We start from the raw sequence: 72,089 nt of genomic DNA, 5'->3' as shown, positions 1-72,089 counted from the left end.
CAGTGTGTGGGCTTCTCGCTGTGGCGGTGTCTCTTGTTGCAGAGCATGGGTTCTGTGGCCCACGGGCTCAGCAGTTGCAGGTTGTGGGCTCCAGAGTGTGGGCTCAGGAGTTGTGGTGCACTGGCTTAGTTGCCCCGTGGCATGTAGGATCTTCCTGGGCCAGGGACTGAACCTGTGTCCCCTGCATTTGCAGGCTTAACCACCAGACTACCACATATGCATTATCTCATTTCTAACTCTCTAAAATCCTAGACTACAGGTGACTTTATTCTCCCTCATTTTATTGATGAGGATACTAAGGTGTAGAGAGCTGAAGCAGTGTGCTCAAGAAGACACAACTAAGGAGCAGGAGAGTGAGCTGCCAACTCGGGTTGGCTGGAAAACCAGTGTCCGTAACAATTGCGCTCTTCTCCCAGCCCTCTCACATGGAGAAGTAGGAGAAAAGAGACCAGCTGGAACATTTCTCTCTTTAGTTTTTGTTTTGTTTTTGCAGGGTGCCTCAATAGACTCCTTTTGGGTCTTTAACATGCTATTATAGGCAAATCTAAACCAGGTGCCTGGTCAGTTTTTTTCAAGGGAGTCTGAAAGAGAAACTGCTGCTTTTTCCTTTGTGGGAGTCAGAGATGCACAGGAAGTGATGGGAGCGTCCACTGAATTTTAAGGAAGAGAGAGGCAGTGGCTCAGAGGGGCACGGAGACGTCACCAGGGAGAGACAGGAGGTGACAGCTATCAGAGATGAGCTGGCCCCATCGTGGTCTCTGTGGAAATGTCAGTCCCTTTCAGAGAGGATTACTTTGCATCTTGATTAAAGTGTCTCAGGAGATGAACCTCATTAAATAGAACCAATTGGTTGAAAGCATGTAATTAACTAAACTATTTTTGTTCTTTTTAATGCCATAAATACCTGTTTATGTGGAGGCTTGAATATAAAATAACTTCCTCAGGGAAAAAACAGTGGGAGCCATGGACTTACAGTAGTAAGAATTCTCTGGATGATTAGGAGCCCTCACATTTCCTCAGGGGCTGAGCTTGCCTTTCAAAACTTTCTACTGCTACTTCATGGAAAACACACACAGATTCTAGAACCTCAGAACTGAGGCACTTTTTGGGACATCACCCCTTTCACTGATTTATTGAATGATCAATAGACTCATCCCGCATTCATTGAGTGCCTTGTGTGTGTCACACACCAGGAACCTTGGGATGAGTAAGGGATATTCCTGGCCTCAAGGAATCTACACTCCAGTAGGAAACACAGCAAGCTCCTCTTCTGCAAGAATCTACCTTGGGTCCCTTTTCTTTCCTTTTGGTTTCACTTTATATTCTCACCTATGTAAGCTTGGCCACTGATAAATTCGCACCGTTTCTGTGAAGATGATTCTTAAATATACATCACCTGACCAGTTTTCTCTTTGGAGTTTCACACCCTTATACCTGTATCTTTTCACAACTTGAGTGATACATGAATCTCAAAGTTCACATGACTAAAACTCAACTTTCAGTGTCCTCTGAAATCCTTCTTCCACCTCTCCCATCTTGGTAGGTGGACCCACATTTCACCCAGAAGTCCATATCAGAAACCTGGAGTCATGCAGATCTCCCTGTTGCTCTTACTTCCCATGTCCAATAAATCTACAACCCTGCTGCTCTCAAAATTTATCTAATTATGAGCTTCATAATCTGGAGATTATGTCCTTACATCTCTCCTTCCACTTCCTGTGAACTTCCATCATCTTTTAACAAAACTGCAGCAGCCTCCTAACCAGTCCCCGTGCTTTCATTCTTATCATTCCCAACCTATTCTTCGCACAGCAGCCAGAGTGGTCTTCTCAAAGTATAAATAGGACTATCCCTATTCAGCATAAATTAGCTTAATGATCACAGTAATTAAAATGTTCTACATGGTTTCTCAGTTGTAGTAACTGCCTACCCCCAACCTCTTCTTAGAAATCTCATCTCCTACAGGCCTGGTTTGGCTTAATATTAGGTTGCCGTGGGGGTAAAATAAGCATGAGATTCTAAGGTCTTCGTATGGCTTCCCTGGTGGTCCAGGGGCTAAGACTGCACTCCCAATGCAGGAAGCCTGGGTTGGATCCCTGGGCAGGGAACCAGATCCCACATGCCACAGTAGAGATTGAAGATCCCATCTGCTGCAAAAGTCCTTATAATAATACCTACCATGTGCCTAGTTCTATATTAAATGGTTTACTTAGAGAATTTATAGTCTCAAAAGCACTCCACTGCAAGAGAGGCGTTAATATATTCATTTTACAGATGAAGAGATCTAGATGCAAGGTCACATAGCTAATGACTGGAAGAGCTTGGATTCAACCTCAGCTTCTTTGACTTCAAGTTAGATTCTGTGTCTAATCTATTTCTGTTGTGTTTGCACTTAACAAACATACTTCCTTAAATTATACAGTATCAGTAACTATTTGAATCAGAATTTGGACCCAGAACTCCAAAGCTTCGGTTGTTTTCATTGTACTGGGATGGCACTTCTAGCAGGAAGCCTTCTAATGAGACCAGGAAGCCTAGAGAATAGTCCTGGCTGTGTAGAAGGAAATTGTGAACCCCTATTTCAGCAACAGTCAACCTAGGCATCATAAAAAAAGCATATGGAGAGCTTTCATAACAGAATGATGTGCAGACCTTCCTCTCTAGCAGTCCAATTGAGTTTGACTGTAGTACAATCTGGGCTCCAGGCATATTTTAAAAGATGCTTCAAGTGATTCTAACTTGCAGCCAGGACTGAGAAATTCATAGCTTGGTTGAAAGGAGGCTCCCTTGTCTAAGCTGAGATGATCATCCTGGGCTGTTTCTCCCTTCGTAAGCCCACTGATCAGGCCAGGAAAGGCAACTTCAGGACTGTGTTGACTGGAACCTAACAGGGAGCCCATTGCACTCCCTGGGTGGTGTGTTTGGACAAGAGAATACTTTGAGAGACTTTCTGGTGGCTATTTGGTTACAGGGGATCATGTGAACAACACTGTCAGATCTCCTCCAAGAATTCGTTTCATGCTAAGCAGCCCCTAAGGAAATGTAATCCACATCTCTCTTCTGTAGTCCTGTGGAAGTTTCTTTTCAAGTAGGAGATGAATGATTCCTGAAGCTTGAGGCTCCATCCATCTCTAGGTACTTCAGTGGCAGCAACTTTGCAAGCCTGCCTAAGTTCTGCAAGGAGTCTGGGGAGGGGTGAGGCATTAAAAATGGGGATTGGACAGGGGAAGGACATATTCATAAATTCTCTGACTTTTTTCTTACTTTCCTGTTCTACTGACCCTTGTGCAGACTTCAGACAATCCTTCAGGAGGTTAAACTGGAAGTTTAAAACATAATACTTTTCCTAAAAAAACAAAATTATAGTCATTGTTTACAGTCTGCTAGTCTTAGCATGTACCCACTCCAGTGTTCTTGCCTGGAGAATCCCAGGGACGGGGGAGCCTGGTGGGCTGACGTCTATGGGGTCACACACAGTCGGGCACGACTGAAGTGACTTAGCAGCAGCAGCAGTCTTAGCATGTAGTATTTTGACTACAAAGTCAAAGTATTACTTTGACAGTGGGCACCTTCCTCCTCCTTATCGTCATTACATCATCACCGAGTTATCAGCATCAAAATACTTGTATCCCACATTTACTCTCTTAGTAATGGCAGAGCTGTGTGATTAGGGGGCTGAACTCTGGAGTCTGATACTCTGACTCCCGCGAGTCTGCCCCTTGTTGATGAAATAGTTTAGGCAAAGTACTTTGCCTCAGTTTCTTTATCTGTGAAATGGGCATAATTCATTTGATTCATCTCACTCTAATCTATTGGGATTACAAGAAAAATATGTGTGAATTGCATTAATTCCTGACACTTAGTAGATATTATTTATATGTTTTAAAATATAAAATATAGCCCCAAACCAAGGAGATTAACTGCCAGCCTGTCAAACTCCCAGGAGATGTACAGAATGTTCACCATGAATTTGGTGGTATTTCCTATCTTATACACATTCTGTTATGAAGCAGAGAGTAGAAAAGACCTCTCTGTGCTATTTTCTCCTTCTTTGGGTTCCCTGAGGCTTGGGGTGCTCGCTATAGGGTCCTGGGGTGCTCCATGTAGCATTCCTCAGTGTCAGCAGAGATACTTCACATCCCTTCTTGGAAGCTGATCTATCTCTCTGCCCTCAAACATTCTTAATCCTTTCAGATCCTTTGTTTTCTCCATACTCCACTCCTTACCCCCCACTAAGGCTCTATCTAATCATTTGCTCAGACCAGCACAAGTTATCATTTATACAACCCCTTTGCTTCCAATGCTGCTTAAAGGTAGGTTAGATTTCAAGAGTGGTGATAGGAAGGTAAGAAGATGTTCCATTGTGGTTTGGCCACAGAATGAGTCTCTAAATGAGAATCAGACCTTTCATTCTATCAATATTAAATCCCTGCTAGTAAATTTTAGTATTTGGCCTTATGCTAAAAGTCCTTATCATTTATTTTCTAGGCTTATTATGTGTCAGCTTCCACGGAGGTATCTCTGTCTCGCTACAAAATTATAAATAATAGCTGCTCTTTGTGGAGCAATAATGATACCGTGTGCCATATACTAGCTATATTGACACTGTGTATACTATGACACCTCAAAAGTAGACAGGTGTTTTTATTAAGTTTAGAGTCAAAGATACTAGGGATGGAGGGACTCCTTTCTTCTTTCTCCAGTGCTTTTCAAAACATTAAAAGGTGAGTCACTTCAAAAACCACAGGCACCAAAATGATTAAAGATTGCTTTAACCAAATGTTTACACTTATTCATTGTAACATCACAGTGAAGCATTGTTATCTTTCCTGTTTTGCAGATAGGGAAAACAAATTTCAGAGGATTTAAAGGGCATGCCCTCAGTGACACAGCTAGTACGAAACTAGGACCAAAAGCCAAGGTTCCTGACTTGAACACCACTTCCTGCCCACTGTACCAGTTGTTGTCATAACTTGGCGGCTTTTCTTAGTACACAATTGGAGTCAGCCTGCAGTAGGTGATCATCATATACTTGAACGGACGAATGAAAAAGTGAAGACTGTCTTTAGTCCTTTCTGCATCTCTTTTCTATGCACCCTCTAGATGTCCACTCTTGATTGATACTCAGAAATTTTCTACCCTGAAGCCCCCAGGTAGTTTTCTGTTACCCAAGTCCATAAAAACTTAGCCATCTTTTATTTCATTATTTCTAGGTTATTAAGAATATAACTTATAAAATCAGTTAACTTTTATTTAGTATATACTGTTGTACTAACATTTACTAAGTATTCTTGGGGCTTCCCTGGTGGCTCAAGAATCTGCCTGCAATGCGGCAAACCCGGGTTTGACCCAGATCCCCTGGGTCGTGAAGATCCCCTGGACAAGGGAATGGCTGCCCTCTCCAGTATTCTTGCCTGGAGAATTCCATGGACAGAGGATCCTGGTCGGCTTCCAGTCAATGGGGTCACAAAGAGTCAGACAGAACTGAGTCATTAACACTTTCACTTTACTTCATGCATTAGGTACTTAATTGTCATATTAAACACTTCTAGCAAACTGAAGGGTTTGGGATTATTATCTCCATTTACAGATGAAAAAACCAAGGCCTTTTATTGCATGATTTACAGAACTGCAAGGTGTGGGATCTGGTATTCTTTCCCAGATTTATCTGACTCCTAAAGTTGAAGGTCACACTTGCTGAACTCTGTCTACTGCGTCCACACAATGCTGGCAGTGACTGCCAAGAGTTTGTTTTCCTACTCACCCCTTCTAGGTGATGGTTGCATTTTAGTAAGGTCTTTCGATGCTTCCACCCAACAAAGTGAGGTACATGGGCCTTTGGGATCCCTAAGAACCTGTCAGAAGATCTGCAACGTCAAACTATGTTCATAAGTAGTACTGAGATGTTATCTGCATTCTCACTAAGTTCACATTCCCACTGATGGTACAGAATTGACTATGGGGTAACTGCTGGCCTTCAGAGCAAACTGAGGCAGTGATGTCCACTGGCATTGCCTTCTGCCACACCACACACTCACAGGAAAAAGGCAGTTTCTTAAGAACATTTATGATGAGGCAGTGAGTAGTGTTACTTTTATTAAAATCTCAATCCTTGAGTATACATATTCTTAATATTTCCTGTGACAAGATGAGAAGCACCCATAAAACACTTTTGCTGCATACCAAATTCTCAAGGCTAAGCACTTATGTGATTGTTTGAGCTGTGAACTGAACTAGCCACTTTTTCCATGGAAAACCATTTATTCCTGAAAAAGTGATTGACAGATGAACTGGTTATTCAGACTTGAGTATTTGGCAGGCATTTTCTCAAAAAATGAACAAAGTGAGTCTGTCACTTCAAGGGAAACAACTGACGATATCCAATGTCAATGATAACATTTGAACTTTCAAGTGAAAATTAGAATTTTGAAAAATTTTTATCTGCCACCATGAGCTTCACAAGTTCCCAATATTTCAAGATTTTTCTGATAGGTGGAAATATTAATAGATGTGAGATTTTTAAAATACTGTTGAATGCAATGTATCAATATTTGGAAGATCTGCATAATTCAGTGAGTCAGTATTTTTCAAATGATTAATGTATGATATTTCAAAACCATGTATGGGTAAAAGATGTATTCAAAGTGCATGGATTTTAATGTAACAGAGTATGAAAAGCCCACTGATATGAAGTCAGGTTCTACTCTGCAAATGATCGGTTTTGGTGTGGTTAAAAAAAAAAAAAAAAAGAATCACTACAGTTATCTAAAAGGGCTATTGAAATACTCCCCTCTTTCCCAAGTACAGACTGTGTGAGGTGGGATTCTCTTCATAACCTTCAACCCAAACAACATATCACAGCAGATTGGAAGCAGAAGCAGATCTTAAAGCACAGCTGCCTTCTATTATGCCAGACATTAAAGAGATTTTCAAAAATATAAAGCAGTGACATTCTTCTCACAAAGTATTTTCATTTTAGAAAAAAATTTAAGGAAAAAAACTGTCTTGACCTGTAATGGTTTATTATTGTTTTAAAGGAATTAATAAATTATTATTTTAAACATTTCTCAGGCAGTTTCAACTAAGATAAGTATTGAGAGGTATAAATCACATAAACAAAAGCTCCTAAATTATTTTTAAGAATGTAAATGGGACTTGAGACCAAAATGTTTGAGAACCTCTGCTTTGGCCTAGGGAAGGGTTCTTTCTCTCTTTTTTTTTTCCAAGTTAACTTTCTTTTTTTCTTTTTTTTAAATTTATTTATTTTAATTGGAGGCTAATTACTTTATAATACGTAGTAGTTTTTGCCATACATTGATGTGAACCAGCCATGGGTTTACATATGTTCCCCATCCTGATTTCCCCTCCCACCTCCCTCCTCATCCCATTTCTCAGGGTCATTCCAGTGCACCAGCCCTGAGCATCCTGTCTCATGCATCAAACCTGGACTGGCGCTCTATTTCACATATGATAATATACATGCTTCAATGCTATTGTCTCAAATAATCCCACCCTTGGCTTCTCCCACAGAGTCCAACAGTCTGTTCTTTATATCTGTGTCTCTTTTGCTGTCTCGCATATAGGTTCATCATTACCATCTTTCTAAATTCCATATATATTTGTTAATGTACTGTATTGGTATTTTTCTTTCTTACTTACTTCACTTTGTATAATAAGCTCCAGTTTCATCCACCTCATTAGAACTGATTCAAATGCATTCTTTTTAATAGATGAGTAATATTCCATAGTGTATATGTACAACAGCTTTCTCATCCATTCATCTGTCAACGGACATCTAGGTTGCTTCCATGCCCTAGCTATTGTAAACAGTGCTGTGATGAACATTGGGGTACATGTGTTTCTTTCAGTTCTGGTTTCCTTGGTGTGTATGCCCAGCAGTGGGATTGCTGGGTCATATGGCAGCTCTATTTCCAGTTTTTTAAGGAATCTCCACACTGTTCTCCATAGTGGCTGTACTAGTTTGCATCCCCACCAACAGTGTAAGAGGGTTCCCTTTACTCCACACCCTCTCCAGGATTTACTGTTTGTAGACTTTTTGATAGCAGCCATTCTGACCGGCATGGTATGGTACCTCATTGTGGTTTTGATTTGCATTTCTCTAATAATGAGTGATGTTGAGCATCTTTTCATGTGTTTGTTAGCCATCTGTATGTCTTCTTTGGGGAAATGTCTGTTTAGTTCTTTGGCCCATTTTTTGATTGGGTCATTTATTTTTTTCTGGAATTGAGCTGCAGGAGCTGCTGGTGTATTTTTTTACATTAATTCTTTGTCAGTTGCTTCATTTGCTATTATTTTCTCCCATTCTGAAGGCTGTCTTTTCACTTTGCTTATAGTTTCTTCATTGTGCAAAAGCTTTTAAGTTTAATTAGGTCCCATTTGTTTATTTTTACTTTTTATTTCCATTACTCTGGGAAGTGGGTCATAGAGGATCCTGCTGTGATTTATGTTGGAGAGTGTTTTGCCTCTGTTTTCCTCTAGGAGTTTTATAGTTTCTGGTTTTACATTTAGATATTTAATCCATTTTAAGTTTATTTTTGTGTATGGTGTTAAAAAGTGTTCTAGTTTCATTCTTTTACAAGTGGTTGACCAGTTTTCCCAGCACCACTTGTTAAAGAGATTGTCTTTTCTCCATTGTATATTCATGCCTCCCTTGTCGAAGATAAGGTGTCCATATGTGTGTGGATTTATCTCTGGGCTTTCTATTTTGTTTCATTGATCTAGTTTTCTGTCTTTGTGCCAGTACCATGCTGTCTTGATGACTGTAGCTTTGTAGTATAGTCTGAAGTCAAGCAGGTTGATTCCTCCAATTCAATAATTCTTTCTCAAGATTGCTTTGGCTATTAGAGGTTTTTTGTATTTCCATACAAATTGTGAAATTATTTGTTCTAGTTCTGTGAAAAATACCGTTGGTAGTTTTATATGGATTGCATTGAATCTGTAGATTGCTTTGGATGGTATACTCATTTTCACTATATTGATTCTTCTGATCCATGAACATGGTATATTTCTCCATCTATTTGTGTCATCTTTGTTTTCTTTCATCAGTGTTTTATAGTTTTATATATATATGTGTGTGTGTCTTTTGTTTCTTTAGGTAGATTTATCCTAAGTATTTTATTCTTTTCATTGCAATGGTGAATGGAATTGTTTCCTTAATTTCTCTTTCTGTTCTCTCATTGTTTGTGCATAGGAATGCAAGGGATTTCTCTGTGTTAATTTTATATCCTGCAACTTTACTATATTCATTGATTATCACTAGTAATTTTCTGGTGGAGTCTTTAGGGTTTTCTATGTAGAGGATCATGTCATCTGCAAATAGTGAGAGTTTTTCTTCTTCTTTTCCAATCTGGATTCCTTTTATTTCTTTTTCTTCTCTGATTGCTGTGGCTAAAACTTCCAACGCTATGCTGAATAGTAGTGGTGAGAGTGGGCACCCTTGTCTTGTTCCTGACTTTAGGGGAAATGTTTTCAATTTTTCACCATTGAGGATAATGCTTGCTGTTGGTTTATCATATATGACTTTTATTATGCTGAGGTATGTTCCTTCTATGCCTGCTTTCTGGAGAGTTTTTATAATAAATGGATGTTGAATTATGTCAAAGGCCTTCTCTGGACCTATTGAGGTAATCATACGGTTTTTACTTTCAATTTGTTAATGTGATGTATCACATTGATTGACTTGTGAATGTTGAAGAATCCTTGCATCCCTGGGATAAAGCCCTCTTGGTCATGATGTATAATCTTTTAAATATGTTGTTGGATTCTGTTTGCTAGAATTTTGTTAAGGATTTTTGCATCTATGTTCATCAGTGATATTGGCCTATAGTTTTCTTTTTTTGTGGAATCTTTGTCTGGTTTTGCTATTAGGGTGATGGTGGCCTCATAGAATGAGTTTGGAAGTTTACCTTCCTCTGCAATTTTCTGGAAGAGTTTGAGTAGGATAGGTGTTAACTCTTCTCTAAATTTTTGGTAGAATTCGGCTGTGAAGCTGTCTGGTCCTGGGCTTTTGTTTGTTGGAAGATTTCTGATTACAGTTTCGATTTCTATGCTTGTGATGGGTCTATTAAGATTTTCTATTTCTTCCTGATTCAATTTTGGAAAGTTATACTTTTCTAAGAATTTGTCCATTTCTTCCAAGTTGTCCACTTTATTGGCATATAGTTGCTGATACTAGTCTCTCATGATCCTTTGTATTTCAGTGTTGTCTGTTGTGATTTCTCCATTTTCATTACTAATTTTGTTGATTTGATTCTTCTCCCTTTTTTTCTTGATGAGTCTGGCTAATGGTTTGTCTATATTTATCTTCTCAAAGAACCAACTTTTAGCTTTGTTCATTTATTCTATGGTCCCCTTTGTTTCTTTTTCATTTCTTTCTGCCCTAATTTTTATAATTTCTTTCCTTCTACTAACCCTGGGGTTCTTAATTTCTTCTTTGTCTAGTTGCTTTAGGTTTAGAGTTAGGTTATTTATTTTATTTTTCTGTTATTTCTTGAGTTAAGCTTGTATTGCTATGAACCTTCCCCTTAGCACTGCTTTTACTGAGTCCTGTAGGTTTTGGGTTGTTGTGCTTTCATTTTCATTCATTTATATGCATATTTTGATTTCTTTTTTTTATATTTTCTGTGATTTGTTGGTTATTCAAAAGCATGTTGTTTAGCCTCCATATGTTTGTATTTTTAATAGTTTTTTTTTTTTTCCTTGTAGTTGACATCTAATCTTACCGCATTGCAATCAGAAAAGATGCTTGGAATGATTTCAACTTTTTTGAATTTACCAAGGCTAGATTTATGGCCCAGGATGTGATCTATCCTGGAGAAGGTTCCATGTGCACTTGAGAAAAAGGTGAAATTCATTGTTTTGGGGTGAAATGTCCTATAGATATCAATTAGATCTAAGTGGTCCATTGTATCATTTAAAGTTTGTTTCCTTGCTAATTTTCTGCTGAGTTGATCTATCCATAGGTGTTGGTGGGGTATTAAAGTCTCCTACTATTATTGTGTTACTCTTAATTTCCCCTCTCATACTTGTTAGCATTTGCCTTACATATTGTGGTGCTCCTCTGTTGGGTGCATATATATTTATAAATGTTATATCTGCTTCTTAGATTGATCCTTTGATCATTGTGTAGTGTCCTTCTTTTTCTCTTTTCACAGCCTTTATTTCAAAGTCCATTTTATCTGATATGAGTATTGCTACTCCTGCTTTCTTTTGGTCTCCATTTGTGTGGAATATCTTTTTCCAGCCCTTCACTTTCAGTCTGTATGTGTCCCTAGGTTTGAGGTGGGTCTCTTGTAGACAGCATGTATAGGGGTCTTGTTTTTGTATCCATTGAGTTAGTCTTTGTCTTTTGGTTGGAGCATCCAACCCATTTACATTTAAGGTAATTAATGATAAGAATGATCCCATTGCCATTTACTTTGTTGTTTTGGGTTTGAGTTTATACACTTTTTCTGTGTTTTTTGTCTAGAGAGGATCCTTTAGCATTTGTTGAAGAGCTGGTTTGGTGGTGCTGAATTCTCTCAGCTTTTGCTTGTCTGTAAAGCTTTTGATTTCTCTTTCGTATTTGAATGAAATCCTTTCTGGGTACAGTAATCTGGGCTGTAGGTTTTTCTCTTTCATCACTTTAAGTATGTCCTGCCTTTCCCTCTGGCCTGAAGAGTTTCTATTGAAAGATCAGCTGTTATCCTTATGGGAATCCCCTTGTGTGTTATTTGTTGTTTTTCCCTTCCTGCTTTTAATATTTGCTCTTTGTGTTTGACCTTTGTTAATTTGATTAATATGTGTTTTGGGGTGTTTTGCCTTGGGTTTATTCTGTTTGGGACTCTCTGGGTTTCTTGGATTTGGATGGCTATTTCCTTCCCCATTTTAGGGAAGCTTTTAACTATTATCTCCTCAAGAATTTTCTCATGGCCTTCCTTTTTTGTCTTCTTCTTCTGGAACTCATATGATTCGAATTTTGGGGTGTTTGACATTGTCCCAGAGGTCTCTGAGGTTGTCCTCATTTCTTTTAATTCTTTTTTTCTTTTTTCCTCTCTGCTTCATTTATTTCCACCATTCTATCTTTCACCTCACTTATCCTATCTTCTGCCTTAGTTATCCTACTGTTGGTTCCCTCCAGAGTGTTTTTGATCTCAGTTATTGCATTATTCATTATTGATTGGCTCTTTTTTGTTTCTTCTAGGTCCTTGTTAAACATTTGTTGCATCTTCTCAATTCTTGCCTCCAGACTATTTATCTGTAACTCCATTTTTTTTTTTCAAGATTTTGGATCATTTTTACTATCATTATTCTGAATTCTTTTTCAGGTCAACTCCCTATCTCCTTCCTTTGTTTTGTTTGGTGGGCATTTATCATGTTCCTTTACCTGCTGGATATTTCTCTGCTTTTTCATCTTGTTTAGATTGCTGTGTTCGGGGTTGCCTTTCTGTATACTGGTAGTTTGTGGTTCCTCTTTATTGTGGAGGTTCCTCCCTGTGGGTGGGGTTGGATGAGTGGCTTGTCAAGGTTTCCTGGTTAGGGAAGCTTGTGTTGGTGTTCTGGTGGGTGGAGCTGGATCTCTTCTCTCTGGAATGCAATGAAGTGTCCAGTAGTGAGTTTTGAGGCGTCTCTAGGTTTGCTGTGACTTTTGGCCACCAGTATTTTAATGCTCAGGGTTATGTTCCTGCGTTGTTGGAGAATTAGCTTGGTATGTCTTGCTCTGAAACTTGTTGGCTCTTGGGTGGAGCTTGGTTTCAGTGTAGGTATGGAGGGTTTTGGATGAGCTCTTGTTGATTAATGTTCCCTGGAGTCAGGAGTTTTCTGGAGTTCTCAAGTTTTGGATTTAAGCCTCCTGCCTCTAGCTTTCAGTCTTGTTCTTACAGTAGTCTCAAGACTTCTCTATCCCTACAGCACCAATGATAAAACATCTAGGTTGATGGTGAAAAGATTCTCCACAGTGAGGGACAACCAGAGAGGTTCACAGAGTTACATGGAGAAGAGAAGAGGAAGGAGGGAGATAGAGGTGACCAGGAGGAGAAGAGGAGGAATCAAAAGGGGGGTGAGAGCAATCTAGCCAGTAATCTCTTCCCTATGTGCTCACCACAGTCTGGAACACCCAGAGAGGTTCACGGAGTTACATAGAGAAGACAAGAGGGAGGAAAGCAATAGAGGTGACCAGGAGAAGAAGAGGGGGAGTCAAAAGGAGAGAGACAGATCTAGCCAGTAGTCAGTTCCCTAAGTGTTCTCCACAGGCTGGAACACCCAAAAAGATTCGCAGAGTTGGGAAGAGAAGGGGGAGGGAGGAGATAGAGGTGACCTGGGGGAGAAAAAGGAGAGTCAAAAGGGGGAAGAGCAATTAAGCCAGTAATCATACTCCTAAGGAAAAATGGGTACTGAGGATTGGATTCTTAAAGGTACAAAATTGATAACAAAAACCAGAAAGCAAAGATTAAATATCTAGAGTAGAGGTTAGATTCTTAAAAATACAATATTAAAAAAGCAAAACAAAATCACAAAAATTATTAAAAAAAATATATGAAATTTGCTTTAAAAATAGGGTCCTTTTTTTGCAAGGTAATAGTAAGTTATAAAAATGAAAATTAAAGGAGTAATAAAGAACTTAAAAATAAAAAAAAAACTTAAAAAATGATAATAGTAAAATATATCTAGGAATTTCTCTGGAGCTGTTGAGGACAGTGTGGGGTCAGTTCAGTTTCAGACAGTTCCTTGTTCCAGCTTATACTTCTTCTCACGGTCTATAGGCCCCTTCCCATGTAGTCAGTGCTAACTGCAGGGTTTTTATCTGTTGCACCTGTCATTTCCAAAGTGGTTCCCTCTTCTTTGTTTATTTTGGCTTCCTCTGTTTGCAAGTCTCTTCAGTGTCTGATTTCTGACCTGACACAAGGGGCAAAGGTGGTCACTTATTTAGGCTCACTTGTCCAGTTGTGCTGTGGGGAGGGAGGAACACTGCAAACAGATACCACTGGCATATGTGGGGAGTGCACACAGTGCCTGGGCCACACTGGGTTTGCCCCACTTACGGGAGTGTGTGCTTTCCCTGTCTACACTGCTCAGGCTCCAGGTTGCTCTGCAGGGGAACTGTCTAAAGCAGGCCCTGGGTTGCATGCACTTCCCAGGTCTAAGCCGCTCAGGTTCAGGTTCTCGGGTACTCCACAGGGGCACAGACTCAGTTGGGCCTGCGTTTTGTGCCCTCCCAGGTCCAAGCAGCTCAGGTGACCAGGTGCTTGGCGAGCTCACTCTACCAGCCGGGCGGTGCATCTTATCACCTCCCCCGTCCCAGCCCCTTGCTTTCCTGGGTGCACAGCAGGAGTGCCTTCTCAGGTATACCATGTGTCTCCTCTGGGGAGCTGATCTCTGTGACCCTCCTGGCAGATGTCAACTGCCCAGGATCCCAGGAAGACTTGGTTAGTAACTGGGAGCCTGCTCTCAGTTTGGTGGAGGATGCCGTCTCTGGGGCCGAGATTGCCCCTTGCCTTCTGGCTCTGCCTGTTGCCCGCCTGCTCTCTGTCTCCCACCAGGGGAGGGGCCAGTCCGCAGCCTGCTAACTCTCCTCTGGTATTCGCTCAAGCCTTTGTTCTGTGAGCGGACCAGACTGTGCCCCAGAGCCTTTCTTGGGAAAGTTCTCTCTCTCTCTTTGTTTTTTTTTTTCTCTCTCTCTGGCTATCCCACAGTTTGGGTTGCTATCTCACACTGGCTCCCTCAGATTGTCCTCAGGGCATTCAGGCCCAGTCCCCCGCCAAGCAGGCAGCCCGCACCTCCTTGTCCAGCCCCTGCTCACTGCTGGTGGACACAAGTGTCCAGGCTACCTCTCTGCTGGAAGTCGCGGCTAGGTACGTTATCTGTGGGTTCTTTTTTTTTTCTTTCCCTCCTGCTTATGTTGCCCTCCAAGATTCCAAAACTCCATATAGACCCGCCGGTGAGAGGGTTTCCTGGTGATTGGAAACTTCTCCTCCTTCACGACTACCTTCCTGGAATGGGTCTTCGTCCCTAACTCTTTTGTCTCTCTTTTTATCTTTTATATTTTGCCCTACCTCCCTTTGAAGAGAATGGGCTGCCTTTCTGGGTGCCTGGTGTCCTCCGCCAGCTTTCAGAAGTTGTTTTGTGGAATTGCTCAGCATTCAAATGATATTTCAATGAATTTGTGGGGGAGAAAGTGGTCTCCTCATCCTATTCCCCCGCCATCTTCAGGTTATTTCTAGTAAACTAGTGAGGTGGCCATTGAGCAAGAGGACTTTTATCTTCCATCAAAAGCCAAGCAGATAATCTATGTATGTTTTTCTGAGAACATTTGGTCCCAGGGAACTCCCATCTCCCCAGTCAAAACATGGGTTACATATTCTCCCTACAATACCATTTTACAGCTCCAGTTAAATTTGTGCTCAGACATATGCTTAGTGTGCATGCATTCAATTCATATTTTTTCATGGATCGTGACCTTTAAACTATATAGGTGGCAAGAGAAGGGAATTTCTATGAAGTACCACTGGAAGGGTATCTTTCACTCCCAAAGTGAATCTTAGTCCAAGAACACTTCTTGACTGGATCTGAGTCTGTCTCCAGTTAATCACCTCTTCAGACACTAGAGTGGACAGCCCTTGAGGCAGGAAGGGTGAGGCCTGGGAGGCAGAACAGAACAAGCATCTTAATCCAAATCGAGACTGAGGCCAGCTGTCCAGCCTGTTCTTGTGGCCACAGCTCCAGGGCTGGGGCCCATGGCTGCCCCCACATTATCCTGCTGTCCCCTTGAAGGTGCCTCCTTCCTTCTTCTTCCCATGCAAGCAGCCAGTCCAGTGCATGAATTTGTGGTTTGGACTGTAATTGCTAGCTATGCTTGGAAGCCTGCCTCCCTCTAATTCAGCCTTGACACAAATAGCTAGAGAGTTCACTTGCAAAGCCACAACTCCCACAGCAAGGCACTAAGGGGTCCCCTTCCTGCGAGTGGACTCTATTCCAAGCAAGTCAACAACTTCTTACCGAGCATCTACTCAGTGTTTGGCACACCCTGTGAAGAATTAATCTGAAAAGCAAATTTGATATAGTTATAAAACCTTGGATTACCCAGGCATCTCAGTCTATGGATCTGCCCTCACATAGGGACCATCAGCCTCTACTTGGACTACTTCACTGACTGTCTCTTGAAGAATTTTTGTTAGAAAATTCTTCCTGCTTCTCTGAGAGAGGCGACATAGTGTAGTGGTTAACTCCCATAGACCTGGGTTCTAATCTCATCTCTGTGGCTTATGATCTTGAGCAAGTCACTGTCTTTGCCTCCATTTCCTTATCTAAGATGGGAATGATGATAACCATTGCAAAAACCATTATTGTAGAAAATTAATTGTGCTTATAAAATGTATTGCCCAGGGACTTCCCTCATAGCTTAGTGGTTAAGAATCCACCTTGCAATGCAGGGGATTGGGTTTGACAACTGGTCAGGAACTAGAATCCCACATACCAAGAAGCAACTATGTCCACACATGGCAGCTAGAGAGTCTGTGTGTCACATTGCAAAGAAAGATCCTACATGATGCAGCAAATATCTTGCATGTCACAACCAAGACCCACTGCAGCAAAATTAAAAACAGAAACTGTGAAGGCAAACAGCTGCTTTCTAAAAAAAAAAATAAATAAAAAATAAAAAATGTATTGCCCAGTTCCAGCACAAACTAGGTGCTTATTAAGCCAGTTCCAGTATGTAGTCACCTTTGGCCTTTAGTATATTTGGTAACTTCAGGTTCTCTTGTAACTGAAATAATACCTACAACAAAGGGTTATGAAAATACAACCCTGAATAAGAACTTACTAATTTATTTTAGGACCTTGGATGAGTTATTTGAATTTTTCTAAACTTGAATGTTTTTAATCCATACAATAGAAATAGTAGTGCTTGCTATTCAACGCTCAAAAGGGCTTTCATGAAAAATAAAGTATATAGGATACATATTAGCTCTATGCTTGGTAAATGGTACACTTCATTATCATTCACTTTCAGTCATTTGCCTTAAAAGATGTCTGCTTTTCAAGATCTTTGGTTCACTTTTTGGATCTACATAGACTAAGTCAAATCTTTCTTCTTGTATCTTTCTTTTATCCTTTATTATAGTGTCTCCCATAGGTTTTTTTTTCCACCAGTGTAGATAGAGTTTCTAGTGTCTCCACAGCATTTCTTGAAATAAGGTATTAAACAACTTTCAACATCCTTGGAATATTTTCCAGCTTGCCTTCAGTTGGTCAAAGTTTTTTTTTTTCAAAATATGCTGTGAAAATTTAAATGTGCAACTCCTGGAACAAATTGACCATCCCCAAATACTGAGAACATCATCATCATTGTGTATGATAAGTTTCTTTGAATGCAACAAAAAGATTAAGTGGTAGACTTGCCATATTGTTGATTCATATCAAGCTTAAATCATGAAGTTGTTTTTACATTTGCTGCTGTTAAGCCATGTCTCTCCAGTTCCAGACTGATGAAGTTTAATTTTTTGATCATGCATATAGGATTTTTCTCTTGGTCTCTGGTAAAATTAGTCTCATTATTTTGACCAGTTTTTTTTCTTTTTTTAAAAAATTAATTATATTGTAGTGGTTTTTGCCATACACTGACATGAATCAGCCATGGGTGTACATGTGTGCCCCATCCTGAACCCCCCTCCCACCTCCCTCCCCATACCATCCCTCAGGGTCATCCCAGTGCACCAGCCCTGAGCACCCTGTCTCATGCATCGAACCTGGACTGGCGATCTATTTCACATATGATAATACACATGTTTCAATGTATATCTCTCAAATCATCCCATCCTCACCTTCTCCCACAGAGTCCAAAAGTCTGTGACCAGTTTTTTATCTATTTCCTTTACAATAAATCTCAATTTACATGTCCTGCATATTAACTACTTATTACAGTAATTACTGACTTGATCAGAATGCACTTTATTTGCTTAAATTAAATTGTTAAAGTGGATAGGTCAAGCTAGAGCTCTGTGAGGTGAAAGACAGCCCACGTCCATCCAGGTAGATTTTGATCAACGTTATTCAGGGCTGATTTCCTTTCAGATTGACTTGTTTGATATTGCAGTCCAAGGGGCTCTCAAGAGTCTTCTCCAATACCACTATTCAAAAGCATCAATTCTTGGTTCTCAGCCTTCTTTATGGTCCAACTCTTACATCCATACATGACTATTGGAAAAACCATAGCCTTGACTATATAGACCTTCACTGACAAAGTAATGTCTCTGCTTTTTAATACACTGTCTAGGTTGGTCATAGCTTTTCTTCCAAAGAGCAAGCGTCTTTTAATTTCATGGCTGCAGTCAACATCTGGAGTGATTTTGGAGTCCAAGAAAATAAAGTCTGTTACTGTTTCCATTGTTCCCTCATTTATGTGCCATGAAATGATGGGACTGATGCCATGATCTTAGCTTTCTGAGTGTTGAATTTTAAGCCAGATTTTTGACTCTCCTCTTTCACTTTCATCAAGAGGTTCTTTAATTCCCCTTCACTTTCTGCCATAAGGGTGATGCCATCTACATATCTGAGGCCATTGAGATTTTTCCCAGCAATCTTGATTCCAGCTTGTGCTTCATCCAGCCTGGCGTTTTGCATGATGTACTCTGCATATAAGTTAAATAAGCAGAGTGACAACATATAGTCTTGACATACTCCTTTCTGAATTTGGGAATCTGTTGTTCCATGTCCCATCAAACTGTTGATTCTTGACCTGCATACAGATTTGTCAGGAGGCAGGTAAGGTGGTCAGTATTCCCATCTCTTGAAGAATTTTCCGCAGTCCATTGTGATCCATACAGTCAAAGGCTTGGTGTAGTCAATAAAGCAGAAGTAGATTTTTTTCTGGAACTCTCTTGCTTTTTCTGCGATCCAATGGATATTGGCAATTTGACCTTTGGTTTGTCTGCCTTTTCTAATCCAGCTTGAACATCTGGAAGTTCTCAGTTCACATGCTACTGAAGCCTGGCTTGGAGAATTTTGAGCATTACTTTGTTAGCATGTGAGATGAGTGCAATTGTATGGTAGTTTGAATATTTTATGGCATTGTCTTTCTTTGGGATTGGAATGAAAACTGACTTTTTCCAGGTGTGTAGCCACTGCTGAGTTTTCCAAATTTGCTGGCATATTGAGTGCAGCACTTTAATTGCATCATCTTCTGAATTTGAAATAGCTCAGCTGGAATTCCATCAGCTTCACTAGCGTTGTTTGTAGTGATGCTTCTTAAGGCTTAGTTGACTTCACACTCCAGGATGTCTAGCTCTAGGTGAGTGATCACACTATCGTGGTTATCTGGGTCATTAAGGTCTTTTTTGTATAGCTCTTCTGTGTATTCTTGCCACCTCTTCTTAATATCTTCTGCTTCTGTTAGGTCCATGCTATTTCTGTCTTTATTGTGCCCATCTTTGCATGTAATATTCCTTTCAAATCTCTAATTTTCTTGAGGAGATCTATAGTCTTTCCCATTCTATTGTTTTCCTCTCTTTCCTTGCACTGATCACTTAGGAGTGCTTTCTCATCTCTCCTTGCTATTCTTTGGAACTCTGCATTCAGAAGATATACCTTTCCTTCTCTCCTTTGCCTTTACATTGATATTGGCATCAAAAAGAATAAAAAATAAGATACTTAAGAATTAATTTAACCAAAAATACAAAACCTATAGTCTGAAAACTATGAAAGATTGATGGAAGAAATCGAAGAGTTAAATGGAAAGAGATACCATGTTCATGAATCAGAAGGTTTACTTAATAATTTTTACAATAGCAATATGCCCCAACTTGATTGATAGATTCAATGCAATCACTATTAAAATCCCAGTTTGCATCTTTTCAGAAATTGACACACTGGTTCTAAAATTCATTTGGAAGTGCAAGAGAATAAGAATAGCCAGAACAATCTTGGAAAAGAGTCTTAGTGGATTCACATTTTCTAATTAAAAACTTAGTACAAAACTACAAGATATCTTGATCAACAAGATACTGAGGTACCACATAAGGAGAGACATATAACTGTGTGGAATGGAATTAAGAGTCACAAAATAAAACTGTCACATTTATGGTTAATTGATTTTCAACAAGGGCTTTGGAATTTCGATGTAAAGAAAAATCTTTACCTCCTGATTCCACTACACAAAACCGAAACCATGGAGCAGCTTCTGGTTTTGCTTTGCTTTTCTTGGTTATTTTAGGGAGGATGGTGAGAATGTGTAAGATGGAGCTGATGGGGCCAGGTGGCCACATTTAATTTTCATGACTTTAATATAGCCTGTTCTAGAAAAGACTTAAAGTCTTGCCTACACGTAAAATAGCCTGTGAAAATTACAACATGTAGTAAGAAGGGAAAGAGTAAAGAAGACACTAATTACAACTACAATGATGATGGCAACAGCCAACTTTTATAAAATATTTACTAAATGCCAGGAGTATTTCTAAACTTTTTAAATTTATTAATTGATATAATACTCATAAAAATCACAGTACCGTTATTACTCTCTTTAAATAGATGCAAAAACTGAAGTACAAAGAGTTTATATAAACCCACAATCAATGAGTATTAAGACTGAGGTTCTCAGTTCTGAGTGCACTTAAGAATTATCTCAGGGCTTATAAAATATTCAATGCACAGCCCATCCATAACACCAATTAAATCAGACTCTGTGGTGGGTTTTTCAATCTCCCCAGGTGATTCCAATGTTCAGTCAAGGATAAGAACCATCATGGTGGTGGTGGTTTAGTCACTAAGTCATGTCCAACTCTTTGTGACCACATGGACTGTATCCCACCAGGCTTCTCTGTCCATGGGATTTCCCAGGCAAAAATACTGTGGTGGGTTGCCATTTCCTTCTCCAGAGGATCTTCCTGCCCAGGGAGTGAGCCTGCATCTTCTGCATTGCAGGCAGTCTCCTGCATTGAAGAGGGATTCTTTACTGCTGAGCCACCAGGGAAGTCCCAAGAACCATCATATTAGGGTGTAGTTCTTACTCAATGACCATGGTAAGACACCTGCTTACCCAATCAAGCAGCATCTTCTGAGTTTAAAGAAGTGATTTACCCCCAGAAACATCAAATGAGAACTTAAAAATGAAAATTCTCAGGCCCAGGTTCAAACCTTGGATCAAACAGAAACCCTTGGATGACACCCAGCCATCTGTGTTTTAACTACCCTACAAGATAATGCTGATGCGTGCATGGGTTTGAAAACATTAATACAAGGATTAACACATGTTTCTCTTCTTCCCTTGTGCCATGGCTTAAGAGTCTGGAGATCTGGATTTAGTGCAAAGCTTTGTAAATGTTTATCTGTTGGCAAGTATTTTTGCCCATGAAATCCTCAGATTCTTTATTTGTTAAGTGAGGGAAAGACAAGAAAATCTCTAAGGTGTCTTCAAATGTTAAAACTGCGTTTTCATAATTCTATTCTAATTTTCAGAACTAATTCAAGTTCCATGATGTAAGGTTTTCCTAAACCATAAACAAAGGCATTTTAATTTTCAGACATGAGAAGTAAATATAGCAAAGTAATTAAAAGCATGGACTCCTGGCTGTACCTAAGTTTGATTCCCACTTCTATCTCTTCCTATCTGATTTTAGAAAAGTTTTTTTAATCTATGTGGGCCTCAGTCTTCATTATAAAATTGGATTCATATTCATACCTACTTGATAGGCTTATGTGCATGCATACTAAGTCGTTTCAGTCATGTCCAACTCTGAGATCCCATGAACCATAGCTGGCCAGGCTCCTCCCTCCATGGGCTTCTCCAGGCAGGAATACTGGAGTGGGTTCCTATTTTCTGCTCCAGGGGATCTTCCCAACCCAGGGATAGGAAGGGTTAAAAAAAAAAGTGCTTATGAAACAAATTATCAGCTCAGGCACACAGTGAGCTCTCAAGAAGTGAAAACTCTAAATAATAATTATTAGTACCATTCTTTTACACTGGATATTGCAACAAACTTGAATTTCAGTCTTGTTCCCATTTCTAGGCACAGTTTAAGGGCACGTATGAAAAGAGAAAGCTTGGGAAAGTTGAAGAGAAAATGGCTGTAAAGGACAAGGGGCTGTGAGCAAAGATTACGTAACCAGCATGAAGTTTTAGCATCACTACATCTTAGAGCTAGTAGGGACAAGGATCTTAACCATCTTCCAGGTCAATCTTCTATCCCTGTAGAGCTGGGGACAGGGACCAGTTTGGGGCAGAGTCTTGGGGGGAACCATTTATTAAGCATGAATGGATAGGGTTCTGTAAATTGTTGGGACTGGGGTTGGGTCTGCTAGAAGGCTTCAGCTTACAAAAAGACTATTGATTCAGAATATAGGAGGGTGGATTTTGGATGGAGGAAATCTGATCATCTCAACCATCAAAACCAAATGTTACATGTCCTCTCAGCTCACCAGAATGGCTCCTGAAAGTAATGTCTTGCACACTGAGAGGTGTTTCACCCGTTAGAAATTTATATGTTGACACCCACAAGATTCATCACCTCTGCTACAAAATCCCTCATACCTTCCTTGGGCCAAATGCTAAATTTTAAAACGTATATGAGATGAAGGCAAATGAGAGAGGAGGATGCAGAATGGAATTCGGGTTGAGAGAGTAATATGCACAGGGCTTCAGAGGTATTCTTGGCTATGAGAAGGCAGAATGAGGTGTTGGTACCTGAGGCCGGAGGAGTTGTCTGGTGTGGAAGGCAGAGATGGGAGCATGTTGAGAACAGTTTACTCTTTTAAGGATTTCACGTATTACTTCCCCCTGGTCTGTGATCATCTACTACTCTCTCAGAAGCAGAGGAGGATAGGAAATGAAAGACCCTGCATCACTGCAGTAATACAATCCTATAGTAGTTTGCTGGGGCTGCTGAAACAAAATTTGGGGACCAGAAATAGAAAATCAAGGTGTCAGCATGGTTGGCACCTTTTGAGGGCTGTTTCATATCTCCCCTGGCTTCTGGCAGCCTTAGGTGTTCCTTGGCTTGGAAATGATGTTCCTCACCTGTCTTCATATCAGTTCCCTTTGCACATGTCTGTCTCTATGTCCAAATATCTCTTTTTCATAAGGACTCAGTCATATAGGATTAGGGGACCCAGCCTAATAATCTCATCTCAACTCAATCATCTGCAAAGACCTTATTTCCAAATAAGGTCCCATCAGCAGATACTGGAGATTAGGACTTCATGTTTGGGTGGGTTGGGGGGTAACGCAATTCAATCCATAACACAATCAATAATTTGCTCCCACCTTCTGGTTAACATGGGACCTACAGAAAGTTTCCTTGATCACTAGGCAACCCACTCCAGTACTCTTGCCTGGAAAATCCCATGGACGGAGGAGCCTGGTGCAGGCTACTGTTCATGGGGTCACAAAGAGTCGAACATGACTGAGTGACTTCAGGCATCTCCAGCCTTCAGTTTTCTGTCTCTAATCAGAGTTGTGTGGCTTCTAGGCACATTCCCTACCACCTTTCACGTGGAGAGGTGTGGGGGATCCTACAGCTCGCTGCCAGGCCCTCTTTCAAGCAGAGGAAAGCCTCTAAGTCACCTTCCTAGGGCTGTGATAGGCATTTGTTGCACAGAGAAGATGTGGGTCTGGGAGGAACCCCAGGGATCACACAGTCATTTTATAGAGGAGTGGGCAAAAAATCCTTCTTATTCAGATACATGGCAGGAACAGTTGCAAACTCAGATTCCTCATTTGAAGTCTAGCACTCTGCCCACTCCACTTATGACAGTCTTGTGCTAGGCGCTGTGAGAGAGGAAAAGGAAGCACAATATTTCATCAAGTTAAAGATGCACATTGTTTCCGTATTTTCACATCTTTGGAATAGAGATGCTGTTTTTAATTACTGGCATGTTTAATTGGGCATGTTTTCTCTTTTTTAGTGGAGTGCACTGATAAACATACATCTTGAATGTCTTAAATCCATTAAATATGATTTAAGAAATAACCCCAACCTTCCAGGTATCTCCCTTCTAGCTGGGGAGATGATATTTTATTATTTGATGTTACAGAAAACAATATAAGGCAGAATATAATTGAGATGTTCACACTAACAGTTTTGGCTACAGAAGACAAAAGAAAAAAATGAATTGATTGAAAATTCAAAACTCATCATGTCCCTATTACTCCCTTTCTAAACTCTTCCAATGACTTTATCTTGTTTTTAGGATAAAGGTAAAGCTACTTTCACAGACCCTGAAGTTCAGCATGTCCTGGACCTTCCTAAGTTTCCATCCTTATCTTGTACCACACTGCTTCACTGTCTCCGCAGTGGCCCTCTTTTAATCAATCATGTTGTCATGCCTCTTCCCAACACAGTGTTTTTCCCCGTACTGTTTCCTCTTCTTGGAGTGCCTTCCTTCCAGTCTTCAACCAGATAACTCTTAATTCCTCTTCTGATCTCCTTTAAGTGTGACTTCTTTGGAGAAACCCTCCTAATTTCCTTATCAGGTCAAATTGTTTCCTTATATACTCTCAAAACAAGTATATTTCCCTATTGCCTTGTCATAGACACAAAACATCTCCATTCATTTCAATATTTGAATAATACCAGTTTTCCCCATTAAACTTGAAGCTCCTTAAAGATGGATTCTTGTCTGTGTTTCTCATCATTGTATCCCAGGACCTAGCATAGATCCTGGTACAAAGATGATGCTAATAATTATTTGTTGATGAACAAATGAGTGAACAAATGATGAATTGGTACATGTTTATAGAAGATGTATTTAATAGTGGCTTTATGATTTAACCTTCATCTTGAAAAACGATGGACAGTAAGCTTAGAAAATAGCAGTCTTTGGGTGACACAAACATAAAATCTCAGTTCTACCTTCAACAAAATTATTGAGATCTTTAAATTAAATAATATATAAAGCACTTGTACAGTGTCTGGAATGTAGATAACACTTAATAAATCATAGTCATTATTGTTAGTATTACATGCCCATCTCTAATGGAATGCTTGGGATAAGGGTCCTGTATGATTTGGTATTTTTGTACATTTTCAGTGCCTTCTCCCTGCCATGTGTCCATAACTGTCCATTGACTGAATGCACAGCATTAAGGTTAAAGAAATGTTTCCAAGGGCAAGTATAGGGATCATTAAGTTTGATTTGTACCTAGATCTGCATCTAAATAGTAATTGTGAAAGTTGTCCTCTTGTCTTTTAAGAAATTGCTTGTGAATGGTAGGGAATCATTTAGATGGTAGGGAATGCTAATCCTCCTCTCAGTGCAGATGCTCCTCCCACAGCATGTGTGATTCAGCAGTGTTTCCAGGTTTGTCACCAGTCCATGGCTTTCAGGTGAAGTGGAATCCCCAAAATAAGTCACTGGGACAGCGGCTCATCAACACACCTCTCCTGTGAGCTTTCTCTATTGTCCAAGGGCCGTTTACAAGCTCTTGATTCCTAGCTACTTCATCTGGCTTTCATTTTCAGCTGCAATTATAATGTGGGGAGTTTGACACATGTTTAAGAATCAGTCTCCTTTCTTTCATTATGTCTAGATTTTGGTGAGTCTTTTAAATCTGTGAGAATTGGCATTTTTTTCAGCATAAATCATTTAAATCTATTTTTACTTTGATCATTGCGCCTAGTTCTATTTTATAACACTATTTGTCTGTTTATCTATTCTCTTATCTCCAATTCTCCTTTTATGTCTTTATAGCTTTGATGTTTTCTTTGAATTAACTTTTTATATTGAGATCATTGTAGGTTCACATGCAATTGTAAGAAATAATAAAGAGAGATCTCATGTACTTTTTATTCAGTTTTCTCCCATATATCTTATAAAAATACAATATAACATTATAAACAGAATATTGACACTTATACAACTCACCAATCTTATTCAGATATCCCCAGTATTAGTTGTACTCATTTGTGGATGTCTTTGTGTACATGTGGGTGTGGGTGTACTTAATTTTATGAAATTTTATTAAGTGTGTTGGTCTATTTGCCACTATCACAGTCAAAACACAAAACTGGTTCATCACCACAAAGATCCCTCATGTTGCCCTTTCTGTCCCACTTCTTACTTTGTTTTTTTTCCTTAGCATTAATTTTGCATTTGCCTATCGCATTACTGATTTGATTTCCCATAATATTAATCCTGCTTTTTACTGCCTCTGGCATAATTGGTAATTCAACACTTATACTTTGTTTCCTCACAATCCACTTTTAAAAATCTTATTCGTATCTCTTGCTTTGTTATACTATTTTCTCCTTGTAGGGCTTTCCATTTTCACATGAACATAAAATTGTGTAGGAGCCTAGAGAATCATCTAATCCAGGGAAGCAAATTCTTGGCCAATATACTGACACACACTTTTCTCCAAAGGCATACATGTGTGCGTGACTGCTAAGTCACTTTAGTTGTGTCTGACTCTTTGCAACCCTATGGACTGTAGCCTGCCAGGCTTCTCTGTCGTCGTGATTCTCTAGGCAAGAATACTGGAATGGATTGCCATTTCCTTCTCCAGGAGATCTTCCTGACCCAGGGATTGAACCAGCATCTTTTATGTCTCCTGCAGTGACAGGCAGGTTCTTTACCACTAGTGCTGTTGCAGGAAGGGGACCCCTTTCAGGGCCTGAAACTGGGCTCTTGTCTAACATTTGGAAATGAATTGTCCGAGGAGACACATGTGCTGACCGAGCAAGAGATTTTATTGGGAAAGGGCACCCGGGTGGAGAGCAGGAGGGTAGGGGAACCCAGGAGAACTGCTCTGTCACGTGGCTCTGTCTCGGGTTTTATGGTGATGGGATTAGTTTCTGGGTGGTCTTTAGCCAGTCATCTGACTCAGAGTCCTTCCTGGTGGTGCACGCCTTGTTCAGCCAACATGGATGCCAGAGAGAAGGATTCTGGGAGGTGGTTGGACATGCACTGTCTCCTTTTGACCTTTCCCGAATTCTTCCTGTTGGTGGAGGCTTGTTAGTTCCGTGTTCCTTACCAGGACATCCTGTCATAAAACAACTCATGCAAATGGTTACTATGGTGCCTGGCCAGGGTGGGCGGTTTCAATCAGTGTGCTTCCCCTAACAGTGCCACCTGGGAAGCCCCCAAAGGCAGACAGTGCTGGTCAAATACCGCTAGTGGCTTAAACTACTCCAGGCAAGAACAACAAATCAATTGGATATGGCCTACGAAAGCAAATCTGTTTGCCATTTTCCAACCCTTCATTTTACAGATGGAAAAACCAAATCTATCAAGTTGTACAAGTAAGATAGTGGTAGAATTGGGAATGGATCCATATCCAAAAACAGGAAAGGAAAACCAATGCCATTTGCATTCTGATAGTTTCAAGTTTTTTCTTGGTCTCAGGGACAATTTGCATCTGTGCTGGCTGTTTGCTTATTCTAGAAGGCAAAGAGCTTTTAGGGGGATCTACTGATGAGCTATTTTTCAAAAGATACCCCTGCCTGAAGATTTTCCTGCCTAAAGAAAGAGGAGAAGGATCCCACCTCTCCAGCTTTGCTTGTGTTATTTGAGCCTCTTCCCTCCACATTTCTCTTCAGCTAGTCAAATCATGATTTGAAAGCTGGTGGGATTCAATCTGGCTGCAAATGACTAAAAATACAAAATATCTCTGGTAAGAATATATGATGGAGGACAATTTACAGTCTCGAACACAAAGGACTCTACTCTGTATTGTAGACCTCACTTCAGAAGAAAGGCAGTGTTACCTAGTGCTTAGGGCCGTAGATGCTGGGTTTAGGGCCATAGATTCTGAGGTTTGAAGCTTTATCTTCAGCATTTGTTAGCTGGGTGAACTTGAACAAGTTACTTAACCTATTTGTGCTTGTGCTTCTTAATCTGTAAAATGGGGTTTATATGAGTGCCTACTTTATATTAGTAGCAATGTAGTGATGATTAAATAAATCAACATATACAAAGCACTTGGAAGAGTTCCTGGCATATCGTTAGTGTTAGTTACTCAGGTCGTGTCCAACTCTTTGTGACCCAGTGGACTGTAGACCACCCGGCTCCTCTGTCCATGGAATTCTCTAGGCAAAGCTACAGGAGTGTGTAGCCATTCCCTTCTCCAGAGGATCTTCCTGACTCAGGGATCAAATCCTGGTTTCCTGCATTGCAGGGGAATTCTTTACTCTCTAAGCCACCAGGGAAATCCTTCTGGCATAGAGCAATTGATATATACCTATGTTCAATTGTCATTTTCACCCTGTCCAGACATAATGTACATAGTGATCTTAAGAAGATCACTTTTTTTCCATGAAGGAAACAAAATCTCAGTTACATAACACAAATAAGTACCGGGATTACCAGGTAGTGCAGGGGTAAAGAATTGCCCTGCAGGAGGTACAAGAGACATGGGTTTGATCCCTGGGTCAGGAAGGTCCTCTGGAGAAGGAAACAGCAACTCACTCCAGTATCCTTGCCTGGAAAATTCCATGGACAGAGGAGTCTGGCAGGCTACAGTCTTTGGGATCTCAGAGAGTGTATGTGAGCATGCACACCAAAACTATTGAGCCTGTGCTCTAGAGCCTGTAAGTCACAACTACTGAAGCCTGAGTGCTGCAGCCCATGAAGCACACGTACCCTCGAGCCTGTGCTCCACAGCAAGAGAATCCATCGCCTTGAGAAGCCCATGCACTGCAACTGCACAATAGCCCCTGCCCACTGGGACTAGAGACAGCCCGAGCAGCAACAAAGACCCAACACAGCCCCAGTAAGTAAATAAATAAATAAGTACTAATTCTGAATAGAGAGTAGCAAACTAATGTTCCGTGGGTCATCATGGAATGCTTCTTGAAAGAGCAGGCAGATGAATACGGATGGAAGGAAGGAGAGCATTAAAACATAAATAGATGGGAGAAAGAGCGAAAGATGCCATATCCTGGGTGTCAGGTTTCCTGGGGGAGAATACCAGACACACAAGACCTAGAGCAATAATACCGTTGCATTCCTTACTCATCTATTGGGCACAAGTTAAATACAAACCATGATGTAATTATGTTGAGAAATGATAAGACAATAAAAATATATAACCCCAGTCTCAAATGTGAATACCATGAATCTGCTAGGAGAGAAGTGCAAGGCAGAGATTGGTCATCTTCATGCCCTGTTATTGTATTATTTTCTAAAAATTCCTGAGCCTTGAGCAGGTGAAATTTTCCAGTGTTAATATTTTGAGGTCCATTCCTCTGTTACCAACAATGTCGTGAGAGTTCGTCCTCTCGGTGATGGTTTCAGAAGAGGGGTTGCAAACTCAAATGTCCAGAGGGTCTAAAAAGCTTCAGTGAACCAGTTTACTGAAGCATTCTGGGTATGAGCCCAGGAGCACCAGAATGTAAACATTAGGGTGAGGACCTCCTGAAGCCCGAGGAGCACACAGTCCATATGAAGGGCGCCCACCCTTCATGTGCAGTGTGTTACTGCAGGTCTTTCAAACTATTGAGAGGATCCAGAAATCTAGAATTTAATCTGCAATCTCCTTATTTGTAAACATTGCATCAAGTACTGTAAACAAAATGCAGCATACCAAACAAAACATGTTTGAGTGTCATTTTTTGGCTTTTGGAAAACGGTTGGCTCTCGAGGAATGACATGCAGTGGGTGCTCTTGTCTTTGCAGCTCTCTGAGAACACCCAAAGTCCCTGCTTGTAACGCCCTCCCCCCACGTGCCCCTGCTCTAGCCCTTCTCTTCCCCTGGTTCCTCACACAAGCTGGACAATATGAACCAAGAGTCTTATTGCCAAGATATTGTTGCTGAGGTTTTCAAGTTTCAAGTCCTTGGTTTGAAGTGAGTCATCTCAAATTCAATTAGTGGAGAGTTCCTCTGGGCTCTGCCACGATTGGCAGAGGGGGAAATGACTCAGACAGCGGAGCATGCAGTGCCTAATGGGTCCAGCATGTGGGAGCTTTTGAGATTGCTGGGTATGGCACTCCTGGTGCCCAAGGGGAGGAGGGCTGGAGGTTGCAACACGTGCTCAGCTAAATTCACCGCTGACTCTTTGGGACTAAAATCAATTTGAGATATTTGCATCTGACCTCAAGTGTAAAGGAGAGCCAGCACCCTAAAGAGACTTATTATTACAGACTCCTGACTCCTTCCCCAGCCTCTTTCCTCTGCCTGTGCACCTGGAACTTCAGTATCACCAAACTATTTGCAGTCTCTCCAATTCCCTTTCTTGTTTCTTTACCTTTGTACATGCCATTTTGCCTCCCTGGAGTGCTTTTTGCCTTGATGTGCCTCAGGCAAAATCCTAGTTGTGCCTTAAAACCCAAATCAGACATCATTTATTTTAAATTCTTACTAATTCTCCTCATATGGAGTTAAACTCTCGGTTTCTCCTTGTATGTCTATAACCTGAACTTACAAGGGCTATGGCACTTTTCATATTGTATGAAAATTACTAGCTTACCTACTTGTCTGTCTGATTAAGGAGAGGCTTTTCAGGTCAGGAACTTATATTCCCTGTTATATTTCACGGTGTCTTGTAAATGGACGGGCAGTTAATAAGGGTTTACAGAACTATATTGAATTGAAATACTATACATCTCTGAAGTGACCACAACATGACCTATCTTGATTCTATGGCCCAGATCTAAAGCATCATTAACTCAGCCTCTGCCATTTGACCCCTTCTGAGTTATCTGTGGGCATGGATGGAGAGGTTAGGACAGAAAGAGGAGTAACACACAGGTAATTGAAAAGTCAGTGATTTCATGCTAGCACTATCATTCACTCAAATTCACTAAAAGTTCATCGAGTAAATGCTCTGTCAAGCACTTGCGATGTAGCAATCAGTAAGAAGAACTTGCTTCCTCCTCTTCTAAAGCTTGTATGTGGTGTGTGTGTTGTGTGTGAGTCGCTCAATTGTGTCCGACTCTTTACAACCCCACAGACTGTAGCCCAACAGGCTCCTCTGTCCATGGGATTCTTTAGGAAAGAATACTGAAGTGGCTTGCCATTCCCTTCTCCAGAGGATCTTCCCAACCCAGGGATCGAACCCTGGTCTCCTGCATTGCAGGCAGATTCTTTACTGTTTGAGCTATAGGGGTAGTAAATATAAACAAGAGAATACCAGGTAACATGAAGTACAGTGAAGAAAATCACATAGGATAATGTGACAGAGATGAATGAAGGGGGTGAGATTTCAGGTAGAGTGGCAGGATTGGTCCTTCTAGCAAAAGAGTATTCATGCTGAAACCTAAATGATGAGGAGTCAGCCACGGGAAGATATAAGGAAGGCACAATTCTCAGAGAAGAAACAATGGCTAGCGATGCCTGGAGCTGGAAACGACCTTGGTGTGCTTCAGAAAGAAAGGACACCAGATTGGCTTGAGCAGATATAGTCAGGTGCCAGGCCATGAGGGGCCTTGAAGACTGCAATAAGGAATCTGAATTTTTAAAATTTTGATAGGAAAGTGATAGTTTTATGTGACTTTTATGCTGGGGATGAATTGTCCTGTGAAAAGAGGGAGAGAAACAATAGAATGGAGTAACTGAGGCTGAGATTGAGCACTGGATGTTCCTTCGTTTAAGGATGAAACTTCAGATGGAAAGCCCTTTTAGTAACATTGAGGTTAAGGCCTTGGTAGTACACAGGGTCACAGAGTTGGACACAACTGAAGCAATTTAGCACGCACACAGTGCTATTAGGATCTTAGAGACTCGACAAAGTGCAGTGTTGTTGAAAATACTAAACAGCCTCAACGGGAAATGTCCTTCTGATGAATAAAGGGATCTTTGTGGGACTACATACCTCTTTTGCCTATAAAATCTCATAGAACATTGCTTCTCAAATTTTAACATGCATTTGGAACACCTCTGAATCACATTAAAATGAGGATTCTGATTTGGCAGATTCAAAATTTCCCATATTTCCAATAATAATTCCAGTAATTTCCCAGGTAACACAGAAGCATCATATAGTCAGATCCTGTAGCCTAAAGGCTACATTTTGAGAAGCCAGAACTAAAACCCTTTTGACCAGGATGCAGCTAAATTCCTTCAGCTGTCTTCAGCTCACCTGTTCAGATTCAGTCCCCTTGATTCCAGGGCTGGTGTGACCTTGTATAAAGAGAGAGACAAGATGAAAAGGGACAAGAAACAATCTGACACCCTACCTAGGCTCGTGGAACCCTGAATTAAGCAGTGACACCAGATGGACCATGTCAATCAAAGTTCTATATATGTTAAGCAATCACTCCAGATGCCTCCCGGAGGCCACTAGGGCTAATAGTTCCAGAATCTCCTGGAAGACAGAAGACATTTTGAAATCAAACCTGAGCCCTGAGTATTCAGGGCTGGCCAGTGGGGCCAGTTGACCCTGAGAGAATGGTACCCCATTTCTTCTCTTAGAACCACCAGCCTGCTCCTTTAAGAAAAGCTCTCTCTTTGCCTTGCTTCAAAGTCTTACACAGGATATTAGCCACTTCCTTCTCTATAATTCATCCTTCCACTTTGCCATCTGGAATATTTCTATTTTATAAGTGCCTAAGTTGTTGCAGTTTGAGGCAGTTGAATCCTAAATTTGCCATTTGGAGTAATTTATTGTTTTTAATGCTTTCTTCCCAAAATTCAGATTCTGTGGTTTGAAACAGACTCTAACCAGGATTTCTGCTTCCTAGTTGGACATCTGGTAGTTTCCCCTTTCCAGGTCTTCTCCGGGTTTATTTTTCAGTCTTCCGCAAGTGACTGTCAGAGAGCTTCTTCAGATCACTCTGTCCACCAGGTTCACTAGTTTTCCTCATCACATCACTGACCTGAATGCCTTGGTAGGACCTCTTATGACTGGACCAAGACAGAGTCAGTGGAGACCAGTAGGCTGTAATCTCAATTGCAACACAAAGGTTTTGCTGTTCCTAAAACATCTTCCTACTGATACCTCAAATCCTACCTTTGGGTTACTGGTCACATCCACAGTAGAGGTAGAAGTAAGCAGGGGTCAACAGTGAAATGGAGGGAAAGGGACTTCACAATTGTCTGTGTGTGCCTGTGCTTCTGCGCAGTCGCTCAGGCCTGTCCGGCTCTTTATGACCCCATGGACTGCAGCCCATCAGGCTCCTCTGTCCGTAGGATTTCTCAAGTGAGAATATTGGAGTGGGTTGCCGTTTTCTCCTCCAGGGGATCTTCCCGACCAGGGATCGAATCTGCGTCTCTTGCACTGGCAGGCGGATTCTTTACCACTGAACTATCAGGGAAGTACTATGTATCAAACCCTAACCTGAGAAAGTAGGTGATGTCCTCCCTACTCTACAGATGAAGAGATGAAGAAATCAAGACTCAGAATATCTTTCTCAAGGTATCCTGAAAAACAGTGTGTTGGGGTCAAGACTTGAGTAAGATCTGACTCTAAGTCCATGGGCTTGTCACTATTTGATCCTGGTAGACGAGGAACAGGACACCAGATGGAGGATGAAAACCAGCTTCTGGGGGTTTTCATGGGTGGGATAATTGATCACAATGAAGCCAGGGGTCACAGAATTTCCAGAACACGGCACCAGCTACCAGATAGAAGCTCCATATTAAAAAAACCTTGGCATTAATGTAAGATTTTATGAGCTTATTTATGGCAAAAGCCCACTTCCCATTTGGCTAGCTTGAAGTTTGCAGGTAAAAGTGAATGGCAGTGACCTACTTTATGAAATCTTTGAGTAGGAGTGAAGCAAGATTTGTTCATCCCTGGAACCTCTTCCATGATTCTCTTTGAAGAAGTGTTTCTAGGTAACAATACCCTGGTGGTTCTCAACCTGTGGGAGCTTTGGAGTAGTCAGTCTACCTGGGCCCCATCCAAGACCAACTCAGTTGGGTTTCTAGCTGTGGGGCCCTGGCATCTATGTTCCCCAAAGCTATCCAGGGTTGATGAGCAGCCAGGGTTGAAACCACAGCCCCAGGATACATGAGCTTACTATTTTTCCATGCCCTGAGAAAGAGAACAGAGTTAAAACCCTGCACAGTTCTAGAGGGCAGAGGAAAGTGGGAAAAGGTTTCTGGTGCTAAGTTTGGAAAACCGAATTTTTCTCATTTGGAAGGAGAAAAACACAGCTTTTAATCACATCACAGTTTTGCCAGAGGGCCAATGACCCAGAGGTTCCCTTTAGCCCATGCTCTAGTGAATCTAACTTCCAGTGTCTAACTTTCATGGAGTCAAGGTCAGGATTAACTTTTGGAGTATCTGACACCCACTTTAAAAACTCAGTTTTAAAACTCACTGCATTGCAGGTTCTGCTATTTGTCTGAAGTACTGGCATTCAGGGAAAATGGTGCTTTGTTGATTTTAGACTAGAGAATCAAAGAGATAGGGTGGTTATTTGTCCTTCCCAAGGTTGCTTACTAAGTCATTAGGGAGTCAGAGCTGTCTCCTTTAACTGGAGCAGCATTTAAGGTGCTTCTGGAACGTTATGGGAAACATAGTCATCCATATGAAATTAACATCAGGGTTTGTTGAAGGGGGACAGTGTGTGCGCCGCTCAATCTAGTCTCATAATGGCTGCCAGAGGATCCATAGGGCATCATGCTTACCATTCTAACTTTTTAATAAGTATCTCTCTCTCTGGAATTGCTGCATGACATCCAAGCTCTTTGCCTAAGATAAGGTATAGCCATGAGAGAAAACATAAAAGCCCCCTAGAGTTGAGCTAGGCTTTAAGAAAGAGTTTGGGCAGGAAATGAAAATATCTTTCCCATCTAACCTGAGTATATCTGATTGGTAGGATGTAATCCTAAAGTAGAACCTGAGCTGCAAGGAAGTCTGGGAAGTATAGTTTTTGTTCTCAGTCTTTCTTAAGAGAAAGATAGTAGAAAGAAGATTTAGAGAACCAAAGCATTGACCACAACCAGAATTTTTCAATGTGTATACCATAGAATAGCAAGTTGTAGCTAAACATTATTTTTTGAAAGATTTTATTCTCAAATGAATTGAAATTATGCTTGGTAAAACAAAGTTAAACATGATTCTTTTAAGAAATATTTATTTATTTGGCTGCATGGGGTCTTAACTGTGGCACGAGGGATCTTTGGTTCCTCGTACAGGATCTTTCTTTGCAGAGTGCAGAATCTCTAGTTGTGATGTGCAGACTCCCAGTTGCAGTGTGCAGACTTAGTTGCTTCATGTCCCCTGCATTTCAAGGCAGATTCTTAACCACTGGACCATTGGGGAAGTCCCCTAAATATGATTCTTTGTTGCAATATATTTCAGGGTTGTTAACATCCAAACATGTACCCAGTTCTTCCTATTTTGAGAAACATGAACTGGGTAAACACTTATCTAAGCTCAATTTGCAGATGAAGAAACTGGGGTCCAGAGGGATAAAATAATATGCCTGATGTTGAATAGCCAGTTATTAATAAAGTCTGAAACCAAAATCCATGCTTCTTGAGTAGTCAGGAGTATTCTTACACTTAGAGGGCATGAAAAGTGGATAGTGGAGGCAGGCAAGCAAGAAAGTGGAAAGATGAAACTGACAGGCAGGTGAGAAAGGTTGGAACTCTAGAGGAAGGCTAGGCATCAATGTCTCCCCGAGTGACTGAGAGTAGAACATTCAAAAACACTCTGTGCATGTCCTGACCCAGAGCCAGAATGAGTTCGTTAAAGAGGTCGAAACCCTGAACCCATATCTCAATGCCTTTCCACATGTGTCTGGAATATGTTGGTTCTTTGGCCTGGATTAGTCACAGGGAAAACTGGTTCTGTGGAACATGTCATCTTTATAAATAGAACCAGAGTCCAGTGGTTTCTAAACAGTCAGGAGACAGTCTGTCTTCTGGTGTCAGCTATTTATTTGTGTTTCTGTTTCATAACACATCTTCTCCAGTTCTAGGCTTTGCCTCATTATGTGTCTGCCCCAGACATGTTGCACAGATTTCTTGACCTCTTGACTCAAACCCCAGGGAGTAAGGGCAGTGGGCACTTTCTCCTCTGGTTCCTGCCAAGGTTGGCGCCGTGGTGAGGGTGTTTGTGTTTGTTAAGGAGCTGGAAGGACTTTGGACTTTGATAATAATTCCTCTCTTAGATGGTGCATGTAGGGACAAGAGGAAAAAGAGAAATACCTTTCTCAGCTGCCATGTCTCAGTGGCCACATCATTTTCTCTGAACCCACCTGCACACTTGTTAATTCTTTTTAATGAAATTTTTGATGTGTCTCTTCTCTCTTGTTTAGGTCAATCTTGTCACTCACCAAAAATGGAGAAATAAATAGTCATACAGTGATCCTTTCAGTTAAACATATCAAGGTTTATGAAAAGCCTGCTGAGCAATCTGATTGATGGTATGGTACAGATGCTCGGTGTCCACTCCTGCCTTTCTTTTGTGTGCATGCATGCATTCTCTGCTTCAGGTAACAGACACAAATTTCAGTCAGCAAGGCTAAATGTGGCTTTAGTTCAGTTCAGTTCAGTCACTCAGTTGTGTCCGACTATTTGCGACCCCATGGATTGCAGCATGCCAGGCCTCCCTGTCCATTACCAACTCCTGGAGCTTACTCAAACTCATGTCCATCGAGTCGGTGATGCCATCCAGCCATCTCATCCTCTGTCATCCCCTTCTCCTCCTGCCCCCAATCCCTCCCAGCACCAGGGTCTTTTCCAACGAGTCAACTCTTCGCATGAGGTGGCCAAAGTACTGGAGTTTCAGCTTCAGCATCCGTCCTTCCAATGAACACCCAGGACTGATCTCCTTTAGGATGGCCTGGTTGGATCTCCTTGCAGTCCAGGGGACTCTCAAGAGTCTTCTCCAACACCATAGTTCAATGGCATCAATTTTTCGGCGCTCAGCTTTCTTCACAGTCCAACTGTCACATCCATACATGACCACTGGAAAAACCATAGCCTTGACTAGATGGACTTTTGTTTGAAAAGTAATGTCTCTGCTTTTTAATATGCTGTCTAGGTTGGTCATAACTTTTCTTCCAAGGAGTAAGCGTCTTTTAATTTTATGGCTGCAGTCACCATCTGCAGTGATTTTGGAGCCCCCCAAAAATAAAGTCTGACACTGCTTCCACTGTTTCCCCATCTATTTCCCATGAAGTGATGGGACCAGATGCCATGATCTTAGTTTTCTGAATGTTGAGCTTTAAGCCAACTTTTTCACTCTCCTCTTTCACTTTCATCGAGAGGCTTTTTATTTCCTCTTCACTTTCTGCCATAAGGGTGGTGTCATCTGCATATCTGAGGTTTAGGGGTCCCTAATAATAAAGCATTTCCTGTTCTGATAGACTTACCTTGATTTTTTTCATGAACCATTTTGGAAATGGGGAACTCAAAACTTTTTGAAGCAATTCATACTATGGATGTTGTTTGTTAGTCAAGGCACATTCGGTTGCAAGTAATAGAAAAGCCAACTCAAACTGGTTTAAACCGGCCTCGCCTCCTCTCAAAAACGTTAGTTTAGTGATTACCTAAAGAACAGAAAAGTATAGACCCACTTAGTGTATTTCTGGACCCAGGAGGTAAAACAACGTCATCAGGATTCAATTTCTCAGTCCTTCTTCCTCTATGCAACTTCATTCTCCAGGATATTTGTCTCAACCAAGATGCCCCAGAATCCCCAGCCTGACATTCTTACAGCTCCAGGTCAGCAGAGATTCTGTCCTCCCACTGCTCAACCAAGTCCTAAGATAAGGTTGGCAGGATGAAGTTCAATTGTGTCCACACTCCTGAATTGTGTCCACATTCACTGGCCAGAACCTATTCATTAATTGCCAAGGCCTGGGCCATGGATCCATTTCTGGAGTGAGGAGTGAGATGCTGTTATGAACATGAAGGGCAGTAGATGCTGATCAGGACAAAATATTCTCAGTTACATTCTGTTTATGCATCTTCATTCATTCATTCATTCATTTTGCATAGAGGAACTGTTGTGTGCTGGAAACAAGGGATAAAATCCTGGACAAGTTCTCCTTGTCTTCCATTCTGTGATGAGTTCCTTCACCCCCATTGCCTCAGCAGAGTCGGGTATTCGCTCCTGACGCTTCTGCTCTTCTCCGTAAATATCTTAACAACAGCGTACAGCATTCAAGGCTGCATTGGCGTCTCCTCATCTTTCTCCCTAATTCTCTTTGGGCTCCTGGAGGACAGATACCATGTCTTACTTGTCTTGGCCTCCCCAGATACCAGCAGCAGGTGCAGCAAGGTACTCAGAAAGCCTTTGTTGAATAAATATGCGAGTGATGAGTGATGAATAAACATATGAGTGATTAAAATTTTTTTAATTAGTGAATTAACACACACGTTCCCAATCCTTCGGGATTTTGCAAACTGCTGGGGGTAAATAAGTCCATAAATAACTCATTGGAATACAACATGATTCATGGGGCAACCGCCATGTGAGCAAAGGATTGGGAAACACAGTGGAAGGTGTTAGGTAGCAGAATTATTGAAAATGTTTTAGATATTTAGATATTTAAATATATTTAGATATTTCAAATATAAATCTATCTCCCTGTGGTTTATACCTGCATGTTTGTAGTTCTTCATTCTTGAACAGCTCCAAATATGTCTACTTATTGTTCTAACCTCTGGAACGATTTCTGACAACACATAAGGTACTCAATCAGTATTTCTTTCTTTTTATTTTTTAAACGTTTTCAGGGAGGAAACTGGGCAGGGAGGAGACTTTCCTTTTTTTTTTTTGATATTTATTTCTTTGCTGTGTCACCTCTTAGTTGTGTCATGCACACAACAACATGGTCTTTGTTGTGGCATGTGATGTGCAGGTTCCAGGGAGCAGTGTGGTGCCTGGGCTTAGCTGCCTCACGGCAGATGGAATCTTAGCTCCTGGATCAGTAATCAAACCCACGGTTTCTGCATTGGAAGATGGATTCTTAACTATTGGGCCACCAGGGAATTCCCTCAATCATTATTGCTGAAAAAAAAATTAATTGCACTGTCTCAGCTGTATCACAGTATCAGTCGTAGAAGGCTAGGTATCTTTCCCTGTTCCTAGATTTCCCTGTTGATGGTTACATCATCATCAGTTCAGTTCAGTTGAGTCGCTCAGTCGTGTCCAACTCTTTGCGACCCCATGGACTGCAGCACACGAGGCCTCCCTGTCCATCACCAACTGCCGGGGTTTACCCAGACTCATGTCCATTGAGTCAGTGATGCCATCCAGCCATCTCATCCTCTGTCGTACACTTCTCATCCTGCCCCCAATCCCTCCCAGCATCAGGGTCTTTCCCAGTGAGTCAGCTCTTCGCATCAGGTGGCCAAAGTATTGGAGTTTCAGCTTCAACATCAGTCCTTCCAATGAATCTTCAGGACTGATCTCCTTTAGGATGGACTGGTTGGATCTCCTTGCAGTCCAAGGGACTCTCAAGAGTCTTCTCCAACACCATAGTTCAAAAGCATCAATTGTTCTGTGCTCAGCTTTCTTAATAGTCCAACCCTTACATCCATACATAACTACTGGAAAAACCATAGCCTTGACTCGATGGACCTTTGTTGGCAAAGTAATGTCTCTGCTTTTTAATATGCTGTCTAGGTTAGTCATAACTTTCCTTCCAATGAGTAAGCATCTTTTAATTTCATGGCTACAGTCATCATCTGCAGTGATTTTAGAGCCGAAAAAAATAAAGTCTGCCACTGTTTCTACTGTTTCCCCATCTATTTGCCATGAAGTGATGGGACCGGATGTCGTAATCTTAGTTTTCTAAATGTTGAGCTTTAAGCCAACTTTTTCACTCTCCTCTTTCACTTTCATCAAGACACTCTTTAGTTCTTCGCTTTCTGCCATAAGGGTGGTGTCATCTGCATATCTGAGGTTATTGATATTTCTCCCAGCAATCTTGATTCCAGCTTGTGCTTCTTCCAGCCCAGCATTTCTCATGATGTACTCTGCATATAGGTTAAATGAGCAGGGTGACAATATACAGCCTTGGCGTACTCCTTTTCCTATTTCGAACCAGTCTGTTGTCCCATGTCCAGTTCTAACTGTTGCTTCCTGACCTGCATACAGTTTTCTCAAGAGGCAATTCAGTTGGTCTGGTATTCCCATCTCTAAGAATTTTCCACAGTTTATTGTGACCCACACAGTCAAAGGCTTTGGCATAGTCAATAAAGCAGAAATAGATGTTTTTCTGGAACTCTCTTGCTTTTTTGATGATCCAGCAGATGTCAGCAATTTGATCTCTGGGTCCTCTGCCTTTTCTAAAGCCAGCTTGAAAACCTGGAAGTTCATGGTTCACGTATTTTTGAAGCCTGGCTTGGAGAATTTTGAGCATTACTTTACTAGCTTGTGGGATGAGTGCAATTGTGTGGTAGTTTGAGCATTCTTTGGCATTGCCTTTCTTTGGGATTGAAATGAAAACTGTCCTGTGGCCACTGCTGAGTTTTCCAAATTTGCTGACATATTGAGTGCAGCACTTTCACAGCATCATCTTTTAGGATTTGAAATAAGCTCAACTGGAATTTCATCACATCCACTAACTTTGTTCGTAGTGATGCTTCCTAAGGCCCACTTGACTTCACATTCCAGGAAGTCTGGCTCTAGGTGAGTGACCACACCATCGTGATTATCTGGGTTGTGAAGGTCTTTTTTGTACAGTTTTTCTGTGTATTCTTAACACCTCTCCTTAATATCTTCTGCTTCTGTTATGTCCATACCATTTCTGTCCTTTATTGAGCTCATCTTTGCATGAAATGTTTCCTTGGTATCTCTAATTTTCTTGAAGAGATCTCTAGTCTTTCCCACTCTATTGTTTTCCTCTATTTCTTTGCACTGATCACTGAGGAAGGCTTTCTTATCTCTCCTTGCTATTCTTTGGAACTCTGCTTTCAAATGGGAATAACTTTCCTTTTCTCCTTTGCCTTTCACTTCTCTTCTTTTCACAGCTGTTTGTAAGGCCTCCTCAGACAGCCATTTTGCTTTTTGCATTTCTTTTTCTTGGGGATGGTCTTGATCCCTGTCTCCGGTATAATGTCATGAACCTCTGTCCATAGTTTATCAGGCACTCTGTCTATCAGATCTAGTCCCTTAAATCTATTTCTAACTTCCACTATATAGTCATAAGGGATTTGATTTATGTCATACCTGAATGGTCTAGTGGTTTTCTCCACTTTCTTCAATTTAAGTCTGAATTTGGCAATAAGGAGTTCATGATCTGAGCCACAGTCAGCTCCCGGTCTTGTTTTTGCTGACTGTATAGAGCTTCTCCATCTTTGGCTGCAAAGAATATAATCAATCTGATTTTGGTGTTGGTCATCTGGTGATGTCCATGTGTAGAGTCTTCTGTTGTGTTGTTTGAAGAGGGTGTTTGCTATGACCAGTGCATGCTCTTGGCAAAACTCTATTAGCCTCTGCCCTGCTTCATTCTGTACTCCAAGGCCAAATTTGCCTGTTACTCCAGGTGTTTCTTGACTTCCTATTTTTGCATTTCAGTCCCCTATAATGAAAAGGACATCCTTTTTTGGTGTTAGTTCTAAAAAGTCTTGTAGGTCTTCAGAGAACCATTCAGCTTCAGCTTCTTCAGCATTACTGGTCGGGACATAGACTTGGATTACTGTGATATTGAATGTTTTGCCCTAGAAATGAACAGAGATCATTCTGTCATTTCTGAGATTGCATACAAGTACTGCATTTCGGACTCTTTTGTTGACTATGATGGCTACTCCATTTCTTCTAAGGGATTCTTGCCCACAGTAGTAGATGTAAAGGTCATCTGAGTTAAATTCACCCATTTCAGTCCATTTTAGTTCACTGATTGCTAAAATATCGATGTTCACTCTTGTAATCGCCTTCTTGACCAGTTTCAATTTGCCTTGATTCATGGACCTAACATTCCAGGTTCCTATGCAATATTGCTCTTTACATCATCAGGCCTTGTGTCTATCACCAGTCACATCCACAAGTGGGTGTTTTGTTTTTGTTTTTTGCTTTGACTCCGTCTCTTCACTCTTTCTGGAGTTATTTCTCCACTGATCTCCAGTAGCATATTGGGCACCCACCGACCTGGGGAGTTCATCTTTCAGCACTGGAGCAGCGAGCAGCCGAGAGGAGATACCCCATGTCCAAGGTCAGTAGTGGCGGCCATGAGGTGATATACCACATCCAAGGTCAGAGAAGCCCCAGTAAGATGGTAGGCACTGAGATAGGGCAGACATCAGAGGGCAGACAGACTGAAACCACAGTCACAGTAAACTAACCAGTCTGATCACATGGACCACAGCCTTGTCTAACTCAGTGAAACTAAGCTATGCCTTGTAGGGCCAACGAAGAAGGATGGGTCATGGTGGAGAGGTCTGACAAAACGTGGTCCACTGGAGAAGGGAATTGCAAGCCACTTCAGTATTCTTGCCTTGAGAACCCCATGAACAGTATGAAAAGGCAAAAGGATAGGACGCTGAAAGATGAACTCCTCAGGTTGGTGGGTGCCCAATATGCTACATTATCATAGGAGAGAAAATACTTTCTTGTTGACAATCCCCTGTGTTGTCATGCCTGGATCTCCAAACTCTAATTGAAAAGTGGTTGTTAGGAACCTGAATTACATTTTATCTTAGATAAAATGTGGTCAGTGGTGCTTGCTTTCCAGGCTAGCATGCTGTAGCTGACCTGATGGGTATTGTGCTGGCCTGGGACTCAGAAACTCAGAAGCTTGGAAATAGCCGCAGTGCTCATTTGAGGTTGAGTTGGGCCCTGGGTAGAACTGGGTCCAATTGGCCTTTGGTCTCTCTTCCTTGTTAGTATCCCTCTTCCTTCCTCTTCTCTCTTTTCCTCTCTGAGCTTCTACTTAACTGAGCTTCCATGGCTGCAGTGGCCTTGAAAATGCACCACTCAGATTCATGCTTTGCCACAGGGGCCATAACTGATAGACAGGCCCAGGTACTGTGTTCCAAATCCACCATGTCATCTACTGAGGCTTTGCTTCCCTTGAGCTGATCTCAGTCACTGATTGAACACAGGCGCAATGCTAAGGCAGGACTATTCCTGCAAGATACTGGATAAGTTGACTCTTGGACTCCCATCAGTCCGGCTGAAATTCTCCTAGCAGTGTGCTGCAGTCTGAGACTCTGCCCACCCAGCTCTCTCCCTTCCCTCTGTCCTTCCCCGGATCAGACCTGTGCTGGGGTCTGATGGCTCCCCTTGCCTGATAGGATTCCTCCTCTGTTCCTCCTGCAGACATTTCCCCAGCAGGTCTTTTACACGTCTAATCCCATCTTGGCCTCTACTTCTTACAGGACCAGGAGTAACACATGCGACTGCACACAGGCCACCAGCAGCAAGGAGTCTTCTCCAACCCAGCAGCTGGTGAGTACTTTCTTGCTTCAGGTTCAGAAGAGGGTCGTTGACCAGTGAGTCCAGGAAGAATCAGTTGGAGCAGGAGGAGCTGGACCTACCTGATGGAGCTAAAAAGATTAGCACTTAGTTGTTCTCAAAACCCCAGGGTCAAATCGAAGGTGATCAGTTCCTCCTCATTTCCTGACTTATATTTCAGAGGGTTTCTTGTTTTGTTTTTACTTTATTTTCACATCAAAGTAATTTTGAGGATTTATATAGATCTGATTTTACATGGAAATAAATGGGAGTACCATTATTGTTAAAAATTTTTCAGCATAATTTTTCAGGGTTTCTGCCTCTTCACCTTCCATCCACACACTGGTTAGACAGAGACATGAACATTCCAGGTGAGTAATTTGGGAGCCTTTTAACACTACCTGTTTTTACATGTCTGTTCAACATTTAGTAGGAATGATAAAATAAAAATTAAATGCTTTTTTATGTTGAAAATAAAGATTTATATTCCATGTACATATTGCATGGGATTTTCTGAACTAGACAGTTTCTTGAGAGGCATATTGAACTTTTAAAATGAAGTTATTCTAATAAATCATCTCCAGGAAAGAGTACATGCAGCATCGTGAATTTTTCAGTTTCAAAATTTCAACAGGCTGGATTGTTAAAGGGAACTCTCAGGGGGCCAGTCTCAAAGTTAGTGGTGAGGCCTTGTATAACCATGTAAATTACATGTACTTGCCACAGAAATATCAGCAGAGATAGGCTAGAAACAGTACCAGTGTTTAATTGCAACCAAACTAATTTAGGTCTCACCAGTTTTGTCAGCAGTCGTGTGTGGAGAGCTGAGTTAACCAGCTCCTGCTGCAGTTTTATTCCAGTGACATTTCAGTGTCCCCTGTTGACTGGTGCTCTGGACAGCTGCCTAGTGGCTTAGGGTTGTATCATCCTTAGCCTGGAGTGTGGGATGGACTCCGCCAGCAGTACCACAGCATGTCTCTAAGATGCCCTCCACAGAGCTTGAAGGCCATCTGGCCGGGGTGGTGGGGGGAGACCAGGGAGCGGGGAGCCTGGGGGAAATAGATGAGGGGGCTGCCGCAATGATCAGGCACCTGGCAGGGTGAAGGACATCTGTGGCAGAAAGTCATGGGGTTTTCTCAGATCCAAGACGAAAAAATCATCAGAGTAGAGAAGGAAGGGAGGAGCAGTGGTTTTCAATCAGGGGCAGATTTGCCATTTCTCACCACTCCTGCCCCCAAGACATGCGGCAATGTCTAGAGACATTTGTGGGTGTCACAACCTTGGGGAGGGGACGAATACTACCAGCATCTGGTTGGTAGAGGCCAGTGTGCATGCCTGCTAAGTTGTTTCAGTCATGTTTGACTCTTTGCAACCCTATGGACTGTGGCCCCCCACGCTCCTCTGTCCGTGGAATTCTCCAGGCAAGAATACTGGAGTGGGTTGCCATGTCCTCCTCCAGGGGATCTTCCCAAGCCAGGGATCGAACCTGCGTCTCTATGTCTCCTGCATTGGTAGGTGTGTTCTTTATCACCACCACCACCTGGGAAGCCCATGGAGGTCAGAGATGTTGTTAAACACCCTAGAATGCACATAACAGCCCCCACAATAAAGAATTATCTAGTTCAAAATGTCGGTAGTGCTGAAACTGAGGAAACTTGCTAGAACCTGACTTAAATCTAGTCCTGGGTTAAAATAATTTATGGATTTTTTTTTTTTCCTTTCTAGGATGAAGGCTTTCCTGCAAGGCCCCCATTGTCCTCCACTTCACCCGTGGTTTGCCTCCTTCTCGTCTGAGTCGTGCGGCTCCTAGCGTCTGTTCCACCTCTGCACTTCGTATTGGTGGAGAACCTCATGGCCATAAGCTGGGAGGGAGTGGAAGGCAGAGAACTGTGAGCCAAGACACACCCCATCTTGCCCTGCTGGGTCTCTCACTGTACACCGAGGCATTGTTAGGCAGGGAAACCCCTGCAGACTAAGAGGGAGGCTGGGCTCAAGAACCAGCAGGTCCAGATTTTGGCAGAGAAGGGAAAGCTTCCAGGAAAGAGGTGGGGGGTGCTTCTCATTAACAGATTCGCGGGAGAGGGAATGCATGTGGTATGCTTATGTTCCGTTTGTCTAAATATTATTTTCATGAGGTCAGAGACCTTACCCTTTGTTCTAGCTATCCATGAATACATAATAAACCACCCCTAAATTAAGTGGCTTCATGCACTTTATTAATATAGTGCATGGATTGTATCTCATAGTTCTTGAGTGTACCTGGGCGGTGGTTTTTGCTTGGACTTTTCTGGGTAGTTATAGTCAGATGGTATCTCGGACTACAGTCATCTGAAGACTCAACTCGTCTTGGTATGTAAACACACTCACCTGGATTGCATTTATTTTTAGCTTTCCGCTTAGAGCTCAGCTGAGGCTGCACCTGAAGTGTCTACACGTGGGCTCTCCATGTGGCTTGTATTCTTAAAGCATGGCAGCAGGCTCCTAAGGGGGAGCATCTGAAGAGAAAACTGCAAGACTTTTTGTGATATGGCCACAGAGGCTCCAGATTTCAACTGGTTGAAACAAATGTACTGAGCCCAGCCCAAATTCAAGGTGAGGGAAATTGGGTGACTCCTCTTGATGTGCAGAGTAGCATGTGTGCACAGAGAGAACAGGATCGAGGGTTGTCGTCTATGACTGTTTGCCAGTTCCTACTCTTTGATGCCTTGAAAGCTATCTGTCAACCCCAATACCCTAAACGAGAGAGCCTAGTAGAGCGGTGTGCCAGGTAGATGAGAGGTAAATGGTTAAGACCCTAGATGCCTAGAGGCAGGGAGACCTGGTTTTGAATCTGGGTTTTTCCAGTTAACCGCTGTGGATCTTGGGCAAGTTGTTTAATCTGTATGAGCCTCAGTTGGCTCATTTGTAAAAGAATGATAATATATACATCTCCATGTATGGTTGTGGGATTTAAATTTTGCCCAGCATAAAGTAAGCATTCAGTAATTGTTCGCTGTTAGAAATAAAGGTGAAAAGAGGCTGTGCTTTGCTTCTCCAGCACCCCTTGTTTACTCTGGTCCAGCATCAAGGTGAACTCATCTCTACAGCACCACTAAAGTTCAGGTCTCTCCAGCAAGAAGGACATGGAGTCGAGAAACTACAGTCAGGAAGGTAAAGTCAAGGTTCAGAGAATGAATATTGCCACAGTGACCCTTAGGGGCCCTAGAGAAGGAAGGAATTTGTCCTGGAGATTAAAAGTGAAGGATCAGGGTCTGATCCAAGCAGAGCATGTTGATGGAGCAGTGTGGTGGGGAAAAACTCTGCCTCTGGCTCATATTCCTTCTATTAATATTTTTAGAGCCTCAGCGATCTCACTACAATGGACAGGTGTGATCTGAAGGCTGCAGAAGTTCCCTCTAGTCATGGCCAAGCTCTTCCATGTTAGGAATCTCCAAATGTGCCCACTCCTCCCCATCTATTTGGTCAGCACTCTGGCTTGGGCCACTGTGGTTGTTATTCTCTTAATTACTGCTGATATCTCTTTACGGGTCCTCTTGCTCTTAATCTGTGCCCACTGGTCCTTTGCAGGGCAATCAGAATAATCTATTTTGTAACACAAATCTGGTTGCGTACTCACAAGCTAAAAGTCTTCAGGGCTGGTTATTCTCCATTTTCCTCTCTTTCTGTCCTTTTTTGTACCTGGTATCAGAGGGTTGCTATATCCAAATGGATTCCTTTGACTTTCTGTATTCTATTGGGGTTCAGCCAATGAAGGATCCAGCAGGGAACTGGAGAGCAAGAGATGGGGGCATTTGAAGTATGTTTCCCCCCTGGAGTGCTGCTGTTCCCTGTGACTTTCCATATCATCCTGCATAGTGACTGTCCTTCCTGGCTCTGCCTCTCATGACTTCCCTCCCCCTACCTCCTCAGACCTGGAAGTGATCATGGCTTCTCCATGTTGCTTTGCTTGAGTACCTCAACATCCTTCCTTGGTTCCTTTAACTCCACCCACACCCATTAAAGTAGTTCTTCTGTAATTATACCATGCAAAATGCCAGGCTGGATGAGTCACAAGCTGGAATCAAGATTGCTGGGAAAAATATAAACAACCTCAGATATGCAAATGATACCACTCTAATGGAAGAAAATAAAGATGAGCCAAAGAGCCTCTTGATGAGAGTGAAAGAGGAGAATAAAAAGCTGGCTTAAAACTCAACATTCAAAAAACTATCAAGGCATCAAGTCCCATCACTTCATGGCAAATAGATGGGGGAGAAGTGGAAACAGTGACAGATTTTATTTTCTTGGTCTCCAAAATTACTGTAGCCGCAAAATGAAAAGACTCTTGCTCCTTGGAAGAAAAACTATGACAAACCTAGACAGCATATTAAAATACAGAGACATTCCTTTGCCAACAAAGGTCTATCTAGTCAAGGCTATGGTTTTTACAGTAGTCATGTATGGATGTGAGAGTTGGACTATAAAGAAAGCTGAGCACAGAAGAATTGATGCTTTTGAACTGTGGTGTTGGAGAAGACTCTTGAGAGTCTCTTGTACTGCAAGGAGATCCAACCAGTCCATCCTAAAGGAGGTAGGTCCTGAGTGTTCATTGGAAGGACTGATGTTGAAGCTGAAACTCCGATTCTTTGGCCACCTGATGCAAAGAGCTGACTCATTTGAAAAGACCCTGATGCTGGGAAAGATTGAAGGTGGGAGGAGAAGGGGATGACAGAGGATGAGATGGTTGGATGGCACTGACAACTCAATGGACATGAATTTGGGTAAACCCCGGGAGTTGGTGATGGACAGGGAGGCCTGGCGTGCTCCAGTCCATGGGGTCACAAAGAGTCAGACACAACTGAGCGACTGAGCTGAGCTTCATACTTCGGATCACAGTTTATACAGTAATTTGATAGTGTGTCTGCCCTACTAGGCTATAAGCAGAAGGGGGCTGACAAAGAAAGTTGAAAGTGGTTTTCAGAAGGTGGTGGAGGAAATTGAGTTGGTAAAAGGGTACAAGCTTTTAGCTATAAGATGAATAAAGTCTGAAGAGCTAATGTATCACATGGTGACTCTAGTTGATAATACCATTTGGTATAGTTGAAATTTGCTAAGAGAGTAGAACTGAATGTTCTCATCCCCTTCAAAAAGGTGGGGGATAAATATGTGAGGTGACAGATGTGTTAATTAGCGTGATGGGGGAAACCGTTTCACAAGGTATATGTATTGGGTTGGCCCAAACATTCCTTCAGTTTTTAAGTAAAATTAAAAGACCTGTTTTTTATTTTCACCAAAAACTTTATTGAATTCACCATTTTGTTCCATTACCTTCTGCCATCTTGTTCTACTGCCTTCTGCCATTTTTCAGGCAGCTTCATAATTCCATTTTCCCAAAACTTTTTATCTTTTTGAGCAAAAACTGTTCCAGGTGCTTTCCAGGGAACTGGAATTTTTTCCATTAAGAGAATTTTGCTAAGACTGAAGTAAATAGACATCTGATTGTGCAATGTCTGGTGAAGATGGCGGTGAATCAGAACTTCCCAGCTAAGCTGTAATAGTTTTTGCCTGGTCATCAGAGAAACATGCAGCCCTGTCATCCTGATGGAAGATTAAGCATTTTCTGTTGACTAATTCTGGATGCTTTTCGTAGAGTACTGCTTTCAGTTGGTCTAATTGGGAGCAGTACTTGTTGGAATGAATTTTTTGGTTTTCTGGAAGGTTCATAATAGAGGACTCCCTTCCAATCCCACCATCTATACAGCATCACCCTCTTTGGATGAAGAGCCTTTGGTGTGGTTGGTGGTTGTTCATTTCATTTACTCCACTATCTCTTCTATTCGACATTATTGTACAGTATCCCCTTTTCAATGCCCATCACAGTTTATTTTAAAAGTGGAACATTTTCGTTAAAGTAGAGAATCACATGCAGAAATATGGTCAAGAAGGTTTTTTAACTTAACTTATGTAGAACCCAAACATCAAAGTGATTAACATAACCAAGCTGGTACAAATGATTTTCAGCACTTCATTTGGATATTTTGAGTATGTCAGCTGTCTCCTGCGTGGTATGAATTGAGTGTTCTCAGTTAATGTCTTGATTTGATCACTCTCAACTTCAGCTGGTCTCCCTGGCCATGGAGCGTCAGCCAGCATGAAAGCCTGCACCACTCTTGACATGTTCAATGTGTCACAGCACCTTCTCCATACATTGCACAGATTCTTTTTGCATTTCAGTTACGTTTTTACCTTTCTTGGAACATGAAGCATAATATGCTGAAAATGCTTTTATTCTTCCATCTTCAATATTAAAACAGTTACACAAAAATTCACCAATTTTGATTTTTTTTTTTTAATGCACACAGGTATGACAGCTGTCACAGTACAATCTAACAAAATTATTTCAGATGGAGTTAAAGACAGCTAAGCACTACTAGAGCCATCTTACGGAAAAAGTAAAACAAAACTTTTGGCCAACCCAGTATATCAAACCATCACATTATAGACTTTAAATACCTTATTTTATTTGTTCACTATACCTCAGTAAAGCTAGGGGAAGGGGAAGAGGCAGGGGGTTGGGCACCCTGTCAATTTCGGTTCACATTTGTATCTTCAGTGTCTAGCATGATGCCCTGGTACATTGCAGACCCTCCATAAAGGATTTTTGATTCAATATGTATAATCCAAAACCCCAAATCTTATTGCTGGAGGTTAGGAAAAATGGGTTGGTGCTTCCAAGATCATTTTAAGAAATTAGAGGCTGTAATAAGGGTTTGAGTCACCGGATTTCGTACAACTTAAATTGCCCCTCTGCACCTTCAATTCCTTTTGGATATTTTTAAAAACTCTGTGCCCAAACAGCGCTATGCAAGGAAAATTCATACCCACCCCCAATACTACCACATGTGTGGTATGCCGCAGAGCAGAAAAACAATCAGAAATGCACTTGATGAAGGAGAAAACAGCCGAACATGAGTCCCTGGGCAGAGCATCTTGGAGAGGCCAGCCCAACAGCTGTTTGCATTAAAAATGATTGCTTTATATTTATGGCAGAAGAGCAACAATAAGCAGTTTATAGCCTATAATCTAACACAAATGACTTGGGAAAATAATCTTAATAGATAGTTCATCTGAGTGTCCCAGGGTGTAAGGAAACCCAGCAGGGAACACTCAGAATTGGCCTTCGCTGATCTGACAAATCCTCGCTGACTGGTTGCATGTTAAAGCATTTCTTTGCACAATTTTATATTCTTCCACTTAAGGAGATACTGTGAAAGACTCACCAGACTCTGAGGGCACAAACCCCACCAGATACTCAGCCCCCAGAGTTCCCACTGGCTTCTTAGAAATGAAGCTGCATCAAGCCAGGGAAAATGAAGCGTGACCTTGTAAAATATCAGTTTCTGGCTTTTTTCCCCCCTAATTGTGGGGATGTTATCATGAAGGAAGAAAAATATCGCTTTCCACACTCTATTCTGGAAAATGATATCCATCTGTGGGAATGCTGAGCAGGCATGATTGCTGTGGCCAGGCGTGGTATCAGACTGACAGGCTGGGCAAGAGTTTGGTTTCTGTGAGGGGTCAACTAGAAGAAAGGTAATAGGTTCCCTGGGAATTTATGTTCTCAGTGCTGTTTCCTTTGCCCTCTTCCAATGCCTGGGGCCTTCTTGCCACTCAGCAATGCCCATTTGAGCCTGGAACATCATTCTATATTGTTAGTTTTATTTTTTTCTTCACGTGTGTCCCTAACTGGACTGCATGCTTCTCAAGATGAAGTCTGAGCCTCAGACCTCTCTGTCTCTCCTGGACCTCATTAGGACAATTCTAGTAGAGATCACCTACTTTCCGCTAGAAAGTACTAGGTTCTTCTACTAGAAAGAACACTGCCTCCCACTCCTGAACCCAGGTCATGTCTTGTATCGCTACTTTCACCAATCACCCCAACCCATGTTAAACCTGTCTGACCTTTGTTCCCATTCTCTTTCCCCTTAATAGTTAAGAACTTAAGGGCCACCATCAGGGAGTTTATAGGGATGCTTCCTAAAAGCACAAGCTGGAATCAAGATTTCTAGGAGAAATATCAATAACCTCAGATACACAGATGACACCACCCTTGTGGCAGAAAGTGAAGAAGAACCGAAGAGCCTCTTGATGAAAGAGGAGAGTGAAAAAGTTGGCTTAAAACTCAACATTCAGAAAACTAAGTTCATGGCATCTGGTCCCATGACTTCTCGGCAAATAGATGGGGAAACAATGGAAACAGTGACAGACTTTAATTTGGGGTCCTCCAAAATCACTGCAGGTGGTGACTGCAGCCATGAAATTAAAAGATGTTTGCTCCTTGGAAGAAAAGCTATGATCAACGTAGACAGCATATTAAAAAGCAGAGACATTACTTTGCCAACAAAGATCCATCTAGTCAAAGCTATGGTTTTTCCAGTCGTTTTGTATGGATGTGTGAGTTGGACTATAAAGAAAGCTGAGTGCCAAAAAATTGATGCTTTTGAACTGTGGTGTTGGAGAAGACTCTTGAGAGTCCCTTGGACTGCAAGGAGATCAAACCAGTCAATCCTAAAGGAAATCAGTCCTGAAGATTCATTGGAAGGACTGATGTTGAAGCTGAAACTCCAATACTTTGGCCACCTGATACGAAGAACTGGCACACTGGAAAAGATGCTGGGAAAGATTGAAGGCAGGAGAAGAAGGGGATGACAGAGGCTGAGATGGTTGGATGGCATCACCGACTCGATAGGCATGAGTTTGTGCAAGCTCTGGGAGTTGGTGATGGACAGGGGAGGCCTGGCATGCTGCAGTCCATGGGGTTGCAAACAGTAGGACACGACTGAGAGACTGAACTGAACTGAGCTGATCAGGGAGTTAGGGACCAGAATTCTAGCCCTCTCATGGTGGTGTGAACTTTAGCGAGTTATTTAACCTCCAGGAACCTCAGTTTTCCTGTCTGCAGAGTGTGGTTGTCAGTGATGCCTACCAGTGCATCACAGTAGCATGGTAAAGACCGAGCATGATGTGTGTTTGTGTTTGCACAGAGCCTGCACATGGTCAGCCCTCAGTGTTAGCTTCTTGGAGTGTTGGCATCCCCTCAAGATTCTCTTGACGTCCTAGTGCCCAATGTATAGTACTAGTAGTTGGGGCCGTTTGGAGGACCTTATCATGGCTGGGATTAATTCTGCTATCACGGGGTTTTCACAGAGTTCCCTTGCCCTGTTCATCGTGTGAGGACATGGCAAGAAAGTAACAGCTATCAGCCAGGAAGAGTGCCTTGACCAGAGCATAACCATGCTGGTGCCTTGAACTTGGACATCTGAGCCTCCAGAACTGTGAGAAAAACCTTCTGTTTGTGTGTGTGTGTGTGTTATGTTACCCAGTCTGTGGTCCTTTGTTCCAGCGGCAGAATGGACTGAGGCCTCTTCCTCCTCCCCCTGCATCCTTTTTCTTCTTTTTATGAGGATGATTTCATCTTTGTCTACAAACATTCGCAGAATGTAAAATCTTAGATGCTTTCTACTAGAAAGTGTGGTCCTAATGAGAGATGAAGAGTTCTGAGACATAGACCTGACCTTGGGGAAAATGCTGTCCAGTTAGGGATAAATGTGTTCAATTGAGGGACCAACAATAAAAGGCAGTAAGCTCTGAGGTCAAGCTCCATGGGCTTGAGAAATCTTATCCAATAACCAGAGCCTTCTAGTTCTCAGAAAAATTAGCGGAAGAAGAATAAAGTATGCTAAATTGGAAAGTGACTTGATGGAAGTAAAGATCTTTAGGTAAGAAATAGAATAGGAAGTTCAAAGGACAACAGAGACCGTGTGACTGAGGTCTTCTGTTGTGTGTTTGAAGAGCAGCAGCACGTATGGCTGGAAGGAACCTCTGCTGCAGGACCCACAGCTGCGTGGGTGTCTTTACAGATGAACTGGGGGCTATTCAAAGCCACAGCATAGACATCTCTTCCTAGAGCTTCAACTTACTTGAAAATTAAATTTCAAATGCATCATTTTGTTCATTAAAATAAATTCACATACAATGTGAAGTAGACTGAAAGAAATCACATGAAAACTTATGATAAGGAATGGTAATTTGCATTTTAGGTGGCTATTTAGAGCTGTGATGCAGACATTGTGGAAAACTTTCCGTTATAGAACTGAGTGGCCAAAGTTTGAGATTCACAGCTAAGCCAGAGGAGTATTCCTGGTCATAGAAATTGCATGGGACCAAGCCAGTCAGAAGAAAATGATAAAATGTTAGATACCAAATCCCTTTTTCTAATTTTGTCTACAGAGACAATGAGTTTTCGAGAGAAGATAACACTTGTCTGGGGGTGCACATCAAAGCCTCTCCAGCATTCTTTTTTTCTTTCATTTAAAAAAAAATGTATTTGTTTATTATTTATTTATTTTTTGCTGTGCTGGATCTTTGTTGCTGCAGCAGGCTTTCTCTAGTTCCGGCAAGTGGGGGCTACTCTTCTTTGTGGCGTGCAGTCTTCTCATTGCAGTGGCTTCACTGTTGCAGAGCTTGGGTTCTAGGCATGTGGGCTCAGTAGTGGCAGCTCACTGGCTCTAGAGCTCAGGTTCCATAGTTGTGGTGCAGGGGCTTAGTTGTTCCTCAGCATGTGAGATCTTCCCAGACCACAGATCAAACCCATGTCCCCTGCACTGGCAGGCGATTCTTAACCACTGGGCCACTGGGGAAGTCCCTCCAGTGTTCTTTAAATAACAAAAAAGAGATAGCTAGTCGGGAAGATTTCCTGGAGTAGGAAATGGCAACCTGCTCTGGTATTCTTGCCTCGAATATTCCATGGACAAGAGGAGCCTAGTGGGCTAGAGTCCATGGGGTCACAAGGAGTTGCACATGTCTGAGTGACTGAGCTTACACACACAAGAGATAGCTCACATGTATGGAGAAGGCAATGGCAACCCACTCCAGTACTCTTGACTGGAAAATCCCATGGGCAGAGGAGCTTGGTAGGCTGCAGTCCATGGGGTCACTAAGGCTTGGACACTACTGAGCGACTTCACTTTCACTTTTCACTTTCACGCATTGGAGAAGGCAATGGCAACCCACTCCAGTGTTCTTGCCTGGAGAAACCCAGGGATGGGGGAGCCTGGTGGGCTGCCGTCTATGGGGTGGCACAGAGTCGGACACGACTGAAGTGACTTAGCAGCAGCAGCAGCAGCAGCAGGGTAGCTGTAAAACAAATTGTTCCCCTGCTTCTGTGATGCTCTAAGTTAAATGTTATAAGTTGTAGCAGAAACCTTGTGCAATGGTTCTGATAGCTGATAAGATTTTCAGGTAAGATTAAAAGCTTCCTCTTCAGTGATCCTGACTGTCAGCACCACCTCTTGTCTGTTGAAGGCTTATGGGAAGTCCTTTCCTGACTGCTAGTAAATCATTGCCCAGATCATGATTTCCTCTAGGTTGCTAGTCTTTTAAGCTCTCACTCTGGTGGCAGCAGGTGAAATGGCTCCAGGAGTTTACAATGACCAGTCTAGGGTGACCTGGGTCCTGCTGGCAGCCAAGAGTCCCACAGACACAAGTCAATGAGAAAAATCAACTCAGCTTCAAGAGCAGTGTCTACACAGGTCCCAAGGAACATGGAAATGTCACCTACTCATATGGTGTCCATGACAGACCGCAGTAAGGTGAAAAAGCATGAACATGCAGACTCCAGACATCTCAACCGAGTAAAGTTTTCTTAGGACTCTAAGGAAGATTTCCAAGCCACAGACTGAAAGAAAACACTTAAAATTTACAGAGCTGACAAAGGATTGCATCCATAAAATATAAAACTTCCTTATAAATCAACAGAGGACAGATTAAATCATAGTAGAAAATGGAATACTTCACAGAAGAAACCTGAAAAGCTGGTAATTGTGAAATAAAGGTCAACCTCATGAAAATCTAACAACAAATTAAGACTGCAATAAAATAACATTTTATATCTATCATATGGAAAAAAGTAAAAGATCTAAAAAAACCAAGTTTTGACTTAGATATTGAAAAGCCAACATCGTCTTTTCTATCAAAATGCTTATGACTTTAAACTGGCGTAACCATCTAGGAGAGCAATTTATTAGTACTTAATAAAGATAGCCAGATCCTATGACCCAATAATTTCACATCAAATATGTAGCCCAAGTACACTTCCATGAAAATGAACAAAGAATATTCATGCAACAATAATTGAATTGGAAACAACCTTAATTTTTTTCATTTATAGAAAAATGGAAAACTGTTGAGATTTTATTTAAAGTAGAATACTATACAACAATTAAAACAAACAACTTGATCTTTATCAGCAACTTTTAAAATTTTCAATTTAATTTTAAATTTTATTTGTCTATTTATTTTCGGCTGTCTCAGGCTGTCACCGGCTCTAGGGCACATGGGCTTCAGTAGTTGAGGCTCCCAGGCTCTGGATCATAGGCTGAGTAATTTTGGTGCATGGGCTTACTTGCTCCGCAGCGTGTGGGATCCTCCTGGATCAGGGATCAGACCTGTCTTCTGCATTGGTGGAAGTCTTCACCACTGAGCCACCAGCGAAGCCCTTATCAGCACATTTAAGTCTTGAAAATATGTTTACTGAGAGAAAAACAAGTTGCAGTGAATAACCACAATATCATGCCACTATTATAAATTTTAAACTACAGATCAATACTGTAGACTGTTTTTAGACACACGGTAAAAGTATGAATGGCTCCCCTGAGGTCTCAGTGGTAAAGTATCTGCCTGCCAATGCAGGAGACACAGGTTCTATCCCTGGGTCAGGAAGATCTGCTGAAGAAGGAAATGGCAACCAACTCCAGTATTCTTGGCTCAGAAATCTGATGAACAGAGGAGCCTGGTGGACTGCAATCCACAGGGTCGCGAAAGAGTGGGACATAACTTAGTGAGTAACCAACAAGAACAAAAGCATAGACACATAAACGAGAAGGACACAGACCTTTTCAGAACACCAGTTACCTCCGAGGGAGAGAGCTGGGAAGTGCTCTTGGGAAGGCGGCAAGAAAGGCTTCAACTAAATGCTTTATGGTTCAGAGCAGTCAGAAACTTTTCATGAAAAACCCACAGACCTGTGCTTGGGTGAGCATGAGTCTAAGTTTACAATAATTTCATGATAAAACTCCAACTGAGAAATTGAAGTTTTAAAAAAGGCAGTCTTGGACTGAGTAATCCCCTGAGGCACTTGGCAGAAACACTTTCATAACTTGGGGTACACGTGACTGACTACCACACTCATAAATCCCTACTGCTGACCAGCTCACAAACAAAAATTACAAAACACAGTAGAAAGTAGTCCATCATGACAGTCAGCAGACACTGACAGACACAACTAGAAACTGAGGCTTCCACGAACTGGATACTACAGAACATTCCTAAGGATACAAAATAATAAGTTCCCGTTCTCACTGAAGTGGACCCTTACAACATTTACACAGTGCCATTTCAGACCACTGACTGCTGAGCCCCTCCCCACCCCTTCCTGAATGAAGGCATTCACTGAAGTTATCCTGCTGCTGTTCTACCATTGTGTTAGAAAAGGAGAGGATATTATCTCTTTGGTTCACAGACCTCAAGACAAAGAGGAACCATGTCTGGATCTGACGGGGTTTGAACTGGATAAAATGACTGAACGGGACTTTTGAGTTGTTTCCCTTGGTTATTTAAAAGCAGAGGCATTTATTGCTCACCAGATATTTGTGTGCTCCCTTATAATTTCCAGGCCACTTGCAGTTAGTTAGGACCAATGGATTATTTCTAGGCAGTTCCACTAAGTAGAAGTGACACAGGTCACCTCTGAACTGAAGCATGGAAGAGAAGGCATGAGGTCTCCTGCTCTTCCTCTTTGTTTCTCTTTCTCGGTGACAGTGGCAGCTGCATCTTGAGATGGTTTTGCCGCTAGATGGAAACAGCTGGATTGCTGGATCACACTGCTTGGAAGGCAGCTGCAGACTTTGCGTGAGAAGAAAAATAAGCTTTTATGTGTTAAGCCAAAACTCATGTTGTGTGTCTCTTATATACAAATACAGACAGAGACAGCTCATTGAAAAGAAGTTCTCACAAAAAATTAAAACTACATAGGGAGGCAGCCCATTATGAGGGAAACAGCAGAAATAACTCAAGAATTAATGGTCCTAAAGTCACAAATAATGGAACTGTATGTTAGAGATACTCTTAAAAAGTGCATTTTGAATATTTGAAGTCTCATATATAGAAATAAAGGGTACCACTGGGAAATTTTTTTTTAAAACTTTTCAAAAAATAAATGAGCAAATCTTTTAAAAACGAGAATTGCATTTCAAATTGAAAAATCAGTAAAAGACACACACACCTCACATACGTTTACTCATTTTATGACAAAGGTGAAACTGAATTGCAGTAGGAAGTGAAATCTTTTTAATAGATTTTTTTATCAATTGGATATCCATATGAGAAAATTGAATTTTTGTTTATACCTCACATTATAGAAAAATTCCAGATATATTATAAATAAGTGTGAAAATAAAGTTTATAAATGAAAACACTGAAGAATATTTTCAGGCAAAACTTCTTATATGGAATAACCATAAAATAATAACAATAGAAAATAGTTGGACTGTGTTAGAATTAGGAACTTTTGTTTGTCAAAAGATACCACTATGAAAGTGATAAGACAAGCCATAGAGCGGGAAAAGGTATTTATAGTATATATATCTGACAAAGGATTGCCAGTGTTCTTGCTGGGAAAATCACATGGACAGAGGAGGCTGGCAGTCTGCAATCTATGGGACTGCAAAGAGTCGGACACAACTGAGCATCTGAGCACATAGCACATCCATAATACCAAAACATCCATAATACTTAAGGAAATCTATTGCTAGAAATTTATTGATAGACAGATTAGCAATTAAGATGTAATCCCAATAAAAAGATGAGCAAAAGGCTCAAATAAGAACTTCAGAAAAGAAGCTTTCCAAAAGCCAGTTACCACTGAAAAAGATGCTCAACATCATTAGCCATTAGGGAAATACAAATTAAAACTTAAGTGTGATACCAGTACAATGCCACCAAAATGAATAAAATAAAAAATGTGTTTGCAAATATATCAAACAACTAGAACTTTGCTCTGCTGCTGTGGGAGTGTAAGTTAACAGCTTCTTTAAAAAACTTAATGACATAGTAAAATAAAACTGGATGTATGCATACCCTATGTGATAGTCAAAGTATGGCTCCCCAAAGATGTCCCTGTCTTACTCTCAAGGACCTGTGAGTATGTTAGGTTATATGGCAAAGAGGAATCAAGTTTGTAGACAGAATTAAGGTTACAAATCACCTACCCTTAAAATAGGGAGACTATCTGGGCATTCCCAATGTAATCACAAGGGCCCTTAAAAGTGGAAGAGGAAATCATAAGAGAGAACCAAATGAAAGAGTGAGAAGGATTTGAATCAAAGTTACTGGTGGAGGCACATGAGCCAAAGAAAGCAGGTGGTCTCTAGAAGTTGGAAAAGACAAGGAAATGGATTATTTCCCAGAGCCTCCAGAAAGAAAGACAGTCCTGCCAACCCATTGCCTTCTAAAGTTAAACCTTCATCTTAGCTCAGTGAGATTCATGTGAGATTCTGATATACAGAACTGTAAGTTATTAAATTTGTTGTCTTAAGCCATTAAATTTGTGGCACTTTGTCAGAGCATTAAGAGAAAACTTATCTATCCTATGATACAGTAACTCTACTCCTACATGTATACTCAACAGAAAGGCAGAAATACGTACAAGAATGTACATATAGTCTTATTCTAACTGTGTCAACTGGGAAACTACCCACATATACATAAATAGATCACATGTAATGTCTTAAGACAACTGATACTAAACCACAGTGAGAAATGAATGCTACACACACAGTATGATGACTCTCACAGACATAATGTTGAATAAAAGAAGCCAAGAGATTTCATATTGAAAATTCCATTTATAATTAAGTTCAAGATGAGTAATCTGTGGTGTTAGAATTGTGGTTGCCTTGGCTTGATCTGGTGGCTGAGAAGCAATGTGAAGGGGGTCTTTGGGGTGCTGGCAACACTTAATTTCTTGTTCTTGGAGGTGGTTTCACAGTGTGTTTGGTTTGTGAAAATTATTTGAGTTGACATTTATGATTTATGCATAATTGTGTATGTATGTTATATTACAATAAACTGTTTAGAAGGCAATGGATTGGTTTAAAAAAAATACAGATCAGACAAAACTGAGGTGAGACTTGAAAGCTGAGAAATAAATCTGAAGAACTTCTCCAGAATGCCACTAGAGGATAATAAGATGATAAACATATTAATAAAAAGGAACGTAAGAATGAAAAAGGGTCAAATTTATCTGTAATAGATACTACATAAAGAGAGAGTATAGAGCATAGAAGATATAACATTCAAAGAGATAATACTTAAAAATTTCCAGACTTAATAAAAGATGTAACTTCTCAGATTTAGAAAGCAATGGGTAAACAGAAATGAAAATAAACACATCTCTTGATATATTGTAGTTAAGCCAAAAAATACTATTTATCATAATAACAACAAAGGGTGAAAGGCAGTGAAATCTTAATTTCAAAGTGCTGAAGAAGGAACAACAGTCAATCTAGATTTTTCCCTTTTTACTCAGATGTATTAAGTATAGTTTACACTGGGCAAAATTATTTTACTGTATGGTTCTATGAGATTTGAGAGATGTATACAGTCAAGCAATCTCTACTATAGTCAAAATATAGAATGATTCCCACACAAAAAATTCTCTCATTCCCCTTCGTGGTCAACCCTGCTTCCACCCAAGTCTATGGAAACCGCTGATATGTCTTCCATCTCTGTATTTTTTATTTTCCAGAATATCATATAAATGGAATTATACAGAAATAGCCTTTCTAACTTTGCTCGATACAATGTATTTTGAGATTCATCTAAGCTGTTGTAAGTATAGTTTATTTATTATTGCTGAGTAGTATCCCATTGAATAAATGCAATACTACTTATCTTCCTAACCACCAGTTGAAAGGCATTTGGGTTGTTTTCAGTGTTTGGCATTTATGAACAAAATTGTTATAAACAACTGCGTACAAAGTTTTATATAAATACATGCTTTCATTTCTTTAGGGTAATGGGACTGCTGGATCATATATGGTGAGTGTATATTTAACTATATGAGTTAACAGATGGTTTTCTAAAGTGGTTGTACAATTTTGCATTAATATTAGCAATGTGTGAGAGTTCTAGTTGCCCCACACCCTCACCAGCGCTTTGCACTATCCCCCATTTCCCTTCTAATCTGTGTGTAATGATATTTTGTTATCATTTTAGTGTGTATCCTTTTTTTTTTTTTCCAGGAGATGGTGAGTTTTATTTTGTCTTGTCTGGATAGAGGTTTGATTTGCTCCCGAATGTTCCAGGGTGGAGAGAGACTAGGAGAAAGCACAGAATGCAGAGCTCTATTCGGTGTAATCTCCCTCATTTTCATCTTCACCGTCAATGGCGAGAGCAGCATATTTGCTTGCAGAACTGAACTTCGAGGCTGGATTTTCTTCAGCTTTCTTTGGCTCAGGTGCAGATCTGGAGTCGTGATCCTTTTTGCCATCTTTCCTGTCTGACTCCTTCCAGTGGTCTTTGTTCCCTCCATCTCCCGGACCACGGCTGGAGTTCCCACTTTGGCCTTTTGGGGCACTTACCCCATCTATTTTATTTTCATCTTTCCTTGCTGATCCCTCCTCAGATGGTTGAGCTGGAACTACTTTCCCTCCACCACTTGTAGGGGACTGCTGCTCTGTGTCTGAGCTCTGAGATCGAGCGGGAGGGTTGGAACTTCGCTTCACCCAAGCATTCTCCTTTGGTGGAGGGGCTGGCATCACCTTTAGAGGCTGTTCAGGTTTGGGAGGCTTAGAAGTTGGAGACTGACAGTCTTCCTCTTTATTGGGGGTTTCATTTTCTAGAGACTTCTCACTTTCTCTCCTTCGTGCATTTCTGCCAGATGTGGCTGAGGTCCCAGTCTGTGATGACTCACTTCCTGTCCTCGATCGTTCCCGTTCCTGAGTTTCTTCACTTCGCCAGCTTGGGTGTCTCTCCCGAGGCCGTCGCTCTAGTTTTGGCTCACCCAGCTGACGCTGCAGTTTCTCTTGTTCCTTCTGTAGCCGCTCTTCTACTTCTCGTTCTCTAGCAGCTGTGTCTACAGGCTTTGCCCCTCCAAAGATAGAGGCTGCCCGACTGGACTGGGAGGTGCTAGCGGAGGAATCATCTTCCTTAGGAGTACTACGAGGCTTTAGGTTCAGTTTGGGTCTTTGGGGGGGACCTCTATCATCCCGCCTATAATCATCCCGAGAGTAATCATCTCTGGAGCTCCAGGACCGGTCAACTCGTCTGTCATATCTGTCTTCGTAGCGGTCCCCGCCTCCTCTGTAGTCATCATCTCTACGGTACCCGCTACCGAACGCTCTTCTGCCACTGCCTATCCTGGAATCGTAGCCTCTGTCATAGTCTCTGCCACCTCGGTCATCATAGCGATCTCGGCCCCGGTATTGATCCATGTCCCAGCGTGGGCCATCACGGTAACTGTCCCGATACCCATCACGATATTGGTCTGAATCGTAATCATCTTGATACTTGTCTCCAAAGCTATCATCACCCCTTCTAGGCGGGTAGTCATCAAAGCTGTCTGCAGCAGGACGGGCCCTCCAATCAGTATCTGTTTTGTCAAAATCACGATTTCTGTCTCGGCCAAAAGAACGATCATCCCTGTCTTTATCCTGTGCTTGGTCAGCAACGTCCACTCGAATTCTCCTGTTACCTAGAGACTCTTCGTTGAGGCTCAGGGCACTGAGCAAGGAATCCAGGTCCTCAAACTCAGCATAACCAAAACCTTTTAACCTCTCAGGATTGCTGGGTTCACGCGGTAAACGCACCACACTGATATTTAATCCTCTAAAGAATTCCTTAATGGAGTCTTCTGTCACATCATAGGGCAGGTTCCCTAGAAAAGCAGTGTAGGGTGGAGATTTGGGAAGATGGCTCCGGTCGATATTGGGTTCCCGAGCAGCCCGTGGAGCAGTGGGCAGGATGGAACGGTCAATTGGAGGTGCCCGATACACATCATCATCATTACTATGCCAAGTGGTTGAAACATCCCCTTCCAGATCGTCTGTTTCATCAGCCCAGCTGACTGGTTTGGGGACATAGGTGCTGCCTCCACCAGTCCCTCCATCCTCAGCCAGAAAGTCTGTTAGGGAGATAGTCTTCCCCTTCTTATTCTTCTTTTTCGCTGAGGCGGGCATGTTGGGAGAGGGAGAGAGAACGCAAAGGCAGTGTGTATCCTTTTGTGTGCTTATTTTCCATTGGTATAGGTTGTGTTCTTAGCACTGGGACATATCACTAAGCAAAATAAAGAGACCATTCTTCAAGAAACTCACATTCTAGCACAGGAGATAGTCAATAAATAATAAACAAGAAAAGCAAATGACTTCTATGATACAAAAATAGATAAATGCTCAGCAAAAGAGGGGAAAAATAAGGCAGGGTAAGGAGGAGCTAGTGTTGGGGATGGAGGCGGAGATCGCTATATTAAGTAACATGGTCCCTGATTAGTCATATATGAGCAAAGACCTGAAGGAGATGAGACTGTGACACAAGCAGATATCTAAGGGAAGTTTGCCCCAGGCTGAGGGAGAACCTGGAGAAGGCACGGCAGAAGGGAGCCTAGCATGTTCAGTGAACAGAAAAGAAGTCAGCAGGGCTGGAGTGAAATAAATGAAGGGGACAGTAATAAGGAAGGAGGTCTGGATGGCATGGGGTGCCTGCAGACCATGTAGAGCCTAAGACATTGTAAGGACTTTGGCTTTGAGTGGAATAGGGCATCACTTGTAGGAAGGAACGATAGAGACAGCCCAGTTAAGGAATGGTTGCAAGAGTCACAGACGAGTATCTTCATGGCTTGGAGAAAGGTTGTGGAGTGGTGAGAAGTGGCCAGAACCTGCAGGTATTTTGAAAACAGAGCTGACAGGATTTCCTGACGTACTGAAAGTGGGGGGTAAAGAGGAAATGAGCCAGGGATGATTCCAAAGTTTGGGGGCTGAGAGACTGCAAGGATGCGGTTTCCATCTGCTGAGATGAGGAAAGCAGCAAACAGAAAGTTTTAGGGGAAAGACAAGGAATTCGGTTTTGAATGTGCTAAGTTTGAGATTTCCATTAAACAGCCAAGTGGAAATGTTGGATAGGCAATCATATGTATAAATCCGGAGTCTGGCATAAAGATGTAAATTTAAGAGCCATCAGTATACAGATGGTGTTTAAAGTCTTGAAACCAGATAAGATCACTGAAAAATTAGTAAAGATAAAGAAGGGAAGAGATCCAAATACGGAGTTCTGAAGCATTTAAACATGAAGAGATTGGGGAGAATAGGAATAAGCAAAGAACACTGAAGCAGTTTATTCATCTAGGAAGGAAGAAAAGCAACAGAGTGTAGTGGAAGAAAGTATTAAAAGAGAGTGAGCAGCTGTGTGCAATAGGTCAAGGCAAGGACTTAGAATTAACCATTGATTCAGCAACACATGGATGTCATTGTTAACCTCGGTCAGGATTTTTTAGTGGAGTGGTGGATGGGGAGCACTGGTGCCTGCCTACACAGAAAACTTCTGTTCAGAGTGGAGCGAGGTTGGTGATGGGTGCGGAAGTGAGATCAAGAAGAATGCTCTCTCTTTAATGGGAGAGAATACAGCACACGTTTATGATGCAAAGAAAGCCCAGTAGAGAAACTTATTTACATAGAAGAGAGAGGAGAGATTGCTAGAATGATCGTGGAAGAGAGGGGAGTGGGGTCTGGTGCACAGATAGAAGGGTTTCACTTTCGATGGGATGTGGGTGGTTCACACACAGGTGAGAAGGCAAAGAGAAGTCTATGGATGAAAATGGTAGCAGGTGGCTAGCTGTGGTGATAGCATCTAGGGAAGGAGAAGAGTTCTTGTGATTGCTTCAGTTTTCTCAGTGATCTGGGAGCCCAGTTCAGAGACAGAGACTAGGGCAGCGGGGGAGGAGGAGGAGGAGCAGGAAGAAAGGGAGTGGGAGAGAGGATGTGAAAGTCACATGTATCTTTGAGCCTCAGTTATATTGGGGACAAGAATTTATAAATTGCACAGATTTTAAAAGGGTTGGCCATATTGAATCAAAAGCCAATGTGCAACAGCTCATAGTTGCCATCATCAGATCTACACATCAGCGTGTGTATCTACTTCTCTCTAAGATTCTGACATTAGGAATCATGTGGTGCCTTTTCCTTTGGAATCTGCCTAAGAAAGTATGAACTCACCTTGATATATTAACTTTTTTAATCATAAGAAATTAGAAAAAATTTGCAAATAGAGAAGGAAAGTAAATCACTCATCATTCTACCATGCTCCTTGTTGCTTTGCATTTTTTATGCTGACTTTTGCTCCAATCTCCTCATAATTAGATATCACATATATAACCAGTATTACATAATTTTTTTTATTTAACATTATATATTAAGTATTTTCCTTAAGGTTAATCATCAAAATCATCATTTCAGTGGGTGAATATTTTTTCATGTGTCCACTGATGTAAATTAAACTATGATATTTTACACAACAGTTTTAACTGGATATTTTAATTGCTTCAACTATTTATTAAAATTTATTATTTTGAATGTCTTTGAGTGTATTTGAGCATAATTGATAAGCTTATAAATCTATCATTTAATGTCTGATTACTGAGTACCAGTTATAAAGCTCCATACTAATGATTTTTCATACATTTCATTGGATGACCTTAATGGCAGAAAAAATAATTTTATTGTTTATTTTTTAAATTAATTTTATTGGAGTATAGTTAATTTACAATATTGTGTTAGTTTCTGCTGAACAGCAAAGTGAATCAGTCATACATACACATATATATTTTAGATTCCTTTCCCACATAGGTCCTTGCAGAGTATTGAACAGAGGGTCTCATTAGTTACCTATGTTGTCCATAGCAGTGTGTATACGTCAGTCTTAGTCTTCCCATTTGTCCCTCCTCCCTTGTCCCCTGGTAACCATACGTTTGCTTTCTGTATCTGTGACTGCATTTCTGTTGTGTAAGTAGGTGCATTTGCAGCATTTTTAAAGGTTCTGCATGTAAACAATACATGTGTTTGTCTTTCTCTGTCCGACTTCCTTGCTATGACAATCTCTAGGTCCATCCATGTCACTTCAAATGGCATTATTGTTCATTTATGGCTGAATAATATTTCATTTTATATATGTACCACATCTTTTTTATTCCTTCCTCCATTGGTGGACATTTAGGTTGCTTCCATGTCCTGTTTGTTGTAAATAGTGCTGCAATGAACATTGGAATACACGCATCTTTTCAAATTATGATTTTCTTTGAATATATGCCCAGGAGTAGGATTGTTGGATCATGTATGAATGCATACTCAGTTGCTTCAGTCATGTGTGACTCTGTGGGCTATAAGCCTCCAGTCTCCTCTGTCTGTGAGATTCTCAAGGCAAGAATACTGGAGTGAGCTGCCGTGCCCTCCTTCAGGGGAACTGTCCTGACCCAGGTACCAAACCCACATCTCTTATGTCTCTTGCATTGGCAGATAGGTTCTTTATCATTAGCACCACCTGGGAAGCCCTGCTGGGTCATATGGTAGCTCTAATTTTAGTTCTTTAAGGAACCTCTATACTGTTCTCCATAGTGACTCTACCAATTTACATTCCTACCAACAGTGTAGGAGGGTTCCCTTTTCTCCACTTCCTCTCCAGTATTTATTGCAGATTTTTTGATGATGGCCATTCTGACTGGTGTGAGGTAATACCTCATTGTAGTTTTGATTGCATTTCTCTAATAATTAGTGATGTTGAGCATCTTTTCATGTGCCTCTTGGCCATCTGTATGTTTTCTTTGGAGAAATGTCTATTTAGATCTTAATTTTTATATCTATATACTTAAGCATATATAAAAGTTTAAAAATTGTACAAAACATTTTAAAAATTAATTTTATTTGGAATGTAGTTGCTTTACAAAGTTGTTTACAAAGCACTCTTGAACTGACTCTTCACCCTTACTAGTTCTTAATATTTAGCCGTATTTGTTTTAAAATTTTCTAAAGAAATAATATATTACAGATAGAGTTGAAGTGCCTTATCCCATTGCCCTCCCTTATTCTCCATAGGTGACTACTATCCAGAATTTAGTGTTTATGTAACTATTGATTTTCTAATTAATTTTTTCACATGAATATATCCATAAGAAACATATGACATCTGAGCTGCAGTATTGAACTTGCTTCTTTCAAGTTTCATATAAATGACATAATATTTCATGTATTTTTGAACTTCATTTTCCACTTGTGTTTTAGTAGGGTATTTATGTTGATACATACACAATGCTTTCATTGACCTAGTTGCATCTTTTGCACTGTATGTATAATCACAATTTATTATCCATTATTTTGGTGGGCCTTTAGTTTTGCCCAATAATTTGCACTTTTAAGCAATGGTCTAATTGGAGTCTTTTCCCATGTATGCTCTTAGATCTGGAATTGCTCAGTTCTTTAGCGTGTGTCTAGATGTGAAATTAATTAGTCTAGAATAGTGTTTGGGAATCTGTATCATTTAAAATCCAGTTCTAGGTAGGTTTAGAGAATATGTCTCCAGTTGAAATAATAGACTAGCGACTGATACATCATGACAATTAGAGACGTCCGTGAAGGCAGTAGACACCAAGGGTAAGCAACAAGGGTCACTGTTAGAGTTGTAATAGGAGGTGAGCTGCAGGCGGAGTTCTGAGGCCAAGTGAAGGAGTAACCCCACGTCCACGGGAAACAAAAGGGAAGAAACACGAAATGATCCAGTTATTCTGGGTATAATTATGCCAGCTATGAAAATACAAGCCCCGCTGCTTTATGTCAGAACCCTGACACCTCCTGTGTGTGCGTGCGTGTGTGCGTGCGTGCGTGCGTGCGTGCGTGCGTGTCCGACTCTGCAATCTCATGGACTGTAGCCTGCCAGCTTCTGTCCATGGAATTTTCCACGCAGGAAATACTGGAGTGGGTTGCCATTTCCTGCTCCAGGAGATCTTCCCAACCCAGGGATTGAACTCACATCTCTTGCACTTCCTGCATTGTCAGACAGGTTCTTTACCACTGTGCTACCTGGGATGCCTCCTAGGCTCTGAGAAACAACTAGAAACATTTTTGAGAATTCTTTCTTCAACCCGTTGAACATTCCATTGCAAACTGAGAAAAGAGGACAGGATGTGTATTTGAAAAGCTAGTTGTTCTCACAGAGGTCTAGAGTCTCGAGTGTTTGCTTGGAATCTGCAAAAATGGATTCACCTTAAACATTGTACAAGTTAGCAGTATCTATGGAATGTAATAGTAGACGTTTGTCATAAATGTATTTTGTCTTTATTAATCAGTGATATAAAATGGCAAATGATAATCAAAGGAATGACTTAGAAATCAGGGCTGGAATAGTATTTCCATGGAAAAAAGATCACTTTTAAGGAAAAAATAATAGTGGCCACAATTTTATACATGAAGAAACTGATTCTTAGGTGAAATTGGGGGGGGGGGAAGTTTACTGAAATATTAATATTTATAGATGATAAAATTTTCCCTGAGTGTAGTATGATGAGTCTTGACAAATGTATTTAGTTTTAAAACCAAAACAATAATTAAGATTTAGACATTTCCATAACTGCAAAATGTTTCCGTGTATCTTTTTGTAGTTAATCAACTCCTCCCACAGCCAGTTCCTAGCAACCAATGATTAATCTGTTTTTATATATGTTTTTTGCCTTTTTATATAAAGTCATATAAATGTAATTATGACTATGTTTTATACTTTCTTTCACTAATATAATGCTTCTAAAATTCATCTTTGTTGCTTATATCGATGCTTTATTTCTTTTTTTTCCATTTATTTTTATTAGTTGGAGGCTAATTACTTTACAATATTGTAGTGGTTTTTGCCACACACTGACATGAATCAGCCTTGGATTTACATGTGTTCCCCATCCCGATCCCCCCTCTCGCCTCCCTCCCCATCCCATCCCTCTGGGTCTACTAGGTTGTATTCCATTACATGTGTTACTGTTCAGTCTCTCAGTTGTGTCTGACTCTTTGTGACCCCATGGACTGCAGCATATCAGGCTTCCCTGTCCTTCACCATCTCCCAGAGCTTGCTCAAACACATGTCTATTGATTCAGTGATGCCATCCAACCATCTTGTCCTCCGCCATCCACTTCTCCTCCTGCCTTCAATCTTTCCCAGCTTTGGTTATCCATTCAGCAGTTGATGAACATTTGGGTTGCTTCTATTATATGATTATTATAAACAAAACTTCTACAAACATCTGTAAACAGGTTTTTTTGTGTACATGGATTATCAATTTTCTTGGTTAAAATACTAGAAGTGAGGGTTCTGTGTCACATAGTAAGTTAATTGATAACATTACTAGAAACTGCCAAAGACTTCACACTTTCACATTCCCATCACTAATGTGTATGAGGCCTCCAGGTGCCCTACATTCTCAATGGCACTTTTTAATTTTAGTCAGTGAGTATGTAGTGGTTTCTCACTATGATTTTAATTGCAGTTTCTCTGATGACTAGTGATGTTTAGTTTCTTTTCATATGTTTATTTACCATTTCTGTGTCTTCTTTGGTAAAGGGTCTGTTCAAGCTTTTGCCCATTTTTTATTAGTTTCCTTGTCTTACTGAATTTTGAGAGGTTTTTTTAATATTCTGAACACAAAGCCATTATCAGATATATGTCACTTATCTTTAATTTTCTTAACATCTTTCAAAGAAGAGATGACTTTTAATTTTGATTTCGTTCAATTATCAGTTCTCTCCTGTTATAGTCTGTGCTCTCTGTGACATCTTCTAGAAGTTTTTATATGTGTAACACTGGCATTTAGATACAGACCATTTCAAGTTAATTTTATATATGGTGCAAAAAAAGGTCGAGGTTATTTACTTATTTAGCATATAAATGGCCAATTGTTACAGCACCCATTGCTGAAAAGATTATCTTTTACATACTGACTTACTCTGGCACTTTGGTTGAAAATCAATAGCCATATATATGAGTGGTCTATTTCTGGACTCTTGATTGTATTCCCTTGATTCTCTTTTAGTCAATACTACACCATCTTGATTACTGTATCTTTAATAGTAAGTCTTCAAGTGGGTAATGTGGCTATTCCAACTATATTCTTCTTATTCAGAATTACCTATTTCAATGATTTTAGTTCTTTTGCTTTTCAATATAAATTTTAGAATTTTCCTGTCAATTTCTACACAAAAAAATCATGCTAGGATATTGATTGGGATTGTATTGAATGTGTAAATCAATTTGAGGTAAATTGATATCTAAATTTTCCAATCCATGAGCACAGTTGTATCTATCCATTTATAAGATCGTCTTGGTTTCTTTCATCAACATTTTGTCATTGTGAGCATTTAAATCTTTTGCATCTAAATAGTTCATGTTTTTAATGCTATTATACAAAAGAGTCTGAAATGCAGTACTTGGGTGCAATCTCAAAAGTGACCGAATGATCTCAGTTCATTTCCAAGGCAAACCATTCAACATCACAGTAATACAAATCTATGCCCCAACCAGTGATGGCAAAGAAGCTGAAGTTTACTGGTTCAATGAAGACCTACAACACCTTCTAGAACTAACATCAAAAAAAGATGTCCTTTTCATCATAGGTGATTAGAATGCAAAAGTAGGAAGTCAAGAGATACCTGGAATAACAGGCACGTTATTGGCCTTGGAGTACAAAATTAAGCAGGACAAAGGCTAACAGTTTTGTCAAGAGAACTCACTGGTCATGGCCAACACCCTTTTCCAACAACCCAAGAGATGACTTTACACATAGACATGACCGGATGATAAATATACAAATCATATTGATTATATTGTTTGCAGTCAAAGATGGAGAAGAAGTATGCAGTCAAAAAAAACAAGACCTGGAGCTGACTGTTGCTCAGATCATGAGTTCCTTATTGCAAAATTCAGGCTTAAGTTGAAGTAGGGAAAATCATTCAGCCGTTCAGGTATGACCTAAATCAAATCCCTTATGTGTTTTTGAGTTTTGTATGTATGATTGCATATATCAGGAATTTGCTTTAATTTATTTTAATTGGTGAGTAGTATTCCATTGTATGAATATATTATTTTTAGTTTTTTATCTAGTCATCAACTGGTGGATATACACATAGTCTCAATTTTTGGCTGTTATGAATAATATCACTATACAGATTTTCTTATAGATATATCTTTTCCTTTTTCTTGGGCAAGCACTTAGAAGTAAAATTACTGAGTCCTTTATATGATAAGTATATGTTTAATTTTTAAGAAACTGTCAAACTGTTTTCCAAAGCAGATATACCATTTTTATCCCTACTAGCAATGAACAGGGGTCCAGTTTCTCTATATCCTCATCAAATCTTAGTAATTTCATACTTTTTGGTTTGGGCCATTCTAGTGACTATATAGTGGTAGCTTTTGATTTAAACTGGCATTTATTTATGACTAATGATTTTTTGCATCTTTCCATGTATCTGCTTATTATTTGTATCTCTTTCTATATTTTCTTTGATGAAGTATCTCTTAATGTCTTTTGCTTATCTTTAATTTGGCTGTTTGTCTTTTAATTATGAAGTGGTACAATTAAAAAAAAAAAATCCTGGATGCAAGTTCTTTTTCTGGATTTTACCGGTTGTTAATCCCTCCAATGCCTTTCATTTTAGATACTGTATCTTATAGCCCTAGAAATTCCATTTGATTCTCTCTGTATCTTCATTTTTTTCTACCTCCTTTAAATTTCAAGTATGTTTATAATAGCTATTTTAACATCATTGTCTGTTAATTTTATCATCTCTACCATTTCTGGGTCTGTTTCTATTGATTTTACTTTTTTCTATTTTATAAATCATATTTTCAGGCTTTTTTGTGTTCCTGATGACTTTTTATTAGATGACAGTCATTCTGAAGGGGTTCCCAGGTGGCACAGTGGTAAAAAAATAAGTCTGCCTGCGATGCAGGAGACTCAAGTTCAGTTCCTGGGTAAGGAAGATCCCCAGAAGAGAAAATGGCAGTCCACTCCAGTATTCTTCCCTGGACAGTCCCACAGACAGAGGAGCCTGGTGGGCTAAGACCCTGGAGTCACAGAGAGTCAGGCACAACAGAGCGCACACATGACGCCAGTCTTTGTGAAACTGACATTGTTGAGTGCTCACATGGTGTATTTTTTTTTCAAGAGTGTGAAACATTGTCCTATCTCACAGTTGAGTTACATGAGCTCAGTTGAATTCTTTTGAGATTTGTTTTAAGCTTTTCTTAGGTACATCCTCTTTGTAGTGTTGTTAGCTGTGTTATAAAAGCAACGCTCTTCTGAGGTTTTTACCCAGTGGCCTATGTATTATGAGGGCCTTTCACTGTGGAATTGCAGTGTGAACTCTAGGAATTAGGATTATTCTACTGCTCTCTGCTGGTTCTTCCCTCAGCCTCATATAGTTCTCTCTTACAAACTCTCAGCCAGAAACTCAGAGGAGCCTCTCTGTAGATTCTTAGAATCCGAAACTCTCTTCTGTTCAGCACCTACTTGTCAAGTGTACGGTCTCACAACTCGAGACTCACTGGCCCCTGTAATCTTTGTCTCTTCAACTTAGAGAGAATGCTTAGTTCTCCTGCCTGTACTTCATCTTGGAAAATGTCTCTAGGCAGTAAGAGCAAATTTCTACAATTCATCTCATTTGTTTCTCATTTCGGGGAGCACAGTCATGCACTTCTAATTTTCCAGTATTTAAAATCCATCTTTTTCATACATTGTGCCCAGTTTTC

General features: G+C 41.0%; 1 protein-coding gene and 1 long non-coding RNA gene across 2 annotated transcripts; one reads left to right on the top strand and one right to left on the bottom strand.

The window, feature by feature from the left end:
* The first annotated feature begins 43,193 nt into the window (after nucleotides 1–43,193).
* Nucleotides 43,194–60,153, top strand: LOC122454547. The gene is made up of 5 exons (XR_006273435.1): nucleotides 43,194–43,220; nucleotides 44,952–45,115; nucleotides 45,615–45,818; nucleotides 52,413–52,540; nucleotides 60,070–60,153. It is a non-coding gene; the product is annotated as an uncharacterized LOC122454547 (long non-coding RNA).
* A 395-nt stretch (nucleotides 60,154–60,548) lies between these two features.
* LOC122454541 (eukaryotic translation initiation factor 4B-like) lies at nucleotides 60,549–62,526 on the bottom strand. The gene has a single exon (XM_043489097.1). It carries the CDS (start codon nucleotides 62,498–62,500, stop codon nucleotides 60,668–60,670), a length of 1,833 nt encoding a protein of 610 aa, XP_043345032.1. The 5' UTR covers nucleotides 62,501–62,526; the 3' UTR covers nucleotides 60,549–60,667.
* Nucleotides 62,527–72,089: the final 9,563 nt, after the last annotated feature.

Source organism: Cervus canadensis, chromosome 16 (genome assembly GCF_019320065.1).
Source record: "Cervus canadensis isolate Bull #8, Minnesota chromosome 16, ASM1932006v1, whole genome shotgun sequence".
Lineage (NCBI taxonomy): Eukaryota > Metazoa > Chordata > Mammalia > Artiodactyla > Cervidae > Cervus > Cervus canadensis.
Note: the sequence above shows the minus strand (reverse complement) of the source record. Positions and strands in the feature narration are given on the sequence as shown.

Bases quoted from the DNA above. Each gene is read 5' to 3' on its own strand.
- LOC122454541 (XM_043489097.1), bottom strand. From the start codon at position 62,500: ATGCCCGCCTCAGCGAAAAAGAAGAATAAGAAGGGGAAGACTATCTCC.